Below are 72,089 nucleotides of genomic sequence, written 5' to 3'. Positions count from 1 at the left end.
TGCTTGAATGCAGTTGTGCATGTTTTATCCAGTGATCCAGGAGAGTGGAAGAGAAAGAATGGGCTGCAGTCAGTCTCTCTGGATTGTGTCCTGCATGCGGAGACAACAGCGCTTCTCTCAGGAGACCCAGAAGCCCACATTGTTTTATTTTACCTTCAGTGTTTCTCCTCCCATAAAGAGTAGTATAGGGTTATAGGAATACACACATAATTGTTCATATTTGATTTTGTAAAAATACAACTACACTAAGAGAATTTCATTTTACAACTCAGTTTGATTATGGAGTATCTTAGATTATGTTAGTGTTATTGTACTGTCATGATAACCTTATCATTTAGTTAAATGACATTTTATAAACACAGCACACAACTTTTGAATGTCCCCCACTGGCAGTGTCACATTATCACAAGTATCCGCATGAACTGTGTTATATCTACAAAGTGCAAATAAGATGTTGTGTCATTCTTTTACATATTGAAATATGCAGAAATAAATGAACCCAGTTTGTTGTTTCTTGAATCCTCACTCCCACCTCACCCCCCCCCCCCCCACTCCCTCCCCTATTTTATGTGGACATTTCTATGCATGTTGTGTGTGCCAATTTGTGCATTTGATGAATGCTTCACACCCTTTCCTTTTGTTTATATATTGGTGATATTAAAACAGTAAATTATCTAACATAACTTTTTTAATTAAAAAAACAAATACCTGTTCTCTCACCTCCCAGGCCCTCCCCAGCCTCCCCAGGATGTACAGGTGCTCTGTGGGCAGGCTCCAGGGGTCCTACAGGTCCGCTGGAAGCCCCCCATCCTCTCTCCCATGGGCACATCCAATGGGGCAAATGTCGTTGGCTATGCAGTCTGCACTAAAGGACAGAGGGTGAGTTGGCAAGTGTTCGTATTACAGACCGAGACTACATCCTCTGTTTAAAAGTATGGTGAGGGGCTTATCTTGGCTTAAAGGCATCACTCGTGGTCAGAGGGAAAATTAGGGACATTGTACAGTATCATGCATAGTACCACGGAACCGGTTTGTGGAGAATTCACAAGCATATTGGATCCATATTTTAAAGGCCCACATACAGTACACAGATACAGTATGTACATCATTGTGTGAGTTGTTTAATCATATTTAATCCAGTTGAAACATGAGCACCTACATCACAGATGGGGTGGTAATAGCCTCTGTTTTGTGTTGAGCATTATGTCATCAGTGCCCTCAGCGCACACAGCAGTGCCACCTACTTGTGATTTATATTCAGTGCAAGACTCTCAATCTGGGACCTGTGAACCTTTCGGAAAGGTCTCTCACTCCCTCTGGTGACTGCCAAAGTAAATCAACACAGTATGTTGAAACTTTGACAGCACAATGTGTTCTGCCTTATTATGTGCTTCACATACTTATAGCAAAATTGATAAATTGTGAGGGGGTTTTGCTCAAACAACAACAAAAAGAATACTTTTTTTAATCTTAGCATTGGAGTCTTAGGGTGGCACTAAAGGAAAGAATGCGTCAGTTGTTAAAAAGAATCGTGCAGCTTCTGCTGACGTCACCTTTTAATTTTCTCTTGTTTAAATCCAGATAGCTGAGGTGTTGTTCCCAATGGCAGACTATGTTACTGTCGAGCTGACAAGGATTCAGTGCCTGGAGGCCAGGGAAGTCATCGTCAGGACACTATCAGTACAGGGAGAATCCCAGGACTCCCAAGTTGCCGTCATTCCAAACAACCTCCTTGTGCCTCTACCTGCTCTGCCCCTGCCACCGCCAATGCACCCCCACGCAGGCCCCCCTCCGCACTCCCATGTTCAACCCCACCTCCAATCCCCTCACCATCCTCATGCCACACCCCAACTCCCCGCTCCACCCCATGCACACGGACAACCACTCCAACCCCATCCTCCTCACCCTCAACCCCATCCCAGAAATCCCCACCCAGGTGGACCCCCGCAACCCCAGCTTCGACCCCCACGTCCTCAGCCCCTACACCTTCAGCCTCACCCTTCCCAACAAGGTCCCAGGCCCCAGCACCAACTGCCTCTGCTACCCCACCCCCATCACCACCCTATACCTCAGAGACCAGTATGTGCCAGAGACCTGGATGCCAAAGAGCATGCGGCCCACCACGGGGGAGCTTTTCCTCCTGGCCAGCCTGGCTGGGACCCCACACGCTCTCCCTCTTCCCAGCCTCCTGTGCCCATGCAAGGCCACACCCTTGAGGCCCCTCCCCCTGCCAATCCACGCTCCCCCTCCCCCCAGAGGATTCTTCCACAGCCTCGAGGCACACTCATCCCGGACACGGTGGCCAAAGCCATCGCCCGAGAAGCAGCGCAAAGGGTGGCAGCAGAAAGTGGCAAGGTCTGATAATTTCTTTGACCGTCCGTATATTTACAACATAAAGACAGCAGATTGCAATGTCAAGCTAGTACAAATGTAAATATCAAGTCAAAAATCAATAATGAAGTACCACTGGTACCCCCCTGTCTCTGTTACTCACTTTTCATACATGTTTTCAGGGGGACAGGAGGCAGGGCAAATACGTAGAGCAGGGTCGTTCATTTCACCAGCATCACTCTGATGAGGAAGAGGAAGACGAAGAAGGGTTTGCGGGCGGCCGTCGGAGAGGACCCTCAGTTGATGAGTTCCTCAGAGGCTCTGAGCTTGGGAGGCCGGTAAGAACAACATGATAAGTGATGGATCTTTTTACCTTCTTTAGTCCCAATGTGTTTTCGATGGAAAACCTCTTACGCGTGTGTATGTTTGGACGTGTGTGTGCATGCATGTCTGGGTGGTTGCATGCATACACTCCTTTGACCGTGTCTCTGTGTGTCTTCATGTGCGTGTGTTTGCCCATCCACGTGTGTTTGGTGTGTGCATGTCTGTATGTATGTATGTGGACTTAAACAAATGCGTCTGTGTGTTTGTGTGTTTGTATGTGTGTGACTGCCAAAAGCCTCACTATGGTCACAATGAAGATTATCACAGCGAAAGCAGCCGGGGCTCTGACCTGTCTGACATCATTGAAGAGGATGAGGAGGAGCTGTACTCTGAGATGCAGCTGGAAGAGGGACGTCGACGCAACTCGCACAACACACCCAAGGTGCAGTTCTTTGCACTTATTCTAAACCCAAGAGTCATAACCACCCAAATTTATTATTATTTAGTGAACTGCACAGGCACAGATACTTCAATTGAGACTGCTGCCTTGACTTGCATTTGATGTGTTGTTAGTGTGTGTGCTGAGTTTAATTCAAATTCATAGAATAAGGGAGAAAGAAATCAGCACCATGGAGAGAAACAGAGAGAGCCAGACTGGGTTTTAATGCTTTCGGGCAGCATATCAACATACAACAATTTTTATGATATTAGTCATCAAAACTTGCTATTTTGCTAGCAATCTACTCTTTTTTTTTAAGCTGCAATCTTCTCTATTTAGCTATGTGATGAGATTATACTCGGTACATAGCAGCATCCTGTGGTGTATGATACCGGCTATTAGTAGGATCAGAGGTAGTCTCGTTGCCAGACCTTCCTCCATAGCCCTCCGGAGGAAGGTCTGGCTAGTCCACACAGCATTCCGGGATGGGAGAAAAACGAGCTCTGGTTTATTGGCATTTCTTTAAACCAATCACAATCGTCAGAGGAACTTGTTTTGGTGGAACATGTGTACGTTCAAAAGTTGTTGGAGGAGCAGTTCACCATAGTACTCATAAATCGGCCGGAGTAAAGAATGCCAACACTAAGAAAGCGGAAGGTGAGGGACATCTGGCGGAATTTCCGGCAGCATCTGAACAATCTCAGAAATGAAACGTCGTCGATATAGATCTGAGGTAACACGGAGCTGCTCCTTGCCGCCGCCTGCTGGCACAGAATCGAAATACAGAACATCATCGCAAAGCTGCAGAGAGCAGCTTTAACGTTTTCAGCTCTATGGAGAGAAATGAAGATAGGTGTGAGTGTGCAGCACCTTGGAGAGAGACACAGAGAGAGACTGGGTTTGAACAGTTTAGCGCTGTGAAGGGAGACTACACAGTAACATACGGTAGACAGTGCTTACCGATATCTTTGACACCATTTAATTTTAATTTTTTTTAACGTATGTTTTCAGTATTCGCTTAATTTTGGAATGTTAAAATTTCCCGTGGGCTTGTGTGTGTCTGAGTGTGTGTCTCTGCGTCTGTGTTTTAGTGTGCCTGCCTTTGAGTGCTGCATGATTTTGTTTACATACAATTTGTCAACGTGCATTTTTTTTTCACATACTGTTTTTTCGAGTACATCCATTTGTCTGTGAGCAGCTCATGAATGTTTAATGTTTGCGAATTTTTTCTGTGGTTTATGTTAATTTCAGGCCAACACTACTGCTGGAGGCCGTCATGACCGGGAGACTGGGCGAAGAACTCATCATGGCGGTTCCCAGCCTCAGAGACGACCTCTAATGGTCCCCTCCATTGGTCAGTATGGGTGGGTGGCTGAACAGAGCGGAGGGGAGTGTTTTTTTTTGTGCCATAGAACAGAAGCGTTTGTTGCTCTGTTAAAACCATCATGAGCTTCTCTGTGTCTCCAGATCACCACTGTGTCTATGAACCATGCTCATGCCCTTCACTACCTGAACATAAGTTTGATATTGCAGAGATTATTATGATGCAACAAGCTGACACTTTTCTTAAACCGCTGTACACAGTTGCACTACACACTGATACTCTGATGAAGAATCTGACAATCACGACAGTAGTTTTCTATACTTTCCTGTGTCTATGTGTTTTTACCTTGTTGTCTGAAGCAACAAAAAATCTTCAGTTAACCTTTTGGGAGGGGAATGTTGAGATTTGCATTGTAACCCCATTACCCTCTAACTGGTGTTTCCTGTAGAGGTAACCTCTGAGAATAACAGTGAAGGAAACCCCATCACCGAGGATGTTTACTATGGCAAAGTAGCTCGGCACAGGAAGTGGTCTTCCCGCAGGCACATGGGCGGTACCAGGTCTCCCCATGGTATGTGCCTGCAGTCCCGTTTCTACCACCACAGCATGGCAACAAAAATGCCACCAGCAACTGGCAAAAAAAAAAAAAAAAAAAAAAAAAAAAAACAGCAAGACGTAGCTGTGAACACTTGCAAGTGCCTGTTTCTCTGTCTCAAATAATAATAGTTATTATTATGCTTACAGTTGAACAGCATGACCGCACTGCACTGAAATGGTGGACCCACTGGCAAGTCATACCTGTGGTCCAGGATGAACGTTTCCACAGTTGCAGATGATAAATGATTGATTGACTGCTCAGAGAATGCCTCACTCACTGCACTGAACTCCAGATGCCTGCTAAACCCCTTCCCTTTGTGGTACTACCACACTTTTAATGAGAGCATTCATGCATGAGATTTTAAAGAAATATAAGTGGTAGACATTAAAGAATGACTATACATTCACTGCTTTATTTTTTTATTTTTATTTTTTTATATAGATGTTTAAGTTCTTGAGTACAGTATCAGTTGTTGGAAATGCAGTTATCCCTTATATTTATTTTTTGCTAGTACCGCATAAATTCAATTACCAAACCTTCTGTAGCTTGGCATATGCTCACTCGGGAGCAATGCATTTCACATCATGCTTGTTTTTTAAAGCACCAAAATAAAGCTTTGGCCCAACAGTATCACACTTTGCTAGCAAGTACATTTTTCCAAATTTGAATATATATGACAGGCTTCCACAACATACTGCTTTAGACCTCTTGCAGCTACAAGGGTTGGCAATGTGTGGGAAGTTTTGGATTTTTGCTTCAAATCACTTTCACTCAAATGTTTTTATATGAAGTGAAAATAGACATATGGAGTTGTATCTTTATTTTTCTTTAGGTTTCATGTAGCATGCATGTCTTGTGTGTTTCTGGTGTACACAAATCACACTCTGTCTGTGTATTGCACCATGGTTTGTCTTGCTTCTCATTTGTCTCACACTGCATTTTCAAACATAAAAAATAGACAAAGTGTGTGTGTGTGTGTGTGTGTGTGTGTGTGTTGTAGTAGTAAATAGTTGACTGACCACAGATTTCTTCACAATTGTGGCTAGACAGAAAAATCAAATCTGTCATGCAATACAGCAAATCAATGAGACGTTTTGAGACTAAATTGATTCAAGCATGGCTAAGACATCATTATGTAAACATATGGACTTGCTCTTCATAGGAGTGTATATACTGTGTGCAACAATTTATTCACCATATGATTTTCAAGTTTTGTTTCTGAGCCCTGAAATCTGTTCATTTTGTGACTGAACACCACAAACACAGGCTCACATTTTACAGAAGACAAACATAAAAACCATGTTTGCAAATATGAAATATTTCTACAAAGAAACAAAGTCTCCTCCAGAGTTCCTGTTTTATATGTTGGACCACATTCAGTTGTCGCTCTTTCTAGTGATGCAGCATGATGGAATGTGTTTGTCTTCAATGTGTTTAAGATGACTACAGGGATCGGGATCGCCGCTCTCCCACCTACTATGATGAGTCAGAGGCCGAGGAGTCTTTCCGGATCTTTGTGGCCCTCTTTGACTACGATCCTCTGTCCATGTCTCCCAACCCAGATGCAGCTGATGAGGAGCTGCCCTTCAAAGAGGGGCAGATCATTAGGGTGGGAGTTTACAATTAAAATTGGTCAGATACTTTGATGTACAGCATATTCTGTCTTCCTCTTTGCATCCAAACTATAAGGTTATAGTTGTTTGCTGCCTTTTGGCCATGAACAAACACTGTAATACTGAAATTTGAAAATTGGGTGTCATAAATGGTTCTTCAGCCTTCACTATTGCTTGTTGTTTGTGCAAGATTCATGTGTATAGCTGTCAGTAAAAAATGTTAACAAATGTAAGTCTTGAATCTCTATTTGTCCTTCAAACTCTATTTTACAGTACAATTAAAACACATTTTTGTAGCAGCTGACAAATTTGCGTCAGTGGTGCATCATAGTCATAACAAACATATTTTTTTGTACAAATTGTTCTAGAATTGACCTTTATATAGGGTTTGCCATGTTCATCCGAAAATATAAAATACATATGCTAAATGCATTTAAAAAAAACATGTAAATCACTGGCATGTCAGTTTTAAAGCGGGAGCACTAAACGTCACTCTTTTACTCTCTTGTCTGGCAGGTGTACGGTGATAAAGATACAGATGGGTTTTACAGAGGAGAAGTGAGGGGCAGGATGGGGCTGATCCCCTGTAACATGGTCTCAGAGATCCGAGCGGAGGACGAGGAGACCATGGACCAGCTCATCAAACAGGGCTTTCTGCCACTCAGCACCCCTGTGGACAAAATAGGTAGGCCAACTATGCTGGTATCCTCACTCTCATGGCCAAGTTAGACAGTTATGGAACTGCTTCAGAGTCAGTGGGGTTGAAAAGTGTGATTGTGAATCGAAGCACAAGATGAAATACTTTGTGTTAAACATGCCACCCATTATTGATTGCAGAGCAGAACAGAAGAGGCCTCCGTCGAGACCAGGCCTCGAGGAGGATGGTGGCTCTGTACGACTACGATCCCCGAGAGAGCTCCCCCAATGTTGATGTCGAGGTATCACTAACTGATAATGACTCCTCGCTGAAGACACACACACACACACACTTACAGATCCAGGAAGTGCTGTATCAGACGATAGCCACACATATACACATTTTTATTTTTTATTTTAATGTTTATTTGTATAGGGACAAGTATGTAGCATAAACCTATGCCATACACCACAGCATAAGCTAATGTGCAATGCACGTCCCTATAATAATATAATTATAATTATAATATATATAATAAATATATATATATATATATATATATATATATATATATATATATATATATATATTACATTACATCACATTACATGTCATTTAGCTGACGCTGTTATCTAGCTTTAAACCTTATATATAAATTATATATAATATATATATATATATATAACAGATTAAGACATAGTGGTTATACTTGGATCACATTCCTTGTATATTCCTTTCTGTATCTCTGTCTCCTGATAGGCTGAACTGACCTTCTGTGCTGGTGACATCGTGGCTGTGTTTGGCGATATTGATGAAGACGGATTCTATTACGTGAGTGCTGCTTGGCCATTTTTGCTTCTCTAATCAACATGTTATCTTTTGTTTAATCTGTACAAAACTGGACCAGCCATCATTACTCTTTTGTTTTTATACAGAATAAATCATCAAAATATAACATGCTCATTTTTAGAGGTGCTGGTGGTGGGCAGAATCTTTTTTTAAGGCAGAGCGAGGCAAGCTGTTTCTACATGACAGTGGTATCTTCTCAGCAAGAAAGTGAATACGCATATTTCCCAAATGCGAAACGTTGTACAGACCTTTCCTGGGTATTACTGTAACAGCAATGTGTTAACTGTAGGTTCCCAATTTTTGCACATAGAATGATTGCAGGCAGGATTGTGGGTGTCAAACAAAGCAGAAGTTTGAAAAGAATGATGGATCTGAAAATTAATCATTTTGAAACAGAGACATGAATGTAATAATAAAATGGTCCAGGGCGTAGCAGTGTAAATTAGTTTCACGTGCTGATTTTGGAGAACAAAAAGAAAGATTTTCATAGAAAGTGACCCAATACATCCCTGAGGGGATTATAGAGCCTAAACACTGCATATGCAGTATGACGTGTACACAGTATGAAATGCATCACGTTCAGACAGAAATGTCTCCTCTTCTCATTTCCGTTCCACAGGGTGAGATCAACGGCCACCGTGGTCTGGTTCCCTCTAACTTCCTGGAAGAAGTGCCTGATGACGTGGAGGTGTATCTGACCGATACTCCGTCCCACTACCCCCAGGAAGAGCCTGCCAACCGGCCGCCTGCCAACTCTGCCGCCACCGTCTCAGAGGGCAAACGGGTACATCATCATCGCCGCTCTCAGCGCTAGGCCCTGTGTTCATCCATCCTCCGTCCTCTCTCTTGATTTCCGTCTCTCGCTTCCTCCACTTGCCGTCTGTGTGCTGTCCATTGTGTGTGTTTGTCCATGTGGTGACAGTGGTGACTCTATACAAACTAACAAGCCCTCCCCCTCCCCCCTCCCCGTTTGGAAAAGGGGACAAAAATCCAGTGTTAACACCTTTCTGAGTCTCAGAGAAAGGAAGAAGCAAAGCCTGACATGGACAGAGAGAGGATAGACTGTGGAAGCTCTGCGGGTAATTTATGCATGTAGCACTGGTTATGGAGGACTTGAAAAAGGCTCGACTCATTCCTTACACAAGATAATTTGGTACCTCTTTGCACTGGAACACAAAATCAAATGGTGGTTATTGTGTATAATAATAAGTGCTTTATTAACACATAACAATGGCTACCCAATGACACGGAAATAAATAATTTGAGAGAAAACTTTAAAGATGAAAAAGAGTGCGAAGCATGCCTTTTTCAAACTTGATACATTTTATAATAACTTTCTTGGCTCGACTGCTGTATTTCCTTAAAGAGGCTTTGTTTCTTTATGTATATTGCACACACATCAAATCTATTTTTCAGCCCTGTTGACAGCGGATATGCCATGTTTGCTTTGAGCTCGAGAGACAAAACTAATCGCAGCACTGATACATCCATACTGTATTGTTACAAGAGAACAATAAAAGAAAACATTGGATATTAAAAAACCTTCTTTTTTTTGCGCTCTGTGTTTATGTGTGTTGGTGTTGTTGTTGACGTTGTTTTCATTTTGCATAGTGATTTTTTTTTTTTTTTTTAGCGACGATAACTCTGCTGCCACATCTGATTTCTTTTTTGTTTTTCCTCACCCGCTTGGCAAAACAAAACAAACACACAGAAGAAGATTGTTCATTTCACACCATAAATGGCTCTGTCTGCCTTGTACAGTAAGTCAGCAACTTGAGATACCAAACTCGCGGCTCTAATGCGCACAGCTTGTGTGGTCACAGCAAAGGCTTTCAAATGCCAATTCACATTATGGACGCACTTAAGCGTTTCTGTAACGCTCTTTTTTCACGGTGACGTAGCAGATCAGTAAAATGTGTCATTTCTCCTGGTTTAAAGTTTTCAAATATATACATATTTATTTCAAATTGTACAAATGTTTTAAATATTGGCCTCACAATACTGAATAGCAGCATTTTTGTCACCCAAAGGCGCTATATTTATGACAAATCACTGACAATTTGGACCAGAGTCTAAGAAAACTAGACTCTTCTAAATCTGAAATTTCATGATATCAAAATTCAAACTATATCATCTTACTGATGACGCAGACACATACTTTTGTATCCAGCTGCTGCATTAGATGAGAAGCCTGGTATCTACAGTTGTGTCCCTGGGTGTTGTACTGTATACGACTGTACTGTATGTTTCCTCATGGCCTACTGATGGTGGACTTCTCCGGCTCTGTCTTGTGCTGATGTCGTGCTCAACATTTGATGGCTTCTTCCTCAGTGTTTCTTTTACATATGTACAACTTGTGTGTGTGTGTGTGTGTGTGTTTATTTTATTTTACTAATTATTTATGAAACTATGATGGAAACGATAGATAGATAGATAGATAGATAGATAGATAGATAGATAGATAGATAGATAGATAGATGTGTTGTGATGTTTAGCATTTAAAAAATCTGTATTGAATGCATGTTGTGCTGGACAGCCATGTGATACATGTGCCATTTGGTAATGTTAAAAGAGAAGAAAATAAGTTATGTCTTAACCCATGACCTAACCATCCATCACATTGAATAGAAATGAAAGTTTGAGATTTCCTGCTCATCAACAAACAGGGCCAAAATGTAACCTCCTTGCTGGAGGCATAAATAATGCATTTGAATTACAGGATAAAACCAATCAGACGTGTTTCTCAACAAATACAGTCAGGCAACAAACAAGCAAGTAAGACATCATTAAGTCAGTAGGTAATTTGTTAATTATGTGTTCAGTGAGTGGCCCTCAGCTGTATAGAGGTTTCAGATCACAGAGAACTCACACTCAGAGGGCTGTACACTGCTTATTGAACACAACATTCACACTGCCTTCGGCATTTAAAGTAGAGTTTGATAAAGAATCCAGACAGATATACAGATGGATGGACAGATGGACGAACAAACAGACAGATGGAAAAATATAGAGACAGACAGAAGGACGAATAGACAGACAGACAGACAGACAGAGGCCTAGTCTGCAGTGTAAAAGGCTTGCTTCTTTTGTAATACGCTGCCCCATGCCTCCACACTTCCCCAATCGCTTCTCTCCTCAGGTTACCACAGAAACCACCGACACGGTCGACAACGATGCCACACCTATCCGAGCGCCGTCCCCGATTGTTCGGCCCCTCCTGCCAGGCACCATGAGACCCCTCAGTCCTGCGAGGGGCCCCCGCATCCCTCTGGAGTCCAGGGACCCCCGAGACCAAGATCTGGCAAACAAGAAGAAGAAAGGACTACTTTCCAAGGGGAAGAAGCTCCTGAAAAAACTCTCCCCTGTGAAATAAAAAAAAAAAGGCATACATGTACTACGTGTAGGTACAGTATATGCCAGGCTCTGTATATTGCATCCATACAATCAACTCTGATCCAACAACACATGACAGAGAAGATGTGAGCTTTGTCTCCTGGACTGCCTGAGCCTATTTTAATATAACCAGTGATACAATTATTCATGTACGGTGATGGACACAAATCAATTATGTACAGTGCAGTGCCAAAATCAAGAGAGAGGTCACCTGCAGACACAATAACATACTACTGTGATGTATTTTAAATCAACGGATGACTAAAAAAACAACAAAAAAACTAGGATTTTCATGACAGTATTTTTCTGTTTTCTTTACTTAAAGAAACTATTCATTTGTTTCAAGCAGGGTAGCTGTGAAAACAAAGCATCTGGTTACATCTTCTAATGGGCTTTTTTCCCAGCACAAAAACATCAATTTTGGTGGAGTATTGATGTCACTTCAAGGAAACAGAGACCTTACTCCTCTATGAAGATCTCAAATAGACTACACTGTTATCGAGGCATTCTGTGAAGTAATGCTGGCTGCTAACACAAAGGCTTTATTCTGTGCAATATCATAGTGAGGCGGTAGCATATGTATGTGGGAAGAAAAGAAACATTTCCACGTGTACCTGTGATTTCAGCAGAGTGGAGTTTTTCTGTGATGAAAGGCATTTTAAAAAAAATAGAATAGCAGATTGGCAACAGGGCATTAACATCAGAGACACCCGGCGAGCTTAGCTGTCTCAGTGGCCTTTATTAAAACAATATGAGCGTGACATTCCTCGTTTGATTACAAGTTTGATTTACACCGGTTTTTTTTGTGTTTCATGACGGGTTGCTTGTGCTTTGTCATTTTTTTTTATTAAATAAGAGCAGAAATGTTTGTCTGCGTCCTCGCTGTCAAACTGTCATGAAACGCCTAGTTCAAGACAAAACTTTGTGTCTGTCTTCCTATTGCACAAAGGTGGGTGTTTTAATTGGTAAAAGACATGTTTTGTGTGCCTGTGTGCCTGTGTGTGTGTGTGTGTGTGTGTGTGTGTGTGTGTGTGTGTGTGTGTGTGTGTACGGCAGTATGTGATGCATTCATGTTTTGCACCTTTCATGTCTCTTGTTCACTTTTCTTTTCTTGAGGAGAGGCCATGCAGTTATTGGTCCTGTGGTTTAGTGATGTGCTGCTACCTCCATTGCCTGTGTACTGTTCAATTTTGTTGTCTCATGTTAAAAGGCCGTGAAAGCCTAATAGAAATTACAAATCAAAATGTCAAGGTGTGCATTGTTCACTGGTTATGTTTCATCAAACTGAGGTCTGTGGAGAGAAACACAAACTGATTTCACATTTTATATCTGGCTGCATTTATGTTCTACATGACTTGTACTTACAGTACTTAAGGACTATACCATTACAATTTAACATGTTCCACCTTTTCTGGTACAGAATAGATTTGGACTTTTTTCCTTTCCTCTTGGATATTTTAACAATTTATGAAATAAGCACATGTAGTCAAAGCCTGAGTCTGCATGGAGACACTTATCAGTGATATCAATTTTCTGTTTTCCATTTAGGTTGTTGACTCACCATGAATGACACCAACACACATATTTGCATTATGCCACTAAAAGACTTGCAATGGGAAATGTCATCAGATCAGTGGAAACTACTTGATATCCTGCAGACACACTGGCTGTCTATTAATTCAGTTTGTTATTCATTGTCAGTGTAAAAAGCTCCAAAATGTGTCTTGAATACGAGATGGATGAGTCTGCAGTGAGGAAATACTGAAATCTGAATGAAGTGTTTTAAGTGAATGACAGCATTTCACTTTCACTTTCCAAATTTAATTAGTTTTTGCTTGTTTGAAAGTTTTTGTTCTTCAATTTATTCAGTTCCAGTTCTCCCACAAGTCCTCCAAAACACACATCCATATGGGTTGTTTAATCCTTCCCTCTTATACGACCAATAGGAGCGTTTCATAAATTAGCGCACCCAACGGTGCCAGGAAATACAAGTCGTATTTTAGTGTAGGACAGTCTGTTTAATGATAAACTTTATCCTACATTCAGCATTCATTTTCAACTTTCAGATATCCTTCTGCAGCCAGTAGTTCCAATTCAGCATATATTAACCTTTTTATTTATTTTTTTTTGCTGCTTTTCACATCCAGGTAAATTGGAAAATCTTGAGCTTGGAGAGCAAACCAAATTCTAAATGAAAGAATGGAAGCCCTAAAATGTGCAACGCCCCCAAAAAAAAAAAAAAAAAAGGGAAAACCTACCTCAGTTTTTGGCTTATTATAGTCATTGTATAAGAGTATAGAAATAATAAATTGGAATTTTCTTTTTTTAAAGCAAATATTACCTTGGATTTGTAAGAGGAATACTGTACCAACATTGTGGGTGCTGTGGAGGTGACTAAAAGTGCTCAATAATTACTAACTGGCGGGGTAGTATGTCTCATAGCTTTAATACTTAAAAAACTTATCTTCTCTCTGTTTAGTTTTAAATATCCATTAAATCCTATGTATCTCCAGTTGTCCTTTATGTCAAGTTGCACTTGAGGGTTCCCTCTCCTCATTATTTATTTATATTATTGATTATTGATTAAATGCAATGACTAGAGAGGGTTTGCCAAAATGGAATGTAAGAAAAGTTCGTCTGACAACCGGTTTACATGCTTTTGGTTCCAAAGCTGTTTATGTATGGTTTCTCATTCACAAAGTCACAAAGTTGAATTACTGTAACATGGTGTCCCAAAACCAAATCATTCAATTGTGAATGGGAGTAGAGTGACTAAATGCTGTAGCTCTTTTGTACTTTGATCCATTTGTAGATAATTTCTAAATGTTTCTACTTCATTTTACGACAGCCTTTTTGTTAGTGCACTGAGATTTCCTCTCCTTGTAACAGACTGCAAGCATTCTCCATAGTGTCCTTTGAAATCAGATGTATCAGTCCACCGTATGTGCTTGCTTTGTAAATCAAAGTTTAAAAAAGAAAAAAAGAAAAAGAGACATCATTGGACAGTATTTATGGTGATTCATTATGTGTGGGTGTGCATGTGAAAAAATACAACTTTTATAACCAAATTAAATTTGATATTTAAAAAAAGAAATCCTTGTTTACATTAATTTGTGTATGTTATACATTTTAACTGAAGGTCAAATATTGTATTTAATACAGCAGGAAGTATTCAACCCTGAGTGACTCTCACACTTTGACCTGACATTTATACAGAACAGATGTTACTAAGTGACTTTAATATTCTGCTCTTTAAGAGACCATCCTTTAACAATCAGTGTTCTAGATTTGGTAGCTAAGGGTCTGCATTCACACCTGAAAAGAAATTAGATTCCTTATATAAATCAACACAGTATTACGTTATCATGATAATATTAAAGCTATAGAATTAATTCATAAAAATTATTAAATGTCTCGCTGTAGAATGTACAACCAGTAATTTCATGGCAAGCCATCCAATCATATTTTCATATCCTGGACTGATGGACCTGACTGATGGCTTTCATAGACTTGGCTTATCTTTCATCATCACAGTGTCACACCATTTAATGACACATGATATTTAAAAAAAAAAAAATAGGATAGTAGACACGTAGCGTCTGATATTAGTGCAAGATATGAAGTTCCACAGATATGAAGTCCTCTGATGGGCACATTTTAGTGACATAACCTGGGATTGTAGATCAGGATCAATGTCCATCGCCAAGGTATCATGGCTTATTTTTTTATGGCTGCACCAAACAAAGCTACTCACAGCCATCTGCAGAGCAATATACTTATCTTCTGCTCAGATGAATGAACCGAGGGACACGACTATTAGAGGCTCTTCAAGTAAAAGGCTTGTCAATACAGACTGTGTCCTAATGGGTGCAATAAAATGTATTTCAGAGGTTTCTCTGTGGAGTTGTTCACAATTATGGCGAAAAACTGTAAGACTTCACAGCCTGAAAATAAATCCTACTTTCAGTAGCTTTGGTCAGTGGTCAGTATCGGCTGTCATAGGTCGCTTAATTGCACATCAACTGTTTGTCGGATTTAATCATGACCCAAGGTTGTAATTGGCTGCAACAAGTTGTTGTTTGGATGGAAAATCCCTAAATTAGCTTTAGAAAATTCTCTGTGGGGCGCCTGGGTAGCTGATCTCACGCCCATCAGCAGAGGCTCGGTCCACGACGCACCGGTTCGAGTCCGACCTGTGGCCATTTGCTGCATGTGTTCCCCCTCTCTCCCCCCTTTACTGTCTGCTCACCTGTCTATTAAAGGCAAAAAAAGAAAATGCCCAAGAAATTATCTTTAGAAAAATCTCTGTGAGCTTAACGCTCATTAACAAATGACAATATCAGGATGGCAGTGTTCTGTTAGAATGGTGATTAGGACATGTATGACAAGTTATATGATTTGATACACAGATTTATGCAGTTTATACTACCAAGTGATTAGCATTTTTATCTAAATGTAATATTCTCAGCACAATTTTAGATTTTAGAGGACTTCAATTTCATCAATGCAACAAGAAGAGGAGGGAATTAGTGAAGTGCTGTTAAATGAGATCTGGGTATAACAGATGTTGCCTCTCATCCATGACTATTTTCGGACTGGAAGAGCCTGACAAGGCTGAGTCTTAAATCACATTTGAACAATTAGAGACTCAAAGTTCTCAGAGATCCAACAAAGATGCTCAGACGTGATTCATGTATGTCATTTCATAAGTTTGAAATAAGAAATAACACATCTAACTATTCATAACTTCATCATCATCATTATTTCTCTCACTACAGTCCATTACAGAGAGGTAAAGGTTGTATATAGGCTACATTTACATGAAGGCAGGTAACATTCAAATGAGAGGCGAGCAGAATTGAAGTCAGCGTTGTGGGTGAATTATTGCTTCAAATCAAAAATGCAGAAAAACAAATAACCATCAAAACAACAGCCAAAAATACCGTACCATTCTTTTTTTCCCTCCCATTTCACTTGCCTGACCGGTCACAATTTAATGCTGTTACACTACAATCCTCAGGAGGGCAGCAGTGCTTTCCAGTTGGGCAGTGACAGACTCTGATTGTGAGGACTTCCGTTTCACAATGAGGGATGTAATGTAGAAAGTGACAAACCTGTGTCCCATCATATTTAATTGCCTGATTTAACATTTGCTGATCACAGTTCAACACAGTCACACCAGGCGCACAGACACATCATAAAAAGTACGTAGGGCTGAACTTGAGAAAACGTCTTTCAGCCTGCTTCTCCGTTTTTATACCCTTCTCTACATGCATATTTGTTTTTACCATTTGCTTAATTTGAATGCTGATTTAAACCAGAGAGAAGCTCAAAGACTGCAGTGTTTCAGCGGGGTTACGCTAAAACACCCATTGTGCTCGGGAGTCGAGAGAGAAAGGAGATTGAATTTGTAAATCAATGAATATTTGTTTTGTTGCTTCTAATATATTTGCCCTATACTCTCCTCTCTCCCTGTTGTTCCTCTCGTCTCCTCTCCCTCTCTCACTCCCCTCCCTTCCTTTTTTTTTCCTCCCCTATCCACCACCTCCTCTCCTCTTCCGCTCGCTCTTGCCCTTATTTTCCCCTCGCTATCCAATGCATCTATATTGAGCTGTAAGTCTGCAGAGTCCCTGAGGGCCAATGGATGTTTTAAAATTCTTGCCAGTTGTAACCTCTCTATCACTCGCTTTCGTCCTGCCTGCCACGCCACCAGAGGGGGGCATAAGGAGACATCCGTCTTCCGCTGGCCTTTCTGAATATTTCACAAAACCTCAGAGTGGCAGTTAAACACTCAACATCCATTTGACCCTTCTGCCCCAACATCACAGCAGGGATCTCGCAGGTAAAATATTTTAATTTGACTTTGATATACCGAGAGACGAGTTGGAGATTTCTTTTGAAGTCTCTGGGAACACTTTTTAAAACTTCTCTAGGCCCATTCAGTAGGTGTATAGTAAAGAAGTTAAGGGAGCATGCACATCCATTGCCTTGCATATAATAACTCTCTGCTTTCATTAAATATCTTATATATCCTTCTACGGATCCATACAGGGCCGAATCAATCAGCTTGACGTCCCCGGGGCACAACTTACCTTTGGACCTCTATTTACCACCCTTTTCCCCCTACTTTGTTAACATTGTGTATGTATTCTCTTATCTTTAACCTTAATGTATACATCAAGCATGTCAGCTTCATCATACCATAGTCCAACTAGTGCTCCCACGCTGGATTACCAACCAGTCCCCAGGTTCATTTTCTGCCAGTTAGTTTGTGGCAATATGATTGAACGCAGGTGAATTTATCGCCGTAATATGAAACATACTCATACTAATTATACTTACAAACATGGTGCTGGGATATGACCTGGAGTTGTGTACAGTAAGTTTAACATTAATTTTTTTCAGCTATTTCTTAATAAAAAAAGCTAGATCAAACTGAGTAATTCACACGTGTGTCCATCCATTCCAACATCCCAGCGGGTGGTTTGAGGCAAGCCTCTCACCTGTCCCTCACGGCGCTCTGAGGGCAGGCTGCCCATGGGAGGATATACCACCTGGCCGGTAACTCATTTGAGACATCCTGCCAGGATGGAAAACTGATGTTTATGGCGCCCGTGCTCTGAGAAGAGCATTCATTCGTCTTCAGCGGAAGAATGTTGGCCGACGTCAGCGAAGAGAAGAAGCCAGGGACACAGGCATCGCCTTGGTGATTCATCTTCGGGTGAGACTGCTCGGCATGGGAGACGCTCAAAGGGCACAACTTGGCTGAAGAACCCTTAGAGCTTGAGCACCATGAGTGTTGAAAAGACTGCCTGGCTGGCTGCCCCCTGGCAGGCCGTAGTGCTAAGTTTTGGCCCACAGGTGTAATGGCAGCTTTATGTTAAGAGACTGGAATCCAGCACTTCCTGTAGATCAGAGTAGAGAACACAGAAGCAGTTTGCAATGATTTACAATCACAGATCTTTATAAATGCTCATGGTTTCAATTGTCAATCAACCACCTTTTCTGTGATTATTCTGTTCATGTTCCCCCCTCCCATCGGATGCAGGATCAGCAGGATGACACGGAGATGAGTTGATCCAATCCTTTGACGGATTGATGAAAGTTAAGACAATAGGATTATTAAGATGGAACATTGCTGTAGTTCAATATCCATTAGTGAGCTGGAATTACTGTCAGTAAAGTTTAATAGATCTACTAATCATATGATGACCCCAGTGTGCACCGAAGAGGTCAGGTCACACATCAGCTGGATGCCAACTTCCAGATATATGTAGACATGGTCAAGACGATCTGTTGACGTTCAAACCAAGCATCAGGATGGGGAAGAAAGATGATTTAAGTGAACTCAAATTCCTAGAGGCTCAGGCCGAGGAGGGGGAGTTGCAGCCATCTTTGATGCAAGCCTGTTAATTACTCCTAAACCTAAATTAAATTATAACTCCTTTGAAAGTCTTGTTCTTAATCTTCAACATCCAAAATGGAAAACATTACAGCCAATTATATTTGTTGTTATTTACAGGGCACCAGGTCCGTATTCTGAATTTTTATCTGAATTCTCAGAGTTTTTATCATGTTTAGTCCTTAAATCAGACCAAATACTTATTGTAGGTGATTTTAATATCCATGTGGACGTTGACAATGATAGCCTTAGTACTGCTTTCAACTCATTACTGGATTCAATCGGTTTCAGTCAGAGTGTGCACAAGGCGACGCACTGTTTTAACCACACCCTCGACCTTGTGCTGGCATATGGTATTGAAATTGAGGATTTAATAATATTTCCGCAGAATTCGGTATTATCAGATCATTCTTTAATCACTTTCGAATTCTTACTACCTGACTATATTAAATTAGATAAAAGCTTCTACACCAGATGCCTATCTGACAGTGCTATAGCTAAATTTAAAGAAGACATTCCAACAGCATTCGACTCTATGTCATGCCTTAACATAACAGAGGACCTCTATGTTAACCTCAGTCCCTCTCAAATTGATACATTTGTAGACGGTGCTACGACTTGCCTACGGACGACCTTAGACTCCATTGCTCCCCTTAAAAAGAAGATAATGAAGCAAAGGAAATTAGCACCTTGGTATAACTCCCAAACTCGCAAATTAAAACAAATCTCGCGAAACCTCGAATGTAAGTGGCGTTCCACAAAAGTGGAAGAATCCCGTTTGGATTGGCAAGAAAGTCTCAAAACCTATAGGAAGACCCTAAGAAAGGCCAGATCAGACTATTACTCATCACTAATAGAAGAAAACAAGAACAACCCAAGGTTTCTTTTCAGCACTGTAGCCAGGCTGACAGATAGCCACAGCTCTACTGAGCCATCTATTCCTCTAGCTCTGAGTAGTGGTGACTTCATGAGCTTCTTAATGATAAAATTACAACAATTAGAGATAAAATCCGTCACCTTTTGCCCTCAACTTCTAACGGTTCTCCTTTAAACGCAGAGTCGCTAGAAATAACGACTAGTCTCGACATATACTTACACTGCTTTTATCCTATAGACCTTCAACAATTAATGTTAAAGATATCCTCAGCTAAGCCATCTACCTGTCTCTTAGACCCCATCCCAACGAGACTACTCAAAGAAGCGTTACCCGTGGTAAACACTTCCTTACTAGATATGATCAATATGTCCTTATTAACAGGTTATGTACCGCAGTCATTTAAAGTAGCTGTGATAAAACCTCTTCTGAAAAAACCCACCCTCAATCCTGAGGTCTTAGCAAACTATAGACCTATATCTAACCTTCCCTTTCTATCCAAGATCCTTGAGAAGGTGGTTGCTAATCAGTTATGTGATTTTCTACATAGCAATAGTTTATTTGATGACTTTCAATCAGGATTTAGAAAGCATCATAGCACAGAGACGGCACTGGTGAAAATTACTAACGACCTTTTAACTGCTGCAGACAAAGGACTTGTCTCCATTCTTGTTTTACTAGATCTTAGTGCTGCATTTGACACTATTGACCATTCAATCCTGTTACAGAGATTGGAACACTTGGTTGGCATTAAAGGAATTGCTCTAAATCTCAATTTGTTAATGTTAATGATAAATCCTCCAAGTACACTAAAGTTAGCCATGGGGTTCCTCAAGGCTCAGTGCTTGGACCAATTCTATTCTCCTTATATATGCTTCCTCTAGGCAATATTATTAGGAAACACTCAATTAACTTTCACTGTTATGCGGATGACACCCAATTATACTTGTCAATCAAATCAGACGAAACCAGTCAGCTAGCTAAATTTCAAGCATGCATTAAAAGATATAAAATCCTGGATGACCTATAATTTTCTGATGTTAAACCCTAACAAAACTGAAGTTATTGTACTGGGACCTAAACACCTCAGAACCTCATTATCTAAAGACATAGCTACTCTGGATGGTATTGCCCTGGCCTCCAGCACTACTGTCAGAAATTTAGGAGTTATTTTTGATCAGGATATATCCTTTAATGCCAATCTAAAACAAACCTCAAGAACAGCCTTTTTTCATCTTTGTAACATTGCCAAAATTAGGAATATCCTGTCTCAAAACGACGCTGAAAAACTAGTCCATGCATTTGTTACGTCCAGGCTGGACTATTGTAATTCCCTACTGTCAGGTTGCTCAAATAAGTCCCTTAAGACTCTCCAGCTGATCCAGAATGCTGCAGCACGTGTTCTCACAAGAACTAAGAGAAGAGATCATATTTCTCCTGTATTAGCTTCTCTGCACTGGCTTCCTGTTGAATCCAGGATTGAGTTTAAAATCCTTCTCTTGACCTACAAAGCTCTAAATGGTCTAGCACCATCATATCTAGAAGAGCTCCTAATACCCTATTGTCCCACTAGAGCACTGCGCTCCCAGAATGCAGAGTTACTGGTGGTACCTAGAGTCTCTAAAAGTAGAATGGGAGCCAGAGCCTTCAGTTATCAGGCTCCTCTCCTATGGAACCAGCTCCCGATCTGGGTTCGGGGGGCAGAAACTGTAATCGCTTTCAAGAATGAACTTAAAACTCTTCTATTTGATAAAGCTTATAGTTAGGGAGTGAGGAGTTGCAGTGTTCACCTAACTGGCCCACCTGCTTCTCTTCATAATTGTTAGATTAATAATACATAACAATAGAGGGAGGCAGGCCAGCCAAGCCCAATCCGGCAGGGGGAGAGTTCTAAGCCCGAAAAAGCTACCTCTCCTTATGACCTGTCTCTCTTAGTTACGCTGTTATAGTTACGCTGTTATAGTTCTAGACTGCCGGGGGACTTCCTTCCTTTGACACACTGAGCTGCTCTCTCCTCTCCCTTTGTATTACCATTTGTGTGTATCCCGTCCCAGAAATGCTTGTTACTAATCCTAGCTTCTGGGGAGTTTACTCCCCGGAGTCCTTATGTTTTTTCCCCCAGCGTATTGGAGAACGTTGGCACCAAGATCCTGGTTCCAGCTGTCGCCGTGGTCCTGCTGCACTCCCTGCCAAGCTCAGCGGTGCCCTGCAATGTCATGCTGCGTCCTGCTGAACCCTGCTGCGTCCTGCTGAACCCTGCTGCTTCCTGCTGAACCCTGCAGCTTCCCGCTACATCCAGTCACTGTTCCATTATTAATGTGACTACTATTGCCACTGTTCATCACACCCCCAACCGGTCCGTCAGACACCGCCTACCAAGAGCCTGGGTCTGTCCGAGGTTTCTTCCCAAGAGGGAGTTTTTCCTCGCCACTGTCGCACTGCTTGCTCTTGAGGGAATTACTGTAATTGTTGGAATTGTTGGGGCTTTGTAGTGTCTCGAGATAACCTATGTTATCATTTGATACTATAAATAAAATTGAATTGAATTGAATTGATATGAACAGTAACTCAAATAACCACTCGTTACAGCCGAGGGACGCAGAAGAGCATCCCTTAACAAACAAGACACAACATGTCGAACCAGAGCACATGGGCTACAGCAGTAGAAGATCACATCGGGTGCCACTCCTGTCAGCTTAGAACAGGGAACTGATGCTACAGTGTTCACCATCTTAGTTTAGTGTGTTAGCATGCTAACATTTGCTAATTAGCACTAAACACACATATAGCTGCTGATGATGGGAATGCAATTAGCTTAGGTATTTGGTCATATATCAAATTATTAGACAATTGAAAATTTGACCTGATTATTGTGCTAGAGGAAAAGTAAAGGGATCACCTAAGTGATTACAATTCATCCTGAGGGGGACATGAACATCTGCACCATATTTCATGGCAAGCCATCCAATAGGCCTAGTTGTTGAGATCGTCTGGAAGAAAGTGGCTAAAATAGAGTCAATGTTCTATTTCCTGAATTCTTGACTAAGTTCTGGCTCCAACCAGTTGTCACTGAGGTCATTTCTCCTACTATCTAAATATTTCAACTTCTTAATGAAGCACAGCTTCCTGTTAAAATGTTGCAATGTACACATCTACATCGATTTACTTCTTCTTGACCAGTTTCTCACATTTAAAATGGCCTCCAAATACATTTGAGCCACCTGGCAGGTGCTTAATATCGAGTATTGGAGTCACACATGATGCATCGGACCACCTCTCTGTCATCTTTAATAGCACCAGCAGCAGGTTGCATGTCTGGAACAACAACTGAGATCTGGAGACGTTCCCAGACTCAATAGTCGGTGGCCTCTGCCACTGACAGCTTTAATAATCACATCCAGCCAAAAACCACAGACAAACTGCTCGAATTAAAGCTTAGTGGCTTCAAAATGCAATGCATGTACTAACCCTGCATTGTAAACACTACAGCAATGTGTACAATACAATCAAGTTCCTCTCCTGAGATAATACAGACTCCATTAGTTGTTTCAAAGTGTTATTGGCATTTGGAGATCCCTAAATATCTCTCTGAGGCACATATCAGCCTCTGCTGTCAGGAGAGTAACCTTGGCACTGGCGCCACCTTTCCATAAAACAGGCATTCAGGCAGTGGGCACAGTGGGTTTAGTTGGCAGCCATATTCTGCCAGTAAAGCACATTTGTTTCAGTGAACAGGTATTTAGTGGGATGTTGGGGAGTGGAGAAGTAAAGACTAGTCTGACCAAGCTCATTAAGGTGTCCTTTAATGTATACCTGATGTCAGCACTGATGTCTCCATGCAGAATGGATGTCACCGTGCTTAAACTGGACAACCCCTCCTTAGACACAAAACTACTCATCTCCCAGGTTGTAGGACCCATGGTAGTTTCGCTTTGCCAGACCATCCCCCACAGCGCTGCGTAGGAGGGTCTGGCGAGTCCACACAGCATTCCGGGATGGGAGAAAAACTTAGTCCAGTTTATTGGCATTTCTTTAACCCAATCACAATTGTCAGGGGCGGCGCTATGCAGCACATGACTCGTGAAGGAACTTGTTTTGGTGGAACGTGTACTTTCAAAAGTCGTTTTAGTTGTGCGTGAGAAAACTCAGATTGGACAGATAGTCCAGCTAGCTGTCTCAATTTACCCTGCAGAGATCTGAGGAGCAGTTAACCATAGTCCTCATAAATCCACCGGAGTTTAAAATTCCAACACAAAGAAAGCGGCAAAAAGACATGCATCTGGCGGAATTTCCTACGGCACCGGAGCAATCACGGAAGTGGAATATCGAGGAAATAAACTAAGCACATGGCAACAAGACACCACGCTATTTCACTTCCGGCTTTGAATTCGCACTGATGCTCAGTGTACCTCGTTATTATAAGTGTATGGAATTTTAGGTCAATGCAGATAAAGTGATACATATAAAAAAAAAAAAAATTAACCAGAGTGTTAAGAAATTAAATTTGGCCTGAAGGCCTGATGTAGCACAGAAAAAAAGTATTTCTACTTTATTTGAAGTGTGAACCCCACACATATGTGAGGTTGTCTTACATTGTTAAAAAACAACTTAACATGTAGTTCAGCAGAACTCATACAGGACTAAAGTGGAGTTTGCATGAGTGTTTGCTGATCCTTACCATGTGGCCAAATGTATAGTGTGCTGTGACACCACGAGGCTTTAGCTAAAGTGCCTGCATCCATCTGCTCCATCCTACGCAGTATGATCCCATGTGATGCTGTGGACTGAGAATATGCAGCTGACAGCTGCTGGCAAAACCTACACTAAACTTTTTTTTAACCCCTCAGAAATTCGCGATTAGAAGACCTTCTGAGTGTAATAACATCTAGGAATTTCTTAAAAGAACTTTAAATCAAGTTAGTAGTAAAAGTGCATAAATGTCAATGGGAACTTTTATGTTCCTATAAGGTCTAATAATAATAATAATAAGATAATAATAAGAATCATGATGTGTTCCTGCATATAAAGTCGACCTTCAGCCCAGAGTCACGTCCTCTAATTTGTTAAATCAACATTAACATAACTCGTGGAGAAACCACTGATCCCTTTGACCTCATGTGCATTTAATTTGCTCGCAGCTCTTCCCCTACCGGCGATTGCCCACGTGGGTCCTGTTAATCTGACAGACTGCACATGTTGACTGATTTCTATCATGGGAATATCCGTGCCTGTTGCTGTCCTGCCGTGCCAGCTCGAGCCGTGTGTTCCCGGAGGAAAACATCCCCCTCGTCATACAGATGAACCAAAAGGACACATTTCAGAACTATTCCAGATGCAACAAGACGAAGCTTTATGTGGATAAGGAAGTAAACCAACATTCTTTTTTTCACTTGATCCTGTACAGTCTGAGGAGGTAGCTTAACTTAACCGGACATCAGACAATGTAGTGATTTGCTTCCGGCTGCTTTCTTTCAACCGACTGCAGACAAGTCACCAAAGCTCACCTTTAGGTGCGCACCGGAGGGCGCAGCGCAGCAGAACCTGCTGAAACTTTGCTGAAATGATGCTCAACCTTCCCCTCCGTTCATTGTTCCCAGTCGTCGCAGTGGCTGTTCTTACAGCTGCTAAAGGTGAGGTTTATGACTGCTTTTAATGAACTCTTTCTGATGTTATTCGTGTGTGTGTATGTTTGAGCAGACCCACAGGAATGTCCTCACATATATAAAAATAAATGGGTTGGAAGTAGCCTGAAGGCTCCATTAATTAAGATGAAATGAGTATTTGCTCTTGCTTTGATGATGTAAACACACACCCATTGGATTAACAAGATTTGCTTTATTGCCTCCCTGGTGTAATCTCACATATGAACAGAATAGGACAGTATGCAGCTGTTTCCTTTGTAATGTATGCATAATGAGGAGGAGGTTTATGAGAAGGAGATTTAGTTGCAATGATGTGTTCAGGTGACCAGCTTTATAAGGCTGTAGGGTTGTGTTTTCCTATTTTTGCGTTTTTGTGGTTACTGTACTGCCCATGCTCTCTGTCCATTTCATTGTCCCTGTCTAAATTAAAGTGACAGCATGCTCTCCAGTGTGCATCCGGTCGCATTCATCTGTGGGATTATAGAGGCCTGAAGCCGTGGTTGCACAGCTGTTTCTCTGGTTGTTTAAAGATAACCTGCATTGGGAGCTATGAAGTCACAGTAAGCCGCCTGTCTCTCTGTGATACCGATATCATGCGAAAGACTGCTCCGGGAGATTGCTTGGGTTTATATCTGCACGATATCTGCGCGTGCATTTTTCATCATCATACATATGTGGGACTGCTGTATTTTTGCTCGTGCAGGATTCAGCGGTGCAGCTGTGCTATTAATGCATTTCTAAGTGATAGAGTTCAGCCTTTGATATCTCCTCTGCATTGGGATTGATGAATATGCATGGCAGCCTTATCTTTCAGTCCAGTCCAGAGATTGAACTAACATTTATAATAGTTTAATTTAAATATTTCAAATAGTTCCTCTAATGTCACAAGTCAGGATACTTATTGGATCCAGCCAGGACTCATCAAATTAATATCTGATCAATAAATAACATATTCACTGATGTACAGCTGTGTATATCAGCAGTGGACTAATTAAAAGAGCCTCAGATCAGAGGCTGCAACTAAAACTACTGTGATGTTATCGCATTCATTTTACACACAAATCCATCTACACTTTACTTTTAATGTTCGTTTCACAGAACATTTATTACTCGCAATATGAGTGTGTGAGCATTACTTCTAATAATCATCTAAGTAAGAACTACTGTATGTCCTTCCCCAGTCACTTTATAGTCACACATGTTGCAGTTTTAAACCAGACTGAGGATTATTTCCCTCTGTGTTTTCTCCATTCCATTAACGGTTTTGACCTGCAGTATACACCTACAACTTGATATGCCAGTTAGTAGGATGATGATATATTTTTAACAAGATGGATTCACAAACCTGAGACAGTATCGGCCGTTCTATTACAGATGTAGAGTAGTAGTATGTAGAGTCTTCAACAGATCCAAAGTATACAGATCTCTCTCGCATGCTTGTTGGAGTAGAATACTGACAATAAAATAAACTACAGAGCACAACAGAAATTCAGCATTTATAAAAACTTAAAATGTATGTATTTATCCTGTAAAACGTGCTAGGATTTGGAGTCATATCCCTTGATTATGATGTTTTAACTATTAATTCCTTTATGGCTAAAAGCCAATAATCGTCTAAAAGTGGAAATCTCAGACCTGGATCAACACCAAAATCTAATTAGTTGATCCTTGGCCAGGGGCCTATTTACAAAAGGTCTGTTCATACAGTAGATAAATGTCATCTCCTTAGTGGAGATGATAAAGAGTCCCATAAAATGTTAGTTTATTTGAACAATTTAGACAATTACATTTTTGTTCTGATAGCCGCAGATAGACCGATTGGATCATCGTTACAGTATGTTTTATTTTCACTTTTGGTTTGCCTTAAGCCCGAGACACACCAAGCCGATAATCGGCTGTCGGACAGTCTTGTCTTTTGTTTGGTGTGTTCCGTGCCGTCGTCCGTCTGAGGGACCGTCGGCCTTCATTTGGCCGATTTGACATGTTGAATCGGAAGGCGGGCACTGCCGGCAGTCGGACTCAAATGATCAATCTGATTGGTAGAGTGCTAACCCGGAAACGAGGAGCGGGATGAGCGTGACTAGAGTCTCTCAAAATCTGATGAAACTGCATGGCCTATTTCTCGCTTAAAATGTTTTCAGAAACATGTTTCGGTAATATGAGATCGTTTTCTGAACAAGCATGACAGTCTTGTCTTTGAATTTCTGGAGAAACCAGACCCACGTGACGCGTTTGTCCAATCAGCTGCTGGTTTTCATTTTTGGGCGACAATACAGATTAGTGCCGCCTGCTGTTATGGAGACATATTACGTCTCGTTGCTTTGGTGTGTTCCAAGGCAAATTTTTGACCAACTCTGGGAGACTGATCGGTCCAACTGCCTTTTCTGCCGAGGGTCGGCCGTCTGGTCGGTGTGTCTGGGTCTTTAGTTGTGCAGATATCATGCAAATGCAACGTGTGCCAGCCAATATCTACTTTGACCTTTTCATGTGAAACACTTTGAGGCATCAGTCTGATCTCTGGAATCTATAAGACTGTTTCCTGTGTGCTTTTCTGAATACTACATTTTTAATATCAACTCTGACATGTAAGGCTGACTGTATTTTTTCTTTTTTTCATAGACGTTCTTTTGCCTTCAGAAAGAAAATGTATTTATATTTAGATGTATTCATGAAATATGGTTAGAAAATCAGGAAAATAATTATATATTGCATGGAAAAGGAGATTCTGCTTTGCCTTACATTTGCCTTCAGATAAGTTATTTTTGTGAGGTACTTCAGCACGGAGGATGGCAAATAACCGAGTGTCTTTGGCAGGAGGAGGTGGGAGCTGTCACATACAGCATCCTGTTGGGACAAACAGTCACCACATGGAAGTTACAAGCAAGGCTTTGCCATTCCCCTTGTTGCATTGCATTAAAGTAGTACATGGAGAGCAGAAAAAAATCATTTCTATTGACAACTTTGGTGCACAAAATAGCACCTAAAGTTATACATGCAGTATGCCTGTGTTTTAGTGCTAGAAATGATAACTACAATGGAGAACTTAATGTGTTTATTCCTTGAAATCAAGCCATTTAACACTAGCGTGTCATTTGGCTGAGCGTTTAATATACGACCTGTGGATTTACTATAATTGTTACCATCTGGTTACATTGTATGCAATAGAAATGACATGGTATGGTCTTTACCCATCAGTTAGATCAGCCCTTCATAGAAGTTAATCCCTTTAGAGGAGTGTCGGTGGTTTGCTTAGGGTCATGTTAATAGTCTCTTCAACTTTCAGAGACGGGAATAGCCAGGGTTTGCAGTCGCTTGAAAGGCAGTGTGAGGGAAAAAGTGCTGAGCATAAAACTGTTAAAAACATCCCTTTATGTTCTTCGTTACACAGCGGTTATGATGGTCCCAGAACTTAATGATCTTAATGTTGCAGTAATTACTTTTAGAGTTATTTTCACGTACATATCACTTTCAAAAGTGCAGATCAATCCGTTTCCTAGCCCAGTTTTAGGACTGGACACTCGCTCATCAAATGTCAATCCTTTTGATGCCTAACCCTTCTCTCCTGTTCGTCTCAATTCTCACATTTCGTCACTACAAACACCTTGTGTGTTTTCCTTTGCTCTCCTTTTCTTTCAGTGCAGGAATCAATAAGCCATTGCCTTTGACCTGAGTCTCACCGCCCTTGGCTCTTCGAGATGACCTACCTGCCCTCACCAAGTTTTCTCAATCCCTGTAGCACCCAACTCACTCTTGTCCTCGACCCTTTGCCTGTTTCTCAAGCTGTGATCCTTTTGTCAACCCTTCACCTTCCTGCCATCCTCATCAAATGCTCTCAATTAAAGTAACTTGACTGGTTTTGTAAGTGGCAACTGCGTATCTTAATAGCAGATTTGAAACCAATGAGTTTAAACCGCGGTAGAGTAGTTATTGCACTAATACCTTTTTGTAAAATTCTCCCCTCCCAGTTGCTGAAAGTCAGAAGGTTTCTGTGGAAATTGGGACATCCTCCACCCCATCGGCAGTTTATCCCACCATCAACTTTCAGGTCCTCAATGTGGACCATGTGTTTCTGAGGCAGGACAGTCCAGAGCCATCAGGGAACTCCAGCCTGAAGTCTCAGACTTTTCTCATCACTGGTAAAGGCGCTGGACTCCTCCAGCCAGCTGTCAACGCTTCATACGGCCCCCTGACTGTGGATGCCCCGATTCCTCCAGACCTGCTCCTCAGTGGGCGCAGGATCCTGCCAGTCATTTTGGTCCGCCAGGTTCGTTCCTCATTCCCTTTTGTCAAGATTCTCTTCCACATGCCCACAGAAAGTGACATCACTGTTGGGCAAGAAAGGATGAGGTCTGGAGAAGATACGGCAAAGGCAAAGGATGGAGCCCACTGTGTGACGGCTTATGCCTTCTGGGAGACGAGGGAAGTTCGTGGGGCATGTCTGGTGTCTCCAGGTGGATTCTGTGTGGCACAGCTGAAGCCCGAACCTGCCTGGTTCAGCTCAGGCAGCCGATCAAGCAGCTCTAGCAGGGAAGCAGGAAGAACCGAAGGAATTAAAGGGCTTCAGGGGAATCTTGTGGAGGTTTACTTTCAGAGTCAGAGGAATCAGACAGGCCAGTGTACCCCGCAGGATAGTCTGCAGCGTGTAGGAGTGGGAAGAGGAAGAGACTCTGGGGGATCAGGTACCCCGATGAGGCGGATAGGAAGTGTCAATCTGCTCAGAACTCCACCAGGGAACCCCACCTTTTTTCGACTGAGGCTGGGAGGCGCCGTGGTGATCCAGACCTCTTCCAAGCCCCTGAAGGCCACAGATGTTGCGACTTTCTATGTCTTCCTGGCGAGCACATCTACCCTGGAAAATTTCACTCTAAGGTGAGAGATCTTTCACTTTTTCTTTATCAGCTGTCACTTAAATCTTTTCTTTATTTAAACTTAAAGGAATTGTTTGACGTTGTGTAAAATAAGCTTTTTTACTTTCTTGCCATGTTAGACAAGCAGTTGTGGTTTTACAGGGGGTTATGTGCCAGACTTATTTTCTTGGCCTTGAGCAGAGACTTCTGACAAGATTCAAGACCAAGACACAGTCGGGCACATAACCGGTTGTGTTTATAGTTTTTTTTTTTTTTTTACAGAACTGAGACCAAGTAATTTCAAGGTAGAGGCCTTTAAGTAGTACTTTAAGACATTAAGTATTCAATGTATTTACATAAACAAGGCCTTTCCTTTCAAGTTTTAGTCGAGTAAAAATCGTTTAATCAAGTCTCGCAGCAGTCAAGATAAGCTCTGGTTCTCATTTTTCTGACTTAGGTCTCCACTCTCATGTCTACAGTTCTGATTCATTGCCATATTAAATGTTATGGATATTTTTAACAGTTGTGTATTATTCTGTAGAGGTTAGACCCATTTTTGGATACATTCAGCTGGTTGTTTTGCATGCATTGTGGTGAAGATGTTGTCAGATTTGGATAGCTAAGTAGCTAGTCTGTTATCCACAGATGTCAGTGCTATAGCCTGTACCTGCTGTTTTGGTAGAGAATAAACTAATATTACACTGAACCAGGATAACCACATTACACACTGTAGTATGTCAACAATATATTTTGGCCCTACATAACTAAATAAAGCTTTAAAATGTTATTCCCAGAAAACATAATTATTATTCAACTATGTTGATGAGTCTGCAGAAGCCAAGAGTTCAGGAGTCACATAAAATATAATTGTCGCTAAGACATATGAAGCAGAAAAAGAGACTGAACCCAAGTTAAATCACAACGTTGAACAGTATATTTGAGCATCTTCATGAAAGATGAGTGCTATGCATTTAAATGGTTACTTAAGGTACTTGAATACTGATAGGGCTCGCCATCAAGGCCATTCAATAAAATGCTTGAGCACCAACATGACTTGTGTTGTCTGCCAGTTTCACTGGCTTCATAAATTACGAACATGTTATATCCTGTCTACCTCAACTTCTCAGTTAGTGGGGGAGTTATGGAGAGCATTCTTCCATAAACAGGGAAATAATTGGCAAATTATTCACCGGTTTCCATATCTCAACATCCCACTAACATTTCAAAAAGGTTCTCTGGGTATTTGACTTCATAAATAATGCATCTATTTAATGGAGCAGGAGAACAAATAACTAACATCTCCCTCACTCCTGTGGGTAAAAGTGAAGTTAATATAAAAGCAGCCTTGTCGCACCGACACCCACAGCTCAATCTGTTTCAAAGTTTCTACTTGCTGCCAATTTTACTCTACTCAGTGATGTGAGTAAAATTGTTTTGTATCACAACGCTTCACATCAGTAAAGTGTAGAGCCATCGCAGTGAGGTTTGCATCTTTACTCATCTTCATAGTTTGTCTGAAGCGCAAGACAAATTATTCTCTAATCTGTGATTTAGTGATATCATGCTGCAAACAACATACCAAGCCTGCAGTAATCTGCAGCGGGATGGAGGCAAATGGAGAGAAATGTTCAGATATGTGTATTAATCCATAAGGCACATAGTTAAACCTGTGGCTGTGTGTCAAACAATCCATTTTCAAATATCAAATTTACCATCCACAGACACAAACATGCAGAGTGTGCACACACACACCCATTGACCTGAATGAAGCTCTGCTAGCATTGTTGAAATTACTTGAATAAGATTTGGTAGAGAGACGCTGACCCCTTATCATCTGCTGTTGTTTTGACTATTTGGAAGGATTTACAGCCTCTCCACCTGAAATCCCCCAAACTCTGACTCACTGACTGTACCAATTGAGTTCCTCCAGTCAGGTCAGGGATTTCAGTCCGTGTATTTCTGACCTAGTGCAACATCCAGAACGAGATTGGACAAGAGGAGGGGACTGAGTCGAGCGGTTAAATCCAAGGGAAGGCTAGCTGTGAGGAGCTTGGCAAAGTGATTTATTCCTCCTGGGAGAAATCCTTGCTCTGCTTCACTCTTTGGCCCAAGATTGAGTCCACTCCAGCAGGGTTAGGCCAGATAATCTTCAGCACTGATTGAAAATGAATCAAGAGGTTAACCCTTTAGGGTAGAGTTGATCTGGGCTGACTGCCAGGATTAACTGTGTGTGTGTGTGTGTGTGTGTGTGTGTGTGTGTGTGTGTGTGTGTGTGTGTGTGTGTGTGTGTGTGTGTGGGTCTGTGTGGGTCTGTGTGTGTCTGTGTGTGTCTGTGTGTTTGTGTGTGTTTGTGTGTGTGTGTGTGTGTGTGTGTGTGGATTGCAATGCCATCATACACACCTGTTAAGGGCGCAGGCAGCTTGTAATATTCTATTTAAAAAAATGTCATTACATGGAATTACGCACATTTCATCAGATTGAATATCAAACATTTTGTGGGCTCGCATTTAGGTAAAAAAGAACAGAAAAAGTCACAGTTCAACATCAAAAAGTGAAATATACAGTGTATCAGAGAGAGAGACTGACTGACTGAGTTTGTCAAAACAGCAGTGGAGAGTTGTTCACTTTACCAGTCGATATTCATTCTGTCTCCCCGACCCGTGTTCATGAACTCTGGGTAGTGACTGACAAAGACAAAGAGCGAGGACAGAAGTGGCCAAAATGAGGTTTCTCCGCAGGGAGGCTCGCGTCTGCTTGTTGTCGAGAAGCTCAATGATCCAGGAAGATTCTGGCATTGAGTTACTGCTCCGCCACACTCTGCAGGAGCCAGTTGAAGTGGTTCTTACCCCTGGGGAGGATGGTCGTCAGGTGCTGTTGTCACTGTGACGCTGAAAAGAAAATGAGTCAGTGAAAGCAAAAAATACATTTAAACTTTGGGAGAATATTTATCGTGAGTCACAGTTGTCCTTAATTGAAACACATTTTAATTAACAAGTCATCACCTCTTTTTTAAAAGAAGAAATCAGAAAAATTAAGATTTATATGTATTATATTTTAAACATTCGTTCAAATTGTAAATTTGATCCAGAAAATGGTCTTCTGCACAAGAATGTCCTTTTCCAAACCTTGTTGAATTGTCAACACTGTGTGTGTGTGTGTGTGTGTGTGTGTGTGTGTGTGTGTGTGTGTGTGTGTGTGTGTGTGTTTGCATGCTGTGTTTTGTCTGTCAAACAGCTCTGACCTTGACCCTGTCTCAATGGTTATTGATCAGTCTGGTTGTGGTTTGATTACAGTATTTGTAGGTGTGTGTGCTGAAAACGAGGGCATGAATACTGGCGCTTATTCTTTCCGTCTTTCAGTTTTAATGTTCCTCAGCTATTTGAATACTGTTTTGTTGCTGAAATGACAAACTACTGGTTGTTGAATGAGAAACAAAAAAACAGATTGATTGCTGTAAAATTACAGGTTGCCACTATAAACCATTACTGGGCAGCTTATATGTAAGAAAAAAAAAATGAAGTGTTAAAATAATTGTCAAGTATATTATCTTCATTTCAAGGCTTCTTTTTTGGGTGTTATATTTATGGAATGTATCACTATCAGGTCATGTAGTGGATGTGGTAGAGGGCCGCTGCTAGAAAGTAGAAAACTGACACTTCTAATAAATCCTGTTTGTGTCTCAGCATGCTGACGGCGGGAATAGAATTCGCGGTGGACATAATGAAAGTGTAGACTTTTACTGGGATCAACGGGTGGGACAAATGACGGAGGTGTAATGGTATTGTGAGTGTGTTTGCTTTAGCTTTCATTTCGTTCCGACAATAAGCACACTCTCACGGCCGCAGTCTACCCATGTAGCATCATCTCAAGATAGTTTCAGCGGCTTTAATCCAGCGGCATTCACAGTTGTGCAAACCTAATGCAACACCTTATTGAGGTTGGGGTTTTTCAAATTATTCTCGGTGTGTATATCCTGCTGATAAAACTGCGGGAGCTGAGTGATGCTCTTGAGTGAGCATGAGCTGAATTCCCTCTGGAAGGTTTTCTAGCACCTCGTTGAATCCCTGCCATGAGGATATTGGCCTGTTGTGGGAACACATGGGGCTCCCACCCCGTAGCTAGGTGTCTGTGTGAGTGCAGATTAGTGAATCATTGCATTTTAAACATGGATCAGAAGCATTTTCCTGTCCCTCGTATCACTTTTCAGCCTATCACTTAAATAACTGCTCCATGACCCTATCTGACATTTGACACAACGATTTAGCAGAAAGACACCTGCTTTACAAAGACAAAGGCTTGGTGATTGTTGGACCTCCAGGACTGTCTGCTGCATTCCCATTATTCATAATAAGCATTCTATCTCTCCGAGCAGAGTGATGTGTGTGTCTGAATCAGACATCTGATTAACTGATTCCCAGTTGTCCCCAAGGCTAATGGGAATAAATACCCCTGCTACTTCTCATGGGTCTGTCAGTGACTCACCTCGTTAGGCGCATAAACGACTAAACGCACAAAGAAACACATACAAAACAAACAAAAAAGATGTTACCATGATTTACCAAAGCTTTGTCACAGTTTTGCTGTAGATTCAGAACAAACACACAAGGCCATCATTCAAGTATTTCTGTTCAATGTAAGGGCATTATTATACAGTATTGTACCATGTCCTGTAGAGGTAATGGAACCTTTGTTGGTATCAAGAGTCAGAAACGCTACACAGAAACAAAGTACAGCACAAGTAGTTTTAGTCTTTTACTTTAAACCACTATAACCTGAGTTAGTTAAAGCTACATTGTGTAAGAATTTCTCCCATCTAGCGGTGAAATTGTATATGACAACCAACTGAATATTACTTTCTAGCCCTTCCCATTCCGAGCGCGTTTTAACTCCTAAGGTGGCCGAGCCCAAAATATGCTCTTAGTATCTCCATCGTTTACACGCAGCTGTTCTAGCCACTCCAATATTAACTTTGGTCTTGTTGCTTTGCTTGTCGCGTTGTCATTTTAATTCTCTTTTTTTAGTTTCCTTGGCGACTCCATTACATGTCCTATAGAATAGGTGCAATCCTCCGTCTTCAACAGGCTTTCAAATCTGCCGGCAGTCACGAGTAATCTCCCGGCTGGCATTCTTCACGCTGCTACTGAGTGTAAAAGCGCGAAAGGCGGAGTTATGTCCCTCTTTGGCTAATGTGTTTTAAAGATGGAGGCGCAACATGGATGTTGCCGTTCAAGCAACTGGCTCGTATATATTCTGAATGATTCTGAATGGCAGATTCTATGCTTACGAGAATACTTTGATTAGTTGGTGGAAGTAATTACACATGAATGAGCACATATTTGTGAAAGAACAAAGGTTTTGTTGCTAAGACTCAACTCAAAAAATTACACAATGTAGGTTTAAGGAGACATCTTCCGAAGAAAATACGGATAGTTGTGAGTACAATTCACACTTTGCACCAACTGGATTATGTATTTACTTATGTATTTATAATGCAGGGCAGCAGTAAAAACGGGCCTCTCATTCAGTGGGGCGCGGCCCAGTGACTCAGCGCTTTGGGACATCGTAGTGGAGCCTGGCAGAGGAGCGACTCCCAACGCTGTCTCCGTTGTCTGCAAGAAGAAGGTTGCTGTTACCACAAAGAGGTAAGTCGTGTACTTTCTCCACAGATAAAAAAAAAAAAAATCTTTATTTTTTTGTCCCTTCCTATTGTCTCTACTTCTCTCTCGTGTTTTTCCAAAAATCTGCGGACCCATTATGTGCAGTAGTTCTTCCTTAAGGACTGACTGACACATCCACAGACACGTCATGTCTAACACTCAGCAGAATATTACAATGATCCTGCAGGAACAAGAACATTGTAAAAGGGAAGGATTCAATCCAAAGCATCATTTAAACAGTTTAAAATAGTTATTTTTTTATTTCTCAGTTCCCTGCTAAGTTTTGATTAGGATGCACCAAAGAGTTTAATGGGACACATTGTGGGGAATTGGTTTTAAATAAATCATCTTCATATTTACTGTATATTCCTAATATCTTATACTGTCCCTTTTTCCTCTCTATGTTCATATAACTATGGAATCTGAAATATATTATCTCAATCTATAGCCTCAGTTTTTATTTGAGAATGTCTTTATTTCTTATCGTATCTGATATTAAATCAAATAGTTGGTTAATTGTTATCTTAAACACCAAATTCGTGAGCCCATTAATTATCATCTCCACTATAGGATCATCGGGTTGATGTGACAAAAAAAATTGTAAATAAGAAATTTAAACTGCAGCAGTAAATCAATCCAAGTGCTGTTGGAAGGGCTTCTTCTCGTTGACTTAATAATAGTAAATTAATATTCATTTCGTAGCACTTTCCATGCCTGATGTACCTGATACATAAAGTTGACCACAAACGTTTTGCCTGATGCTGGTTGTGGCACACACCAGCAGCCACCTCTGCCCAGCAACCTCCCGCCCACACAGACACACACCATCCGACGGCCGTCCGACCCACTTATCTGTAATCATCCATAATCACGGCTACGTTATCCGGGCTTAAGCGCTTGCACGTTCAGAAGGGGAGATTAGGAAGGAGAGATATTCCAAGTTGTGTCCCACGCACACACACACACACACACACACACACACACACACACACACACACACACACACACACACACACACACACACACACACACACACACACACACACACGCACACACTGTGCTTTGAAGTGATGATATGTCCAGGGGTTTAAAGTCCCCCATCATAGATGAATTTCCAGGAAATAGGGGGCATTAACCCCTTCTTTGTTTCTCTGTCGCAGTATTTCCTGTGTTCCTCATTTCAGTCCATTTAAAATATGCCTGAGCCTATTTGATTTAAGAAAATACAAGGAAGACAAGAAATTAAGAAGACATTTTAATTGGACTTAGTGTGGAACAGGTGAATTTTGCCCCAGACACGACTTCATGTTGTAAAGGTCTAAAGACACAGATTAGACATTCACTTTAATTGACTATAATTCCACACAATATGTCAACAGAATTCCTTTTTTCTAGTTTTGTCTAATTGGTCATTTGACATATAGAGTTCAACCCTGGATCAATAACACTCTATGGAGGTTGTTAAAGAAATAGTTTGACATTTTGGAAAATGGATGTTTATTTGCATTCTTGGCAAGAGTTAGATGAGAAGATTGATATACTCATGTTTGTACAGTAAATTTGAAGCTACAACCTTCAGCCGGTCAGCTTAGCTTAGCTTAGCTTAGCATAAAGACTGGAAATGGGGGAGGTGGGGGGGACTACAAAATGTGCAACCTACTATTAGTAGTTTTACGTTGCCAGGCTAGTGTTTTCCCACTGTTTCTAGTCTTTAATGCTAAGCTAAGTTAGCAAGCTGTTGGCGGTAGCTTCATACTTAGCGGACAAACATGGGAAGGGAATAAGCGCATTTCCCAAAATGTTGAACTTCTCCTTTTTAATTGCGAGGTTTGATAACATCTCATTCTGTATAGTGTGTCCAAGACTTGTTTTTATCTCTGTTGTGCTTCCTGGTATCCATTTCTTACTTGTCAGGTCTATTTGTGAGCTTGTCAGTGAAATGACTCAGCAGAATTTTGTCTTTGTGGAGCTAGAACTTAGTATCACTGACCCTCTGTGAGCAGCAGGAGAATCTCACTCTCAGAGATGGAGAAACATGGGAAAGCCTAATTCCACTCAGCTTGAATTGCGAGTGTGCTGCCTGGAGCATCAGCTGTAGTGTAACACTTAATTATAAATACTTTTTTAGATTTTAAAATAGCAGCGGTCAGTCCTTTTTAATCTTTAAAGGACAATTCCGGCGCAAAACGAACCTAAGCGTTATTAACTGATGTGTACCTACTCTGTCGCTCTCTGGGACATGTTTTCATGCTAATCGAATGAGTTTGGAGCTTTGACGAGGCTACCGCGGAACGCTGGTTAGCTTACAATGCTAGTATTTGGGGCATGGGGACACTCAAATTAAATCGTTATTTAATACCACTAAAAAGGCTCGAAATATCACTACACCATAACGTTAGCATAATTAGGGTCCCTAAATGTGAACCAAAGCATTGACAACATTGTAAGTGTACAGATAGTTTATTATAAAGACAGTCGCGTTCATGTTTACTTGCGGGAGCCATCTTGGAAACCAGTCATGACTAGTCGAACGCCGTGCAACGTGGAATCTCCATAGACAGTATGGGAATCTCAGACTCATTTGCACGGCGCTTGTTTTTCGACTAGTCATGACTGGTTTCCAAGATGGCTCTCGCAAGTAAACATGAACACGACTGTCTTTATAATCTATCTTTTTAATAAACCATCTGTACACTTACAATGTTGTCAATGCTTTGGTTCACATTTAGGGACCCTCATTATGCTAACGTTATGGTGTGGTGATATTTTGAGCCTTTTTAGTGGTACTAAATAACGATTTAATTTGAGTATCCCCATGCCCCAAATACTAGCATTGTAAGCTAACCAGCGGTCCGCGGTATCCTCGTCAAAGCTCCAAACTCATTCGATTAGCATGAAAACATGTCCCAGAGAGCGACAGAGTAGGTACACATCAGTTAATAACCCCTAGGTTCGGAATTGTCCCTTAACCACACAGTGAAAAGCTTATTGATGCACACAGGGCTAAAAGAAAACTCAGTCCTTGAGTTCCTTTTGATAGAGCGGGAATATTTCTATATGTTCGGTACGTTTGTGTCTGTCCGGTTGCTGCTTTTCAATATTTGTGACGGTTTTGAATGGGAGTTTTAGCAATGTACTGCAGAGGTTCATTGTTTTTCTCCATGCAAAGTTTTGCTCCACTTCAAAGTGCCACAGCTCCATTCACATTTTGCTCTATTTTCCCTTTGATCTGTTCCTACTGGCAGGTATGCCTACACTCTCTCTGCAGCATCAAATAACATCACATGCCTGTTCTTTGACAATCCTTTGACCAGAATACTTGGCTCAAGTCTCTGCCAGCTCACTTAATCTTCCTCCCACACTCACCTTATTCATCTGCTGATGGAATGAGACCTCTTGTGTATTGCCCTCACTTTTGGTTTAAACTTAAAACAGTTTGCTTTTTCACAAATTTAAGAGTCATTTCTGTAAATCTTTTTTCATTTTCATAGGCAGTGTCTCGTTACAAATATTTATATTTATCCCCCTATGAACACAAGTACACAGCTCATCTGTCTCTTGACACCAGCGTTTTATACACAAAGTCAAATATGACAGCTTCCAGCGGTTTGATAACAAATATTCAGCAGGTTTCTATTGGATTTCTAACCAATTGAAATGACACCTGCTTGTGTTGGTTATTTCACTGCATCACTTCTTGTAATTTAACAGTGGACTGAACAAAATAATCCCCATCATGACACTAATGTAACTTTAGATGTTGTGCTAACACTCACCAATATTACCATCCAAGTGAACACCACAGTTGAACTTATTTAGTGGTGATTGTGATCAAATGTAAACTGTATGTGGGCAGAAGCTAAGTCCTAGTTCATGTTTCATTACTCTCCACAATTAAACTCTCGAAAACGCTTCCATTTAGTTAAGTTTTATTATGTTTTTTTTCTTGTAATATATATATATATATATATATATATATATATATATATATATATATATATATATATATATATATATATATATATATACTGTATATATATATATATAGTATAGCCATGATTTTGCTATATATGTATGTATATAATATAAGGCTCTATACTCGACCTTTTATTAGGAATATATATATAGTGCATTATTATTATTATTATTATTATTATTATTATTAGTGCTACTGTTACCCTGTTTTACCATGTCTATTGTATTTTAAATGTTATCTCTAAACAGGGGTCTTCTGGAAGTTTTGCAACTGGACTTTGTGCCAAAAGATGTTTCAGAGCAGGCTGAGAGTCAGACGATCTCCTGGCGTCTGGAGTTGCCAGGGAACATCAAGGATGTGGGCATAATGCGGATCTATACAACTCAGAGAGACTATGTGGGGCTGGCACCTCTGGTCATGGTGAGGACAATAGCTGTATTCATTTCTGTCCTATACATCTTTCTGCTTCCTACATATATATATATTGTAGTCTTATTGATCCTGATGTTTGAGGAAGGAGGGGGCCCTATAAAGTATACATTGTATAGGGAGGATCTGTTTATTGTAGACAGGCCTCACAGCAGGTCACTTGGCTTTGTCACAGGTGGAACATTACTGCGGGGCACGAAAGGGTGTCCCACTACCTCACTCAGCTTTAATGACATCGGTTTGGTTCCTTTTGTGAGTTTCATCCACTCACACACACAATTTCCTGATGATGAGTCAAAATGATCTGGCATGTATATCATAAATATGCAGTTTTGTTTCGTAATTTCACTTGTAAGAAAAGGTTAATAGTGCACTACTGTTTGTAAAGAAAAGTGCTACACTTGTTGGTCATACTTGCACAGATGTTCTATCAGTTCTATCCTCGTAATCATTTTCATATGATCTGTTCTGCCTGTCATAGCATACAACAAAGAGCAAAAGTCTTTAGAAAATAATTTGTTTTGGCATTCAACTAAAACACATAGTTAAAAACTTCTCACTAATGTGTATTCTGGTCTGACAGTATTTTTGTAGTTTTTCCTCAGTGTTAAATTATGCACTGCAGAGTTCGATACGTTTCAGATCACCTCTGCCTGTTTGTGAAAGACACACTGTGATCACAGTATTATCTATGATGCATTCATATTATTTCTATGCTTAGACTGACCCCCTGTTGCTATGTGTACTCCAAGACCTCTACATTTTTAGACAACCCACAGAAATTACAAGGTACAGTAGGTATATATCACTTTTTACAGGAGATTCAGAAGGCTATTTCATGGTGCAATAGTCAACGTGAATCAAGCATATATTGGGGAGCAAATATGTTTTATGACAGTCACATGGGTATTTTTCTCTTTTCATGTAATGGTATAATAGACTTATTTCATAAGTAGGCTTTGGCTCTTTTTATTTAAAGTTGTTGTGCTTTATGTTTATAGCAGAACAAATTACTGTTACAAACCACTGCAGAAAATGTACATTTATTACATTAATTATGAAAGGAAAGTGAAGAAAGTGCAAGGTGGATGTTGCCTTACAGTAAGAAAAGGCTGTTTGATTCTCTGACCTTTCTGCAAAGTGTTTGCATCTTTATCTCCCTTAACCCTATAAAGGATTCAGCACTCACTGAATGAACAAGTAAGTGAAGGAATGAATACCAAGGCTTGCCACCGAGTGTAAATATAACACTGTTTTCAGAGAAGAAGCAGATTTAGAGCTGAGCTACTTGAGCTGAACTTGATCACTACGAGCCAGATTACTGCGGAGCTTGCGGAAACATCAGACGTTGAGATTTCTCAGTGTGCCCCTGGCAGCACCGCAGAGCGCTGATATTGCTTTCTGATTTTGTGCTACCTCTGATCCAGTGGCTTATGTTTGGGTCAGTGTTGCAGTCAGAACTAGAGCATGTCCTTTTTGAAATGCGGTCAGCAGCTGTCAAGCCGACAGAATGTGAAGCTGCCGGGGAACATCTGCCGAGTGTTGCCTGATCCACAAGTATCAGGAGAAAAAAAAAAACTTGCTGATCACCCAGAGCTCCTTACACACACACACACACACACACACACACACACACACACACACACACACACTGCCACTACCTATAATAGATTAAAAAGACCTTATCAGAGATCTTGTAAACTGGAAATTAGTTATAAATCCATGTTCAAGGTTGAGGAGTTTTAAGTGTAAAAATGAATCTACATCAGGTTTGAAGTGTCTCGAGATAACTCTGTGAGGATTTGGTACTATAAATAAAATTGAATTGAATTGAATTGAATGTATACGAGCTAAACTGCTGCTAAGCATTGACCACAAGGTGGTAAAATGGGCGTTTGAGTGTTGACCTACTATATAGATAATACAGCAGAGGATTTAGTTTCATCTAGGTGTGCAAATTTTTTTTTTTAAAGATTATTTTTGGGGCATTTTTAGGCCTTTAATTCCACAGGACAGATGAAGACATGGAAGGGGGGGGATGACCTACAGCAAAGGGCCGCAGGTCGGAGTCGAACCTGCGGCCGCTGCGTTGAGGAGTAAACCTCTATATATGTGCTATATATATTTTTTAGCACATCTCTCCAGTAAGTGTGATTTAAACAAATTAATGTTTTAATCTCAGTGTTTTTAACACCCTCTGCCTGTCACCCCTGGCCCATACAAATAGCGACGATTATCAGCAATGGAGAAAGTATTCTTTCTATATACTTTACTTAAAACTGCAGGAGGTAGAAAGCAAAAAAAACACCAGAATTTCAAGTAGAGTGGAAGCCTGCCTTCTTTAAAAAAATATGTTTTCACCCTTATAACAAAGCAGTATGCTAGTTTGGGTTTTAGAGGCATGCTGCTATGTTTTGTAGTTACCCAGAGTAAATTTGATAATAAGGGATACTGACAATGAATTATTTCTGTCTGTGTGTAACTGTAAGTCATACTGAACATGCTGAATGATGAAAATTAACCTATAGCTTTGCTCAACTGCTGGGCGTCTATGTGATCAGGTAGCAGCTCCTAGGGAAGGTAATGTAGTATTAAACATTACATCCAAGACTGTTTACAGTAAGACTCTTATTGCTTACTATATTTGCTGCTGTGGAGTGAGGAGGATGAAGAAGAGGTGGACTGGATTTTTGATAAACTGAATTCCTTGTTGATTTTGAACATCTGGTGTAGTTAGAACAACCATTCATCTTTTCTTATCTTTCATCTGACATCCAGCAATTAAACTAAACTAGACTAATCTCAGTCTTAAAACTACACTCAAAAGTATATGAATGCATCCACAAGTCTGCCCTATTCTAATTATTTTGCCCTTCTTTCTGCACAGAACACCAATATCTTGAATACTGCTGTGCTGACGGGGAAAACGGTGTCGGTACCTGTGAAAACTCTGGCTGTGGAGGCCGATGGCTCAGTCATTGATGTGACCAACTACACCAACTGTAGGTCTACGGACGAGGATGTTCTCAGGGTAAGCCATTACAACCACAAACTTAATCAGCTTGGATTAAAATACTTACTGTAATCATTTCCATGTTGCACTATGGAACTAAAAGGGCATTAGAGAGTACAGACTTTTGCCAAATGCCCTATCTCACAATGTGAAATATAATTTGTGTATTTGTGCTCCGCTCAAAAATGTTATGGTTCGTCACTGGCCCATGCTGCATGTATCATTACAATTGGGCCTGTAGTTTTCCCATAATCCTGCTGACAAACAAACCAACAAACTGATTTTAGAACATAACCTCCTTACATAGGAAATATTTTATATATAAAATGTATAGCATTTGTGATTGGGCACGTTATACTGAATACCTTGTTTTTGCACTGCCAGAATTGTGGACATACACATATATATGTAAATGCATGTTCACAGTCATTTCGTTTTATGGCAGCTATGTAACTGTCCAGTGTATCTCGCAGATATATATTATTTACAAGATTTTTCAATAAATGTTAAATGGGCTGCATTTACTGTATATAGCGCCTTTCTACCTTACCGGACAAAGTGTTTTACAATTTGACTCTCATTCACCCATTCACACACCCATTCATACACCAATGGTGGCGGAACTGCCAGGCAAGGCGCTGGTTGCCAGGTGAGCAAATTCAGTGTTATGCTCAAGGAAAATTTGACACAGGGACAAGAGGAGCAGGGGATTGAACCACCAACCTTGTGATTATCGTCCTGCGCTGCATCCTGAGTAGTATGACTCAGTGGATGTAGACTGTGGGTAAAAGGTGCTGTTTTGGCCGGCATTCTCCTCCCTTTTTAGCTATCGCCGCTATTTATGGAATTTTGCAAGGGCACTGTTGCTGCATCCAGGGCTTAGTGCTGCCCAAGACGATTCCGATTGGTTTACAGAAATACAAACAAGCCAGAGCATTTTTCCCCTATAGCAGAGCAATGTTGAGTAAAGGTGCTTCCAGACCTTTTTCTAGCACTGTGGAGGTCTGGCTATACGAGACTACCTCCTGAGCCACAGCCGTCCCAGTAGAGTTTTGCCTTTGTGCCACCCAACAAGTTAAACTTAAATGTGTACGCACCCTCTACAGTATTCATAGATAATATATAATCCACTGAATGCATGTCAAACTAATGGAAAAAGTAACTTTTTTATATACAAAAAACATTTGCAGCCTTTGTTTCAGCAGGGGTTGTAGCTGATTCTGTGGTCTGTCCTGGGACCAGTGGTCTCTGGCAGGGATCTGTGGTCACAACCACTAGGGGCGCTAGAGACACTGGTCGCGACCAGCTCCTCAGTGGTCTTCCCTGTGGTCCCTGTGGTCTGTGAAGCGGCTTTAGTATTGTCAAACCCTTTCCTGTCGTTTTGGCAGCACTGTTAGCTGGATAAATGTCAGAGATCACAATCTTTTGTCTATAAAATACACTATATCATATATATTATGATTATTATTGTTATTATTATTGATAATGGAGATCCGTGTGGTCAGGACCAGCTGGTCTCTGGCACGGACCAGTGGTCACAACCACTAGGGGCGCTAGAGACACTGGTTGCGACCAGTGGCACAGTGGTCATTACCAGCATCTTACTGGCACAAAGGGCACTAAAATTACTGGTCCTGACCACCTCCTCTGTGATCTGTTCTGTTCTTTGGACCAGTTGAGTGATCTGTGGAGTGTTTATTTTTAATACTACTTTTCACGTTTCTCAAAGTGTGAGCAGAGCCGCCTAATGTGAGAAGCCATAATAGTTTGTCTATCCAATGCTATTGATCACTATTATTAATAAAAATCATAATAACAATGATTAAATTATTATTATTAGTCGTAGTTGTATGAGTAGTACTATCGACTATGCAGGTATTTTTTTTTTTTTTACAAGTATTTTTATTGCTTTAGAGAAGATAAAGTGCAACATTACAATGTCAATAACAAGACCTCTTTCAATTAACCCCATCCAACCCACAACAAACCCTTGAGGAAAGGAAAGCTAAAGAAACAAAAAATAAAAAATAATAAAAACACCGTTCTTATATTACTCATGATAGCAAATAGTGTAATCAGTGTGCTTCACAAATCTTAGCAGTTATTAAGAGGGACGTGTAGTAAGTCTTTCAAAGTAAGCCAGTAAAGGATCCCAGTTTTTGTAAAATGTTCTGGTTAATCCTCTAAGAAAGTATTTGATTTTTCTATTTTTAGAAACATCATAATATCAGAAAGCCATGTGGAGGTTTTTGTAGTATTCTCCGTCGTGCTATTAAGGTGACAAAAGCAACAACACTTTCCTTCCCATTGGACCTTACAATATCACCCCCTTTTACCCCAAACACGGCCATTGTAGGGCTAGGTTCTAGATCTAAATCAAAGGCTTCATTTAAGACCTCAAATATTGAAGCTCAGAACTCTCTCAACCTGGAACATGACCAAAACACGTGAAGTAAATCTGCTCTGTCCATTCTACATCTTTCACAGATGTCATCCATGTCAGAGTATATTTTGGCCAGTTTAACCTTACTGTAGTGCATACGGTGAAGAACTTTAAACTGAATCAAATTCAAACGTGCACAAGAAGAGGTCGCATTCACCCAGCTTAGAGCTCTGTCCCATATAGCATCTGATATATTTGTCCCTAACTCTTCTTCCCATTTTGCTTTGATAGGATCCATGGATATACTGTAAAGTGAGATTTGAGACTCAAGACTTCACAGAGCAACTTAGAGAAATATGCAAAGAGTATTCCTCTTCCACAAAGCCGAGCCAGATGTTTGATGCCCATGATGTTAAGGCAGAGTTTCAGAGAGTTAAGACAAATAAGAGCATGGAGCCTGATTCTATTGATTACTAAAGCACTGTTCAGAACAGCTTTGTGATGTGTTCTGTAAAATATTTAGGATATCTCTGGAGCAGTGAAGGGTCCCAAAATTATGGAAGGAGTCCAATGTTGTTCCGGTGGCTAAAAGCGGAACCCCTAAGGTGCTAAATGACCTTAGACCAGTGGCATTGACTTCACTGGTCATGGAGTCATTTGAAAGGCTGGTCAAAATGGAACTGATAACTATGGTGGAGGAGGCTTTAGACCACATGCAGTTTGCATATAGGGCAGGGATGGGGGTAGAAGATGCCTAACTTTCTGTATAAGCACCTGGAAGGTCCTGGCACTCATGCCAGACTTTTATTTATGGATTTTTCATCAGCTTTTAATACTATTCAACCACATATTTTAGCTTGGAAACTGCATACCTATTTTAATTTTGATGTAAATTTTGTCGGCTGGATTGCAGATTTTTTAACATGTAGATCTCAGTGGGTTAGGGTTAATGGCTTTCAGAACAGCGCTCCTCTTCCACTGGCTCTCCTCAGGGCTGTGTCCTGTCCCCGTTGCTGTACATTCTTTACTCCAATGACTGTAGAAGCCAGCATGGGGACAGGCACATTCTGAAGTTTGCTGATGATACGGTCATCATTAGCCTGCTCCATAAAGATGAATCTGAGCATGGGCCAGTTGTGGATTAGTTTGTCCAATGGTGTGATGAGGCCTTTCTCCAATTAAACTCCACAAAAACCAAGGATATGGTCATTGATTTTAGGAAAGTATTCCTCCCACCATCTAAGACTTTCATTAAGGGAACTGAAATTGAGTTTGTTGAACAGTACAAGTATCTGGGAACTGTCATTGATAAAAACCTGAAGTTTGATGTGAATAGTGATGCAGTCTGTAAGAAGGGACAGCAACGTTTGTACTTCCTTAGAAGTTAAACACTTAATGTAGATAGGAAAATGATGTCCTTATTTTATAAATCTTTTATTGAATCAGTTCTTATGTTTGCCATGATTGCTTGGTACGGTAACCTTAATATCAGAGACAAAAACCACCTAAGCCATATTGTAAAGGTGGCTGGTAAGGTGTTTTCACAGTCCCCCTTGATGGTTATCTTTGACCAGCAAGTTCTTCGCAAGGCCCGGTCTATATCTATAAACCACCCCCTTCACTCTTTGTAGTAGTAGTTGTAGAGTTTGTAATACTCCCATCAGGTCGCAGATTTAGAGTACCTCGGTTTAAGACCAGTAGGGGTAAAAACTCCTTTGTCCCATGTGCAATAACTCAGCTTAATTTGCACATGTAATGTAGTACTTGTTTTGAGAGAGATTTGAGAGATTGTTCCTGTGGTGATAAATTCTGTTGTGTGTATTACACAGGAAATCTTTTTTGTACTCATGTCTTGTATTGTTGCCTCTATTTGTATGTGGCTTGAATGTGTTTCTTTTTATCTTTCACTTCTAACTGCATATCAAGTTTCCCATTTGGGATAATAAAGTGACTTAACTGAACTGAACATAATTGAATTATATGTTAGAGATTTGGCCCCTAAAGGTTAGAGGGGTCTGCAGTATATCCTCCAGGTCAGAGTGCTCAGCAATTGAGAAAATTATGAGATGTGTGTTTAAATGAAATGACGAACCTGAAGATATCTGAAAAAACTGGATTTAGTGATGTTGAATTTACTGACCAAGTCAGTGAAACTGAGAAAGATGTTATTTAGGAAAAAATCTTTACATGTTGAAAGGCCCATACTGTCCCACTGTTCGAAAGTATCGTCAATTTTATCGTCGAGATATGCTTACGTGATCAGACTCTTTTTAGATTTGAGCCGTCTTCTGTGTCTTTGACTATAGCCTAACTGAAATGTCATTGAATATAAGCCCCAAATGAAGAAGAAGAAGAAGCTTATAAAGCCACAAGAGGCCCTATCAGGACCCATTGGCCAATCAGAAAATGTATATATATATAAAGAGAGAGAGCAAAAGAGAATAATGGTTTCTTTAAAGCACTTTCAGTGCCCAGAAAAGTCCTATATAATTCCAACCCATTATTTTATGTTTATAATCTGTCCTCTTCCTTGTTTATTTTTTCCTATGTTGTCATGAACTTAAATGTTTTCTATTATGCAGTCCACAATTGACATCCTGGTGAGATTTGAGGGTTTTCTAGATTTTATCCAGAAAAAATCCTTTGAACGATCAGGTGATCAGGTGCTGGATCAATCAAGATGATTTGACTGTTACTTTTGTTACTGTTGTTACTTTTGTTACTGTACTGTACTTAAGTTGAATTTTTAATTGAACTTTGACATTTTTGTATTTCATTTGATGTTGCTTTGTCAGTCAACTCTACATTTTTTCCTCCACTACATGTATTTGACTTTAGTTTCTAGATCAAGATTTGATAAACCAGTCAGAAAGACATGGACCTGCATAGTCGATAGTACTACTCATACAACTACGACTAATCATAATAATTTAATCATTGTTATTATGATTTTTATTAATAATAGTGATCAATAGCATTGGATAGACAGACAATTATGGCTTCTCACATTAGGCGACTCTGCTCACACTTTGAGAAACGTGAAAAGTAGTATTAAAAATAAACACTCCACAGATCACTCAACTGGTCCAAAGAACAGAACAGATCACAGAGGAGGTGGTCAGGACCAGTAATTTTAGTGCCCTTTGTGCCAGTAAGATGCTGGTAATGACCACTGTGCCACTGGTCGCAACCAGTGTCTCTAGCGCCCCTAGTGGTTGTGACCACTGGTCCGTGCCAGAGACCAGCTGGTCCTGACCACACGGATCTCCATTATCAATAATAATAACAATAATAATCATAATATATATGATATAGTGTATTTTATAGACAAAAGATTGTGATCTCTGACATTTATCCAGCTAACAGTGCTGCCAAAATGACAGGAAGGGTTTGACAATACTAAAGCCGCTTCACAGACCACAGGGACCACAGGGCAGACCACTGAGGAGCTGGTCGCGACCAGTGTCTCTAGCGCCCCTAGTGGTTGTGACCACTGGTCCCTGCCAGAGACCACTGGTCCCAGGACAGACTACAGAATCAGCTACAACGCCCTCTCCTTTGTTTCTCCTATATTACATTTCAATATGAACTGAATATATCATTCAGGCCTAGTTTGCATAGAAAAACAAGATGCATTCTGGTGTATATAACTCTTAAAACATCCACTGTTACTGTGCCATCATATTTGTGTGTGTGTGTGTGTGTGTGTGTGTGTGTGTGTGTGTGTGTGTGTGTGTGTGTGTGTGTGTGTGTGTGTGTGTGTGTGTGTGTGTGTGTGTGTGTGTGTGTGTGTGTGTGTGTGTGTGTGTGTGTGTGTGTGTAAAAGCAGCCTTTTCTATATGGCATTAGAGATTGAGCTCTTGATCCAAGCACTCAGTCCATAAGCACAGTGATTTGACCTTTTGTGTAATGTATCCATGTTATTGGGACAGTAGAAACAGAGAGAGGAAGAAAAGGAATTATATTATATTCCATGAGACGGCAGGGCAGCCACTGGCTTTGTGAGTGTGAGGCGGTGTGCTTAGTGTAGTAAGCTTAAGAGAGTGCGAAAGAGCCAAAAAGAGGGAGCCTGTGTTTGTAATGATTTTCTGTATCAGTAGAGGAACTTAATCCAGTTATTGTTGTGTCTCTGAATGGTCACTTCCTGCAGTCACTGACCCTTTTCAGAGCAATGTCACTGACCAGTAGAATCAGGTCTTTTAAAGTATAACTGCTACAAGGGTGAATCTCTATAAGGGATTGATTTACATACAGTGCACATACTCTTAGATTTAACTAACATACCATCGGTTGTGTGTACATGGAAAGAACAAGTTAAAGAATAGTTGTGTGGTTGTATGTTTGACCTCTTTTAAGCAACATATTAATTTTTTTTTGGCCACTTGCGGCAGTGGAACAAGCTGACATATTAACATGTTATCGTATTATAAAATCGTTATTTGGAACAAGCAAACAGTTGCCTGTTTGCACAGTCAGCAGATGCACTGCAACATTAACATTCATTTAGAGTTGTGTTTCTGGCCAACTGTTGATTATATCATATTATGATTATATTATCTTCGTTTTGGTCTGATTTGGTCTCCACCAACTCCTGAACCAGCTAGTTAGTAACTTTGTTAGTTAGACGCTAAGAAGTTCCATTATTACAGTCATTCGACCAATATTTTAATATATTGATTTTTGCATCTTTAACCGCAAATCATGTTTACTTTTTCACTTTTATTGACCATTAAGAATACATCCTATAACATTTTATATAGGGGTATATACAGCTGTGTATATATACTGTTCAAACTGGTTTTAGACACTTTGCTCCTCATTTCTTTTGAAGATTTGAAAACATTAAGGGCTTTAAATGTTACTTTTCTTAATGAGTAACCACTGTTTTCTGTGTGTATGTACTGTAAGTATGTATGTATGTTGTGAATGTCTGTGTGTGTTGTCCATGCTCATACTATATATACTTTCTTGTGTGCAGGTCTTACTTGAAAAAGATATCTTGATCTCAATGAGATTACTTAATACATGATAAATGCATTGCCATGGAAACCTTAAATGCAGATTGATTTGAAAAGTCTTCACTGTGCTTAAATTGTATCAAATTTTCACGAGTCTGCTTATAGATTTTCAAAATGAACAGAAATGAACCGAAAACAATGGAAAACAAAACTAAATTGATTTCTAAAAATGGTTAGCTGTATGGATAATTGAAACATGCAAAACCACGGGTACTGGTATTTTAAGATGCAACATTCTCAAGGCCCACAACAAGTGCATGTAGACCAAAGAGTAAAGAAGGAAGTGCTAAAGTAATGCCAAAGGAAAAATTTAAATAGCAGGATAAATAAGGATTTAAAAAAGTTCTGATTGTGTTGATTTTTATCAACATGTTTCATTGCAGAGCTGAAAAAAAAATCCACATAATTTAAGTGCTTATAAAGTTAATGTGTTTCGTCCATCGACCCATCTATAGTACATGTACTGGAGACATTAGAGACTTTGGTCTGGACCAGTCAGCATGATGGGAAAAGGTCTTCACAGACTGGTCTCCATTAACATTTCCACAGGAGTTCAAGTTGACTTAACTTGGACGTCATTCCTCCGGAATTACTCTCCAGTCTAGTAGCCTACAATTACCGCTGTGGAGCCACTGGTTTGTTAAGATAAGTGAGGCGGCAGTGGAGATAGGCCTCCAATCTGAAATAAACCAGCTGCTGTGTCTCACCTCATTGCTCTCACTGGTGGGGGACCGCAACGCTCCCGCCTACCACAGAGCACTACAGGAACAGTCGTAAGGCAGAGCTAATTTATATTCCATAACAGTTTCATAGAGACCCTGTTCGGGAATTTACATGACGTAAACAGAAGCATTGTGTGATTCCTCGGCCAGACGAAATGAATAAAATGTGTTTGTGTGGTTGTAGCTTATTTCTATTGGTGCCTCTGTTCCACCTCTCCTCTCTTTGTCAGTTCTTACTAAAACTTTCTTATTCATTTTTCATTGGGCTTTGTATGGAAAAGCCTCTGCTAGTGTTTGTCCAGAGAAAGTTGTATCCAAATCACAAGATGCTTACGTTCTGACAGCTCAGTCCCAACTCCAGCCCAGTGATTCTTAAAATCACTTTCTTGCCCAATCAAATAAATGTTTACAGCAAGAAAGAAAGGGCTGTCTTTGTTTTCAGACCAGATGCAAACACAAGACATTGCCTCATTAACCTTTCCTCTTTCTCTTTTTTTCTTCTCTGTCTTGTCCAGGTGTCGGAGCAATGTGAATATGTGTATGTAAACGGGAAGGAGACAAGAGGGAAGAGCAGGGTGATGGTCAACTTTACATACGGTTTCCTGAGTGCCCAGCTGGAGATGAGTGTATGGATGCCTCGCCTGCCCTTGCTCATCGATGTGGCCGACCCCGAACTCAGCCAGATAAAGGGCTGGAGAGTCCCGGTTACTACAGGCAACAGGAGGTAAGGCCAGGCCAGTTCTGTGTCAAACAGTTGCATCTGTTGTTGTGAGAGCTCCTGTTGTAGCTTGATTTTGAGGTTGCCATGTGAAAGAAATCATTTCAAACTGTAGAAGTGCTGCTGTATGAGCACACTGCTGCTGTATGAGTCAGATACAGGTACAGTAGGCACTGGGGGACTTGGTTTAAAAACCTTTTTAATAAATTTGTCGAAAGCAAAGGTGGGGCAAAGCCCTAAGTCAAGACCAACAAGTCCCACATTAAGACAAGTCCTAAACAAGTCATTAGGCTAACTTTACTTCCTGCCACCTATTAATGACCATGATAGCTTACGTTAGCCCATGGTTAATTGAATTTAAAAGACAATAATAAGACTACTAAATCTATACAGCAATTTTGTTGCCACCCTGACTAATTACTAATTTACTTAGCTCCTAGCTAACATTAATACTACTTTTAAGCGTCTGTATGGAACGCACCGGGCAGAGCAGCAGCTCGGCGGCGCTTTAAGATGACGTGGTTTTAAGAGCAACAACGGTAGCGAGTAGTATGAAAGCCCGAAATGCCGCATAGGGAGGGTGGTTGGGGTGGTGGATGGGTCAAACAACAAAGGACTTTCACCCAGGAGACCGGGGTTCCTGTCCCGTTGTTGTCCTGTGTGTCACTGAAACGTAAATTTTATAACCACACCCACGAGCTTTAGACCTTTAGCGTCCATAACAACACCAAAGGCACATGCCCAAGCGTCCAAATTTTACGGGATGGGAGTGAGAATGTGTTGCAAACAACATTAACGCTAGCCAAGTCCATTACTGTTCTCTGTGAGGCCATCTTCACTTGTGATTTTTGAGTCAAATGTTTTGCATGTTGCTGCAAGGTTTTTTTGTGACCAGTCTTGCGAAAATCTGAAGTATGACGTTTGTGTGCTGGTCTGCGTCGACAAAAGCACTTTTGTCAGTTGTCAGAAAAATCACTGCACCCATTTTTTATAATATATTTTTTGTATCCTTAGACTCAGCAAGGACATTAAGTCATTTCAAGTCAAAAATAATTTGCTGTAAGAATGAATTCTCCAGGGAAGATTTCTTTTTTGTTTTTTCTGTTAAATTTAATTAGTTTAGGTGGCCTTTTCATTCGTAAGCAACCCATCATTTGGTAATGCAGTTGACCCTGTAGTGATATTTAAAAGGAGAAAGCATTAGCTGTGCTGATGTACACTGAGTTAGCCATGCAAGAAATCTTATTTTTCTTTGTGAAGTTTATAATAATCAGTGTTGTTGACAGCAGTGTCAGAGAGATGTGCTTTCAGATGTAAGGTCTGTAGTTATTGGTGATATTGAATTGGATTACAGCATATTGAGAGGTGTGCTTTTTAATATCCGTCTGCATACTGTAAATGCAGTCAGTCTCATAAAACCATCACATATGGGTTTGGTGCGTTAGTGGGTAGGACACTGTAGAGGCAATACAGTTGCCCTGGAGACAAAGGTTAGTGGGATTTCACTCAATACTTACAGTAAAGTCATTATTTTTTCACTCAATACTAATGATGGTGGTCGACTGATGGGCTGTTTCCCGGGGTAAAAACTCTTTGAGGCTTTCATCTCCCAAAACATTCAATACCCACAAACAGATACTAGGTCAGAAATTTGATATTACTATGGTGATTGTAATGGCCAGCCTAATTTTCTGTGCCATGCTTGTTGTGTTTCTGCGTGATACAGTGTTGGACATGTGCATAGTGGAGAAGCAACTTGAATTTCTGTCTAATTGGTAGCTACAGAAGAGACTGGTATTAGACTTCATACACTAGGGCTTCATACACAAAATGTAAATTCAGTTTGTTTACTTTGACACTGTGGATTGATGAAACATCCTCACCCCTGCTTTGCTTTCTTTTCTTTTTGTGGGTGTATAGCATCAGGTTGTAACAGATTATGATTTGCAGTAAAGTTTTTACTGTTATTTAAAAGCTTGTTGGATTCAAAATGGATTGAAATAAACACTATTATCAGTTAACACTTTTTTTTCAAATTTATAATGAGATGGTATTTGTTGATGTTAATTGGCTGCCAGCTGGCAACCTAATAGAAGGCATAATGTCTCAAGGGTCATCAAAGAACTAATTGAAAAATGTAGTTAACTATTGCAAAGAGACTCAACATAAAAATGTAAATCTTTTGTGTTTAAGTGTTTTTGGAAATCAGCAAGTCAGTAAGTACAAAAAATGCAATTAAACAAATGCTACAAAAGCTGAAATTTCAAAGTCTCGTACTTTGAATCTAATCAAAGACAAATATAAGACAAAAATATAGATTGAACTTGAAATAAGTTAAAACCGTTAATTCTCTGCTAAAGTAATTCATAACCTCCATAGACAAAAGGACTGAAGAAAGCGTTAGTTTGCTGCCTGCTGTTGAGTCACACTTATTTAATTCAAGCAGCATCTCCATCACATGTTAAGTTCTGACCTCAGGCAATATAATAATGATGTTTATTTGGACTGTAGCTCCTGACAATAGTTTTCTGCCTGCAGTATAAAAGCACACCAGCCAGCCCTCCAGCACACCTGTGGTGCAGTGCGTTGCAGACCAGCTGTGCCTACTACGATAATGATGCAAAATGATCATTGCTGAGGGGTTCGAGGATGGTTCACAACTTAACCTCCATCGGCCACAAACAAACCAGTCAGCCGTGGGATCCTGCTTAATGTAACTTAAATTCATTTAGAAGGAAAGGTCACTCTGCAAATGTTTTGTGCCTCGACGGCATCAACAGTCACACTGTTGGTCTCCAGTATTGTTCTTGAGTTGATAGTCTCTCTGCTGGCCACTAGAAATGACATTTAGGAGTTCACATCACAGATTAACTGCATGATTTTGTTGTGTCATTGTTTAACTATTGTTGTTTACTTATCTCTCCTATGTATAATAAGGAGGGATCAGCACTCATACAATGCATATTTATTTGTGAATGAGTCTCATGCTGTTTACTCAATAATTCAGTCATTTGGTTGAAGCTTGGTTAAAAAATACATGCTGTTTTGCAGCAGATTCTTAGACTTCACATCACACTAAATTTACACTTCAGTAACTTCACATAATTGTGTAGAAGAATGCATGTAATAACACATCTTTCATAATTCTGTGCTTAAAGTGCTCATATTATGCTCATTTTCAGGTTCATAATTGTATTTAGAGGTTGTACCAGAATAGGTTTATATGGTTTAATTTTCAAAGAAACACTATATTTTTGTTGTACTGCACATTGCTGCAGCTCCTCTTTTCACCCTGTGTGTTGAGCTCTCTGTTTTAGCTACCGAGTGAGGCATCTCACTTCTGTACCATCTTTGTTGGGAGTCGCACATGCGCAGTAAGCAGGGCATGAAACACCCGACCCCCCGCCAAATGCGGGTGAATTTTGCAATTGGCGGGTAACACTGTCAATCTACCATACTGCCATCTGCCATACTGGCAGGTAGCCAATGAGAATTGAGTGATTCAGATGCGTAACTATCGGTAAGCAGGGTACGCGGTTGCTTACGGGCCTGGTCGAAACAGGGGCCCGCATCACTGGAAGACATTGATTGACAGCCGGGGTTCCCTATCGCATTTTCATTACTAACACAATCCCAGCAGTCCCACGTGCAGCCACTGACCAAGCGGGAGTGAGAACGTGTAAAATTAATTTCCTTGTTTATGTTATGAAGACGAGACGTGTGTGTGACTCGAACATCTCACATTACCAACAAAACGTTCAGCAAAAGACCGTGCAAAACATTTCAGACCTTCCTGCCAACCTGTATACATTGTAACATCAATGTACGCTGTAATGATTTTTCACTCTAAAGTCTCTGTAAGTTGCTGCTGTTTCAATCTTGTCAGCTGTCTGCAGCGGGCAGGGCTGTTGCTCCGTTTCCCCTGCGACTGACACGCACACACACACAAACACACACAATCACACACGGTGGATGCAGGAAAAAACGCAGATGAGACCTACAGGATGACCTAAATTGAGCACAGCTACGCTTGTTATTGTAAGTGCAATGATAAGTTAAAGTCCAATAAGTACTTTATCAAACCGTATGAATGTGTGTCCCAGCCCAGGATAGGAAATTAACTAACAATGTAAAGATCAACAAGCCCCTGACAGATATGTTCATATTTGATTCATTCAATAAATTATTTTGTGTCTTAAATGGTCAAAAAAGTTAACTTCATGCCCTGGCAGTAAGTACTGCTAGCTTGTCAGTTGCAGTTGCAGTAGCTAGCAGCTAGGTGAGCATTATAACGTGTGTTACAAAGGGACGCACATTTGTCATGGAAGTAAAGGCTGGACTACAATAGAGCTGTTTCTGCACCTTGCCAAAAATAATTCAGCAAAAAATCCCCTGTTAAACAACAACTTGTTGTTTACCCTTTGGTTTTTGTATGGTTAAACTAAGGATTTATAATATGTTAGCTTCAGAGGTGCTGCTCGGCGAATTGTGTTATCTTAGGACAGAGGCAGGCTAACTGTTTCCCCCTGCCTCCAGTCTTTATGCTAAGCTAAGCTAGCTGCCTCTTGACTGTGACTTCACATTTGGCATACGTTCTATCAATCTTGTCATCCAACTCGCTGCAAAAAAAAAGTTTCCTTAACTATTCCTTTGAACTGTAAATAAAGTATGTGACTTATTGTGTTACCTTTGTGTATCAGGTCGACATGGGACAGTGAGGAAGAGGAGGAGATGAGGAAGGGCAGGGGTTGCATGCTGCAGTACCAGCACTCTACACTCAGGGTGCTAACACCATTCATGGCCCAGACCGATGCTGAGGCGCCATCTGACCCGCTTACTGGTGCAGACCCTGTTGAGTACTTCCTGGGTCCTGACTGGCAGGTAAAAACATTTAACAGTCTGACTGAAGATGACTTGCTAGCACTTAGCAGCATTTAGGTTATCCAGTCTTAAATGGGTTTGTCCGAAAATAGATAGTTCAATGGCCCAGAAGTTACAACACCTAGCTTGACACTGAATTAATGGAACGATAATAATCATAAATTATCACAGCAGATTTGGGTAAGGATTTAATGCAGTTAACGTTTTTCTCTTTTTTTTTTATTGACAGGTGGATGTGACCAATCTTGTACGCTCTTCTCTAAAAGTGGCAGATCCTGATGTAGCCAGGATGCAGGATGGGGTGGTGCTGCAGGGACGGGCTGTGGGCACTACTACTGTACAGGTGAGCCATGGCTGTGATCTTGGTTAGGTTTCTGTGTGTGCTATGCTGTGTGTGTGTGTGTGTGTGTGTGTGTGTGTGTGTGTGTGTGTGTGTGTGTGCATGCGATTTTAACCGGTGCAGTGCATGCTAGAATCATGAATATCCATCTGCAGTTCGGATGAACTTTAACATTGATTTAACATTTTGCAGGTGCTATCCCCTCTGACATCATCGGCCCTGGCTGAGAGGAGCATCAAGGTGCTGGATGATAAAGTGAGTGTGACAGAGCTGGGGGTGCAGTTGGTATCTGGGCTCTCTCTGTCCCTGCAACTCAGCCCAGGGAGCACCAGGGCCATCGTCGCAACAGCAACCACAAGGCAGATGATCACTCAGCTCAAACAGGTAAGTAACTGGAAAACTGTAAAGCACAAAGCATAAAACTGTGGGGTACAGCTCAGCTGTTTGTGATGGTGCTCGTCTCTTTTAATGCCCTTTTTATGTTAGTTTTACAGTGACTCATTTTTAGCCATGACACATCATTTGTGAAAGCCAGTTCAACAGAGTGTGAAAATCAGATGGGACAAGAAATAAACAAATGCGGTGAATCGTGTACGTAACAATAGATTATAAATTCAATGTGAGATTATGAACGTGTGTCTGCGTATAGACGGATTATTTATGATCAAGAGTAAATCATGGATCCATTCTTTTATTCAGATTTTGAGACAGTGAGAAAATATTCATAGAATTCTTTTCATCAGGGGGCTTACATAAGAGCAGAAACACAAATGCTGAATTCAGATTGCTATAGGCTGTTATTAAATTTCAAAGGTAAGAGCCTGCAATGCTCTTGTGTCTGCATTCATTCTAATCGTGTAATTATTTATTGGCTTTTTAACAAGTAAGCTATTTCCCTCCTGTAGTGAGCTGCTACCATTGCAGCTATGATTTTGACTTTGTGTGCAAAGTCTAAAAACATCCCTTTTTTCTTGTTCTTGTTGCATCCTAAAAACGTGGGCACATTTAACAAGCAGGCCCCCGGCATTCATCATTGTCTCCCACTGACAAGCTTCCTTCTTTTATTACCAGCGTGGAAACACTCACAGATGCATGTATAATAAAGCAGGCAGGATAAAGCAAAAGCATGAATTTCATCAACATCCTCACAGAACTGCTTAAGACCAACATGCTTCTTGCACCGTTGGCAGATTAGAAAAAAAAAAGATTTGCGTTAAAAAAAGCTGCTTTTTGATTTTCCCGCATGCAAATCAAACCTTGTACATAAGACTTTAGTATTGATTTTAGTGTTTAGATTTAGGATTTAGCACTTAATCATAGGCTGGCTGAAGCCAAAGGAATTCCCTACATTGCAGGCGTAGTTAAACCTGATTTATTGATTTGATTGATTTTAATTTTGATTTAATTTGATTAGATCGTAAATCTACTGGGTTGTATACATGTGTGGAGAGTTCATTGTTAGGAATTTATAGTAGTTCTGACCAGCGGGGAGACAACTTGCTTGCATCATACTGTGTTTGGGCAGCAGTAGTTGTGCTACAACCACGTCAAGTGTTTGGCAAGACATCTGTAGGGACGGAATTGTTGCAAAGCATTATGTTCAATTAAACATTTGATTTAATATATCAGGGTACAGGTGTATACGATCATGCAAGGAATCAAAAGGTCCTAGAAAGGGTCCCTCGCCTGTTGTTGAAAAAAACCTCTACATTTGGTGGATGACAGGGTATTATATCTGGTCGAAGGATAGAGGAGAGAAGTGGCATTTTGACTTTAGAAAGTCACTTCGAGAGAAACTCTGAATAAAGGAAGAAAAATCTAACTTGTTTCTGGAGGGAAATTTTGGTACCTCATAGTTGGAGATGGAAGTAGGCACTGGTCTCTGTTGGAGTGATACAGTATGTAAAATGTGCCACTTATCCTTGTGGAGTCCTGGCTTGCAAGTCAGATTATCTTTTGAAAAAGTATTTTGTCTCATGTTTGGACTAAAAAAAATTTTGCACTGTAGAGATGACCATATTTACCTCAACAGTTCCTAGTGTTATTAGGTTTAATATTCTTTTGGATATGTGTTTATGTGGAAATGTGGTATTAATCAGCATTGTTAGTTATTATATTGTGAAAAAATGTGACAGCACTGCAGGATCAGTGTCTCTTGCACAGAGATGGATTTCAACTGCGTAAATTTCAAAGGCCAAAAGCAGAAAGAAAGAAATGCCATGTTTGGTGATAACCACACTATTCAATATTCATTAAAGTTTTCTCCAGTGAGGTTGTTCCTGCACAGGGAGCAACGATATAATGTGCTTCTACAGAGAGGATTTGAATTGCCACAACAGAGCCGATTTACGCAACAATCACCTTAAGGGTATAATGATATTTTTTCTTTGCCTCCCAGAATGTGAACTCATTGTGTTCATAGCCCGGACCGTCATCTGCCGTTATCATGCTGTGTGAGAGAGCGGAAGAGGCAGACAGGGTGCACAGATGACCATTCTAAAAGCTCACTCACACATTTAGCCGTGGCAGCTTGCCCATTTTAAACCAGCTCGCCGACACAGGCATGGGGCAGCAATTAGGCGGTCCATAGCTGTTAGTGCGACAGCTCACTTTACCTACAGTACACTGTCGCTGTGGCTGGTCTGCCCCTGTCAATAACAAACTACTGGATCCATGCCAGTGCAGATGACCAGCCAATTGTGTATGCGATGGCAAGCTGTTAATGTTCTGCTCATGGGGATTCATAATGTATTCAAAATCACAAATATAGGTTAGGTCTGTGGCGACACAGTGGCTCACATTAGCAACAGGAAATAGGTCATTGTGTATGAATGTGATTGGATTGGCTCTTAACATGACCCTTGTCGCTGTACTTTTTTGTTCTTGTTTAAAGGACTTTCATTATAATCTCTTCATCCCCTTTTGTTAAATTATAATTCATACTCTGACTTCATAAGACTATATGGAACAATAACACCCTACTGAGTTTAATCATAAAGAGATTAGCGCAGGCAATTTATGTTATTAACTATTATAAGAAAATTGCTCTCACTGAAGGCAGGAGGGAGGATATTGGTTTGCTTTTCTACATTTGAACTCTGTATTTCTTAAGTATCACAGTCTTTTCTTTCTTTTTTTCCCTTTCTTTCTTTCTTTCTTTCTTTTAGGAGGCAGTGGTCAGTTGCTGGGTTCAGTTCAGCGATGGCGCAGTCACTCCACTGGAGCTGTTTGACCGCAGCATCTACTCTCTGACAGTCTCTACCCCAGATGAGGGGGTGGCCACGGTACGTCGCACCCCGCAGTCCACATTTGTAGTAGCACAAGGTGAAGGTGAAGGCCAGGGGGCGCTAGTGAGAGTGGAGCTGAGGATCTGTGAGGAATGCCAGAAGTCCAAGAGGAAGAGCAAGTTGGCGGTGGGCACGGCGCGCCTCAGGATCAACCTCCAGAGTAGCAGCAGAGTCGTGGCAGTAGAAGGTGGTGGTGGGGTTGGCACTGATGTAAATAAAGATTTTGATGGTGGTGCATTAGAATTGGTAGGTGAGCTTAAAACGACGGTGACATCACAGCGTGCTGTCACAGATGGGGATAAATGGCCGTTCAGAAGCACAGTACCTGACCAGCGGGAGTCCACCACTGCAGAAACTACCACCTCAACCACATTATCAACAACCTCTATGATTGAAACTACAACCAGAGCTATGAGAGGTAAGACATATACTGTCATTCCCACGACTGCCACTACAACTATGAGCAAACCGAGCTTTAATACACCACTGAGCACTGCCAGGCCTATAGATACAACAGTGGGTTTAGTTAGTAAAGGAGAAGGGCAGAAGATAAGCTATGGAAACATGCTTGATAACCCCAATTCACCTCCTAACAAAAACATTCCTAAAGCAGAGGTGACACCCAAGAAAGAGCCTCCCAAATCTAAAACTCCGAAAGTAGTTGAGAGCGACCTCATTAGGACATTCAGAGCCATGTTGGACATGGAAATCGGCATGTATGCTTTGGTGGGGGTCTCCTGTGTCGCTATCTTGGCTTTTTTGCTCAACTGTGCTTCGTATAACCTCTGTTTCCGGAATCACAAGACCCCCCTACAGGCAGGCCCAGCACTCATTGGGGACCCGAAGGATCACAAGCATGACTGGGTGTGGCTGGAGAGCAGCAACGATGGCACACCCGGTCCAGGTGGCCCAGCTCAAGTGTCCACGCTAAAACGTGAGGCTCACCGCCCTCTGGAGTCCCGTCACTCCATAGACACCATCGACCATCCCAGCCTGGAGGGCACCCTGCCCACTGTGAGCACCCCCGCTGTCCCCGAAAGAACTGCCACCCTGGGCCGCAGCAAAGCCAGCTCCCAACAGCAGCAGTTTAAGGTAAAGGCGATCGACCCCATGGCGAACCGTTCAGCCACCTTGCTGGCTAGGCCACATCGCAACGAGCCGCTTCATTCCCCCACCAGTAAGCGGAACCAGGTCCAGTTCACCACCTTCACCACGCTGGACATCAAGCACTTGGCTGCACTGAAGAAGAATGGTGTGGACTTAAACTGGGCCAACCAGCAGACGCAGCAACACCAGGCCCCTGCCGAGCCCCAGTTACCTTTACCTGACATACCGTGGCCTGTAGTCAAACCTCTAGCAGAGCCCCAGTGAGTTAGTTAGGGTGTTTCTATGTGTGTGTATGAGTGTGAGTGAGTAAGAGAGAGAGAGAGAGCGAGAGAGAGAGAGAGAGGGAATAAAAAGTGTACATACACAGCAAGTTCTGGTGTAGAATGTATGAAGAAAAGAAGCTGGCTTTTGTTTGTTTTTTTGTTTTGATAAAAGATACAGTAAATCACTTTAGAGGATGTATTTATTGAGATTAGATAGAGGACATTTTATATTAAACTATGTGCTAAGTGAAGCCTGTAAATACATTATGTAATGGTGTACCCATTAAGAGAAACATAAGAGATGCTGTGTTCATTTTTGTAAGATTAAAGGCCTGATTTTTATCCTCGAAATGCAAGGTTCTTGTATTTGAAAAATATGTGCTTTGCAGATCGGATGTTGTAAATATAAATATATCTATACTATTACTTATTTCTACATTTCTAACTCAAAACAAATGCAATTTCATCTCCTTTAACTTTTGTACGATTTTGTTGCCCCCTTAGAAAAGGCTTCAGATATTGCTAGTTGTCAGGGTAAATGCAGTATGGGAGGGATTATTTCTTGTAAGTAATTCTATTCTTTTCCAGCCTTTTGTACTTTTTTTCTCAGATGTGCAATGCAATTTGTCAGAGAATATGCAACATTTATCAAATTATTTTGAGCAATCTGTCACTGCAGTCTTCACCGGATATTTATTCAAATCAAATGCATGCTATGCAAATATAGTCTGTGCTGCGTTTGAGGTGGACATTGTTTCTGAATTTTTAACAAACTTACCTTGGGCTTCAGGCTTCTCCCTGGGGTCTGCTTCTACAATTTGTAAAAATGTCTAATCTTGGTCTCTTGACACAGAGCAATACATATTCAGCTGTACGATTGTTCATGTGTGAAAGAAAAATGATGATGCCTTTTTCTATGTAATATCCTCTTATTTTGAAACCAAAATGTGACGTGTATTTCCTATGAGACCCTATCAATAAAGAACAAAAGGATACATTTGTTATAGTTGAAATTTAATTTAATTCATTGTTTCTAAAGCCGTTAAACTAGTAAAGTATCATTCATGGGAAAGCACAGTGAATGGTTTGGATTATAGGCTAAAGCTCTGCTATGAATCAGTGGGATTTGATTATGTTTAATCACTATTGAATGTGATTCAAGGCTGATGTCATCATTCAGCAAAATGTCATACTGATAGCAAGATATTTGATGTGCCTGCCAATGTTTGGATTCTGTACTGCTGCACAAAATAACTGTTACACAGAGAGCAAGAGAAAGATGGGAAAGGAGACAGTGATTCTCATTTTGTGTATTGTGACAGTGTCCACAAAGAATTACAAGTATTTTATCAATGGTGGAGGCTTTCATACAATAACTCATGGCTCATTTGAGTCTTTTTCCTCCGTCCTCCTTCCTGTGTCTCTGAGGTGACCACTGCGACACTTCTCAAAATTGCATTCTAGGAGCTGTGATAAATAACCAGCATCCTCAGCTTAAAGAAACCCAGATAATCTGATGCCCTGCACCTTGGGAATTGGCAGCTGTGGATATGACAGCAAGCGTCGTCGCTTCCTGCTGCACAACAGCATTGGGTGGATTTAGAGTGCTGATAAAAGCAATTTTAATAACTTTCTCCCAAATTCTCTACCTACAGGCCCAGCGTTTCTGTATGTGTATAAATTCTTTCTGCTTTTCAGTCAATTTATCTGTCCAGCGGCGGTAGAAAAAGTAAACAAACTCACTTCGGAGATAAGCATTGATTCAAGCTGTCTCTGCGGTGCATCGAGGCCCGGCATCTTTGATTGTGGTCCTTCCGTATCATAGAAGATGCTGAATTCAGAACTCTAAATTTCAGACACAATAATGATTAAGATATAAAAGCTGCACAGTTTCTATGATAACAACAGGGCAACAACAATATATCTTAATGTGCTTTTTTTGAAATGCTGTTGCTTACTTGATTCTTTAGACTCATAGGCGGCGCTAGGCTATTTTTAGGGGTGCTGAAGCACCCCTAAAAATCATCTCAGCACCCCTGAAAATAAAGTCCTTATTGTGATAATGTGAGATCGTTTAGTGCTCAAAGTAGTGGCGGTTTTTGGCACGGGCGAACCGGGCAGCCACTTAACTTAAAAAAATATATAAATAATCCTCTGTGCCGCGAAGCGTTTTTCTGTTTTCTATCATTTCACTGTGTGGGGAATTGGCAGATCAGCGCCCCCAGCAGCTGCAGGCGCCCTGCTTGCTGAGAGAGGTCAGCACCCCCTACTTTCACAATGAAATGGACTAGTCCGTCCCACAGTGCGCCGCCAAAGATAAAGGGTGACAGGAGAAATGGGAAGTACACAGAGACGGAGAAAGACGAGTCTAAACGGTCTAAACCTTTCTGTTATGTCAATGGTCTAAACGCCAAAATGAAAAAAAGTTACCCAAGCGGCTCAAATAAAAGAAAAAAGCGAAAAGACATGTTTTCGGGAGTAGCAGGACCTTCATCAGCTCTACTTTGGTAGCCTACACAATGCATTCTCTGTTGATTAGTTGATTACATTTGCCTTCTGGTTGACAGCACAAAGGAGCGAGGAGAATAGAGAGGGAGAAGGGCAGAGAGAGCAAGATGAACAAGGTGAGAAAATGGCTAGGTAGCCTATAAGACATGTATATAGTAGGACTACTGTGTTTTATTTTCTCTTTTATTTGAAGATTATTTTCTAGTTGATTACAAAATGTTTTTTATGTGATTGTCAGTGATATGATGGAGGGAAGGAGATAGAGGGAGAGAGGAGGATGGGGAGAGAGAGAGAAGGATGGAGAGAGAGTGGACAAAGAGAGGGACCTGGAAGAACCAGGAGAGAAAGTGGACATATATTATAGAGGCAAAAACACTTAAAACATTCCATTCACATTATATTTACATATGCATTTCATGGAGGACTAGGCTCTTAAGAAAAAGAGATGTTGTGTTTTCCCCATCTGGTTCAGAGGCATTATTAGATTAGATGAAAAGTTGAAAATCAACAGCAGAAAAAAAACATGAATAATCTTGTCTAAAAATATGTTAAGGCTTATTTTACCATTCAAGGTATGTGCAGGGGTGTAGCTCCAAATTCTGGGCCCTGTGAAAGGCATTTTCTATGGGCCCCTCCCTGCAGCCAAAGCTATGAATTCTAGCATATTTTTGGGCCCTCCTCACATGAGGGCCCTGGGCACTCAGTCCCCTTCAGAGCCCCCCAAAGGTCAGATCCTAGAATCGCCCCTGCTTTAGACAATTTCATTAACTCATCCCTTTGTCTCAAACACCATTCAAATGGTCAATGCTGTCTATGTGAAGTAGTTTGGCTTCACCATTGTTAAAAAAAAATTTTTTACGGAACTACGTCACTTTCTGCTTCATGTGCGTAACTGGAAGTTAAATAACGTAACAGATCATTTTAACCCAAACCACAATCTTTTTCTAAACATAATCAAGTAGTTTTTGGGCCTAAACCTAACCAAACTGCAACTCTTTCACAATGTTTACGACATGTTTAAAACCAGGACTTGAACGCTCATGTGGGTCGTATTAAAGGCTCGGAAAAAAACAACCGTTATTGTCGTATGGTTTGGAGGACTTGTTGCCATAGACATAGCAGTCAAGGCTACTTTGGATATAATGAAGTATGCAAATCATAAACCGTGTGTGTTTGTCTTGCAAACAACAAGACATGGAGTAGAGTCGTTCAGTATCATTACAGCAAGATCTCTAATCTGGCGCATCAGCTTCCCTATTGACAGATTTAAGGGATTGGGGTCATTGTGTTGGAGGATTATTGTGCATTAGCAGACCCTCTCCATGGCGCACTCCTGATAATGTAGGCCAGAAGAGACAAGGTCGCTTATTTCAGAAGGCTGTTTTCACACAGGTTGGAAACAAGTGATCTGGAGGCAGGTGTTTGTGGGAAGGTGTAGCTGCAAATGGAAAAAAAAAAATTACTTGTGAAAATGGACTGTAGTTGCTATCCACAGCTATTGTGTGATCCATTTAATTGAATGGATATACAGAAACAAAAACTGTAACATGATTTTTTTTTACAGAGAACATAAAAAAACAGATAGGCAGACAAAGATAGACAAAAGAACACAGGCACTCACACAGAAATCCGTCCAAAGATGAATCGGGAGATGAGAGAGGTTACTCTCATCTCACAGGTGGAGGGGAACTCAGACGGTATGGCAGCTCATTAAGACAAAGTACCTCGCTGCACTCGTCGCTGTCATTTCCTGTCAGCGCAGTGTCAGTGCTGAGAGTGCATCATGAGATAATGTCACCAATTTTGCAAAGAAGAGGCCAAAATGCAGAGCAGAAGTTCTTTGTGTTAATGAGACGGATTGAAGAAAACAGCATCGTCGGAGCAGAAGAAGGAAGGAACAGCATTAATTGACAAAAGAGGAATCTTAACTAGATGAAGCTCTGTGTTAGGCAACAGGTACATGAGGGTGGTCACAACAGTTATTTTGTTTGTTTATTTGAGTAAGGAGACAATATACAACACATATTAAGTGTGCAAGTATAATGAATGCTAAATGGGAGGAGAGGATGAGGGTGGTAGGAAAAGAGACCGACTGGGACGCAGAACGACGGTGACTCATCACTGCAGGCTCCTCAGAAATCATTTTTAAATGATCCCAGGTATGCTGCTTGCTGAAGGAATTTTACAGAAAAAAATGCATACCAATCCATCTGAGAGTTGTCAATATTTCAGTCCGGACCAAAGGGGTGGACTGACCAGCAACATATGCCACTAAAAAGACCACTGAAATGTACGGTACCAAATAAACAGAATAGTAAAAAAGTTAACATTAAATAATTTGAAATATTAGAAAAAGAAAAGGTCCCTGTAACTGTTACAACACAAGTAATAAAGGAATGACTAACGGCACTAACAAATGATTCAATAAATCAACAGTCCATAAATATAGACATTTTATGAAAGGCAAATAGCTGTTTTCCTAATAAATAAAAATGACAGAAAGATAATAGAAGTGCATACTCAAAATAGTCAAAATGGTACGTGTGCACTCCCATTCATTATGACGCATTGTGTGGTAGAAACAAGCTAAGTGCAATAGAAAGACAAAGTGGTTTATAGAATAAGAAGCTCTGACAGAGTATGAATGGTTTCGGTTTTCAAAAGAAAAAGTGAAATGTTGATCGAACCAAACATGGTAGCATGCAGTTGTTCAGGTTTGGTCTGCATTCATAACCATAATTAAAAACTGCATAGGTACCTTGTGCTTATTATGTATGGACACTAGGGGTGAGCAAAAAAATTCATTTGAATTGCGATTCAAGCTCTACCGATTCAAAATCAATTCATAGAATTCCAAAAATCGATTCATATTTTTTAATTAATTATGTTTTGTTTTTTTTTATTGTATGTCTACTGCAATCACATGGGAAAAGTAACTACATTTACATACTGTGAATCGTTTTTTGAACCGAGAATCATTTTTGAATCGAATCTCGAGCTTGAAAATCGATATTGAATCGAATCGTGACATTTTCTGAATCGTGCACCCCTAATGGACACTCCTGTGTATGGGTATAATTTGAAGCAGGTTGGCTGGAGGAGCTGTTATCAATGTGAAAGAATGAAGAGGCACATAAAGAAACCAAGGCAATGAGTACCCTCCTCTCCCCCCTGGTCAGAGAGAGTCGGTACAAGGAAGGGGGAGGGGGTTGTTTGAGTTCGTAGGTTGGGTGTGCGGTTGTTTGTGTGTGTCTGTGTATGTATGGAGACAAATATCTGTGGGATTCAACGTAATTATTTCATGCTTTATGCTTTATTATCTGACATTATGTTGTATGTATTTATCATACGAAAGAAGGAAACATATGGTTTTAGAATTGTCAATCAAATCAATGTTGTTATTGATTCTCATTACTTATTTCAATCATTCATTATCAGAATCATCATCTCTGTGCAAAACACATTTGCAGCTAATTCAATTCATAATGGGTAAGGTTGCTTTGTATTAAAACACAGTTTAAGGGAATCAGAGCTTTTAAAGGAATATTATTTGCAAAAAAAAAACCTCTATAAAATCTACCACAAACTTCACATTAGATTACACAGCTGCGACTGGCGGATTAAAATAGTCTACGGGAATTAGGAGTGTTGCTTTTATAGTAATCCTGCCTCCACAGATGTCACAAGTCTTTCACACATCACAGCAGAGTTGATTTCTTTCCTCTCCAGCACCTCGCTTCTGTAATCTGAATTTATTTTCTGAGGTTATTAATGTGTTGCACACAACTTAATTGCTGTTTGGCCCTTTTTATGAGTTTCGTGCTGCAAAGTTGTAACCAGTAATTATAGTGTTAGTACCTTCAAGAAAAATGAAATGATGTAACTGCATAGCCGACACACCATGGTGACATTAAAGGTGTTTGTAATGGAATAGTTGTTTTCATCTCTGAGATAGCTACAGGCGCTCGTCTGCCTTCGCAGTTACTTTTCCACCTCATTTCAGATCTGAAGAGGAGGGTGTGTGATAGAAATATACACACTCACGCTTGCACACAGAGAGTGTGCCTGTGTCTGTCTGTGCATGCCTGTGTAGCATCGGGTTAAGGATGAAGGTAAAGGAAGCCAGAGCTAGTCTTTCAGACCCAGCACAAATAAGGAAAACACATGACAGGGGGAAAGATTGGTATTGTAGCGTTTCTTGAAGCTCACACAGATGTTTGAAATATTTCTTCTTTTTAGTTGACGGTGATTTGGAAGCAACAGTACGCATCAATGTTTAATGTACAGTCTGCCCAATTGTTTTGTAAATGTGGTCTTGTCTTGTACAGCAGAGCAGACTTCTCTATATCCATTTAATCCTAGACCATTATTCCCCCCCCGCCACTCCATTCGTTTTATGCCTCTCCGTCTCCCCACCTCCTTCTTCTCTACTTGATTCCCCACTCGCTTCACACTTTTATACACATGCTGCATTCATCTTGCCTACAGCCCTTAAACAAAGACTGCCTGTCTTGCTATTTTTCCTCATTCCCTTTCCTTCCCTCACACCTGTCACTCTCACCGTTTCTTCTTGATATTTGTTTTCCCCCTCAAGTTTTTTGCTGACACTTTGTTTTCTTCTGTCTCCGTAATATCTCAGTGTCAGACACAAGGTGAAACTACAGGATTCATTCCGATTTGAATCTTTAAGGGATCCTCAATTGGAGTGTATTTCTTACATTTTTCCATCCAGAAACAGTCGTTGTTTTGCAAGAATTGAATTTTAAAACAAAATGAGACACAGTTTAAATATGATAGATTGGGTGACAAATAAAGGAAAAAAATAACTTGGTCTTTATAAGGTTCAAAAGTTTCAAGCTCCTTGGCATAGACCTTCAAATCCTCGTAACTCTTGAATAAACACAATTCCTCCAAAAGATAGGCCTAATCCCTCATTTGGTGTTTTGATGACGGGGATGAGAGCGCTGGCTCTCTCTCATACTGTAAGGCCTAGGTGTATAATTGAGTAGAGATCTGTTGACTGTGAAGACCATAGCATGTGATTCACAATATTTTCATACTCATCAAACCATTGTGTCCTTATAGAGGCATGTATTTCCTGTGTTTTTCCTTTAATTTATTTCAGGTCTTTCCTGAATTTACCCCGTTTAAATGTAATATTTAAATTTATATTCAGGCTGTTTTGACAATTTTCTTTTTAAAGGAATTTTTATTGCATAACTGCCAAAGATCTACCGGATCCATTTTCTTCATATATGTTTACATTCTATGTATAGTTTTGGCATTTGGATTGTCTATACCTTTACTGTAATTTTATTATGTTGTTTATTCTGCTACACATGACATTTATTGCATGTTTTTCTGTCCTTGGAGAGGAATCCCTCCTCTGTTGCTGTTCCTGACATTTCTTCCATCTTTTCCCTTTTTTGGGGGGAGTTTTTTTCTCACCCAAAGTGAGGGTCAAAGTACAAATGGTGTCATGCTTTATGTAAAGCCCCTTGAGTCTATATAAATAAAAATTAGCTTGACTCAAACATCAGACTCTGAAAAAAAAGTATTGATTTCTTATAAAAAACTAAACAGCCAATCACAAGTGACTTTGCCCTGTTAGTCTTTATTGACAGACTTTGTGATGTAAATAAGCTATTATTGAATACGGTTGTTGTGAATTATACACATACATACTAAGGATATTTGGAAAGAAACACTGCCAAGAATCAAATAACTGCAATAAACTGATAAATACGCAGGATGAAATAACACTATTGAGTAGAGCTGGGCAATATATCGATATTATATCGATATCGTGATATGAGACTAGATATTAGGGCTGGGCGATATGGAGAAAATCAAAGACGATATCTAGTCTCATATCACAATATTGATATAATATCGATATATTGCCGAGCTCTACCAGATATTGTCTTAGATTTTGGATATCGTAATATCGTAATATGGCATAAGTGTTGTCTTTTCCTGGTTTTAAAGGTTGCATTACAGTAAAGTGATGTCATTTTCTGAACTTACCAGACTGTTGTAGGCTGTTCTATTATTTGCGTTTACCCACTTAGTTATTATATCTACATTACTGATGATTATTTATCAAAAATCTCTTTGTGTAAATATTTTGTGAAAGCACCAATAGTCAACACTACAATATTGTTGCGGTATCGATATTGAGGTATTTGGTCAAAAATATTGTGATATTTGATTTTCTCCATATCGCCCAGCCCTATTGAGCTCACTTTAAATTGTATTTTTCACATTATCATGGTATCTGTCTACATCATGCTATATTGATTTAATAATTTCTCATTTATTTATTTAAGATTGTTCACTTTGAGTCTCCATACTATCAGGCTTGCCAACTTTAGGAGGTTAATCCTTCTACATACTGTCTATGGGTTAATCATGCAGAAAATCGGAGCCTCACATTTTACATGCTCAAGTTGCTGAAAAAAATAAGACTGTGTGTATAAGCATCGAACGCACCCTCTTCAAAATGGCGGGCTGTTTAAACTACCACGGAACTTGGATGGATCATGGGATGGATGGCACGGACCTGTCCCACTATTGTTGTACACTTAGTTAGCTAATTCTTTAACACTACTGAGGCAGTTGTTGCTAACATTGCTGACTCCTGTGTTTTTTAATGCATTTAATGTGCAAGCTAACTTTTATACCCGTCACATTATGTTACTTCCGGTCGTCTTTGAGGAATATTATGTTCAAAACCTTCTGGAACTCTTCTGCTTGTCGGCCGTTGTCCATAATCAGCTAAAAGCTGGCGTCAAACGACGCTTCAAGCTTCAAGTGGAGTTTGGAGTCTAAAAGCTAAAGTGCCAGGGATGACGGCCAACTTCACCAAGGTAAGGACTTGCTGCTTTTACTAACGTCTCTGAGATGATGTCTTGGCTCTGTTCACTTGTAGTTTCTGTGTTTGGTTTATCAGTGCTGGCTGATATTGCTCTACCATCTGTGCTTGTTTTCTGGTGTCTTGTGCTTGATGGCTGCTAATTTCTGCTCTTATGCTGCTGTGAATCATCTACCTATGTGCAGTATGGTAGCTAAGAGCTGATTTTCACTTGTTTTTTGTTTTGTTTGGCAAGTGTGTTCTTATGCTTTCAATCTGTTCAGTGCACTAACACTGTGTGTTATACGTTTCCTCCTTTTGTTGTTTTTTTCCTATACTTGGTACAGTGATGTACACATGACTGCTGTCCATTCCATAGCCCTAATTATTTCCCTGTAAAAGCCTTATGTAAATCTCAACAGTGTTTCTCAAAGGGATAGATCTAGATAATCACATTTCCTTCACAGACTTGTTTTTTAACACACTATGTTTAAACTCAAAACAATAGACCTATTGTTTTGAGTTTAAACATAGTGTGTTAAAAAACAACTTGCTTTACTGTCATATTTAGATACACTGCTGATATCCTGTTCTTGTATTTACACTTTTTTTACACATAGCTGGACTCCTAGCCTAATCATAGGCATAGCCTACCTGCTGC

At 40.5% G+C, this 72,089-nt stretch overlaps 2 protein-coding genes and 1 long non-coding RNA gene across 3 annotated transcripts in view; 2 read left to right on the top strand and 1 right to left on the bottom strand.

Moving 5' to 3' along the window:
• Positions 1 to 9,585, top strand: part of LOC114571323 (RIMS-binding protein 2) — a 65,268-nt gene extending 55,683 nt beyond the window's left edge. The window contains exons 13-24 of the mRNA XM_028602224.1: positions 728 to 879; positions 1,582 to 1,734; positions 1,784 to 2,011; positions 2,074 to 2,355; positions 2,514 to 2,669; positions 2,951 to 3,097; positions 4,346 to 4,448; positions 6,456 to 6,625; positions 7,146 to 7,314; positions 7,467 to 7,567; positions 8,026 to 8,097; positions 8,735 to 9,585. Coding sequence (XP_028458025.1) covers positions 728 to 879; positions 1,582 to 1,734; positions 1,784 to 2,011; positions 2,074 to 2,355; positions 2,514 to 2,669; positions 2,951 to 3,097; positions 4,346 to 4,448; positions 6,456 to 6,625; positions 7,146 to 7,314; positions 7,467 to 7,567; positions 8,026 to 8,097; positions 8,735 to 8,929 — 1,928 coding nt within the window. The 3' untranslated portion in view covers positions 8,930 to 9,585. The remainder of the gene's footprint in view (positions 1 to 727; positions 880 to 1,581; positions 1,735 to 1,783; positions 2,012 to 2,073; positions 2,356 to 2,513; positions 2,670 to 2,950; positions 3,098 to 4,345; positions 4,449 to 6,455; positions 6,626 to 7,145; positions 7,315 to 7,466; positions 7,568 to 8,025; positions 8,098 to 8,734) is intronic.
• Positions 9,586 to 16,293: 6,708 nt separating this feature from the next.
• LOC114571147 (uncharacterized) lies at positions 16,294 to 25,188 on the bottom strand. The gene is made up of 3 exons (XR_003694618.1): positions 24,463 to 25,188; positions 18,509 to 18,593; positions 16,294 to 18,413 (listed from the first exon to the last, which is right to left on the bottom strand). It is a non-coding gene; the product is annotated as an uncharacterized LOC114571147 (long non-coding RNA).
• On the top strand, positions 24,853 to 63,060 carry LOC114571146 (transmembrane protein 132C). Its single transcript, XM_028601971.1, has 10 exons — positions 24,853 to 25,414; positions 29,392 to 30,295; positions 35,769 to 35,915; positions 40,155 to 40,326; positions 43,223 to 43,366; positions 51,987 to 52,195; positions 56,890 to 57,070; positions 57,300 to 57,413; positions 57,603 to 57,794; positions 60,578 to 63,060. The coding sequence occupies exons 1-10, from the start codon at positions 25,345 to 25,347 to the stop codon at positions 62,066 to 62,068; spliced, it is 3,624 nt and encodes a 1,207-aa protein (XP_028457772.1). The 5' UTR covers positions 24,853 to 25,344; the 3' UTR covers positions 62,069 to 63,060.
• Positions 63,061 to 72,089: the final 9,029 nt, after the last annotated feature.

The sequence above is a fragment of the Perca flavescens genome, chromosome 16 (assembly GCF_004354835.1).
Source record: "Perca flavescens isolate YP-PL-M2 chromosome 16, PFLA_1.0, whole genome shotgun sequence".
Classification (NCBI taxonomy): domain Eukaryota; kingdom Metazoa; phylum Chordata; class Actinopteri; order Perciformes; family Percidae; genus Perca; species Perca flavescens.
Note: the sequence above shows the minus strand (reverse complement) of the source record. Positions and strands in the feature narration are given on the sequence as shown.

Excerpts from the sequence above, each read along its gene's own strand:
- LOC114571146 (XM_028601971.1), top strand. The coding sequence starts at position 25,345 with ATGATGCTCAACCTTCCCCTCCGTTCATTGTTCCCAGTCGTCGCAGTG. Across the intron at positions 57,071-57,299 it reads TCCTGGGTCCTGACTGGCAG|GTGGATGTGACCAATCTTGT; the intron begins GTAAAAACATTT and ends TTTTATTGACAG. Across the intron at positions 57,795-60,577 it reads TGATCACTCAGCTCAAACAG|GAGGCAGTGGTCAGTTGCTG; the intron begins GTAAGTAACTGG and ends TCTTTCTTTTAG.